General features: G+C 38.0%; 1 protein-coding gene and 1 long non-coding RNA gene across 2 annotated transcripts; one reads left to right on the top strand and one right to left on the bottom strand.

The window, feature by feature from the left end:
- Positions 1-38,679: 38,679 nt before the first annotated feature.
- Positions 38,680-52,175, bottom strand: LOC142101457 (nicotinamide N-methyltransferase-like). Its single transcript, XM_075185913.1, has 3 exons — positions 51,989-52,175; positions 47,199-47,406; positions 38,680-39,103 (listed from the first exon to the last, which is right to left on the bottom strand). Exons 1-3 carry the CDS (start codon positions 52,137-52,139, stop codon positions 38,680-38,682), a joined length of 783 nt encoding a protein of 260 aa, XP_075042014.1. The 5' UTR covers positions 52,140-52,175.
- A 5,326-nt stretch (positions 52,176-57,501) lies between these two features.
- Positions 57,502-63,353, top strand: LOC142102103 (uncharacterized). Its single transcript, XR_012679204.1, has 2 exons — positions 57,502-57,775; positions 61,292-63,353. It is a non-coding gene; the product is annotated as an uncharacterized LOC142102103 (long non-coding RNA).
- The last annotated feature ends 8,736 nt before the right edge of the window (positions 63,354-72,089 follow it).

Genomic DNA, 72,089 nt, shown 5'->3' with positions numbered 1-72,089 from the left:
AGTGCCAGACTACTCTGCATTAACCCTTGTCTGTCTGGCTCAGAGTTCTGCTAATATATCCTGGTTGCTCATTAGCTCCTACTGTGTTCTGTCCTCTGTACCTGGCAGGTGCTAGATCAACAACTGCTACTACCCGAGCCTAAATCCTGATGACAGCTGAGTACTGTGGAACGTGATAAGTTACTCGGAAAGGGGATGCTAAAGGTGAACATCTCGTGAAGTGGTTTTAACGGTTGAGGATCTCACACTATTCTGACCACAATACAGACTTATCGATACGAGTTAGGTTCAAAGGCTAGCCTGGCTAGTCCAACACCACAGAAAAGCAAATGTAGCACAAATTGCTAAAAAGTTAATGATGACTATGATTGAAAGGTGTCAGAACACATTCTGCATCGCATCGCCAAAAGTGCCCACAATGGGCACGTGAGCACCAGAACTGGACCACGGAGCAATGGAAGAAGGTGGCCTGGTCTGATGATTCATATTTCCTTTTGCATCATGGGGATGGCCAGGTGAGTGTGTGTTGTTTACCTGTGGAAATGATGGCACCAGGATGCACTATGGGAAGAAGGCAAGCCGTAGGAGGCAGTGCAATGTTCTGTACAATGTTCTTCTGGAAACCTCAGTCCTAGCTTTCATTTGGATGTTACTTTGACACGTATCACCTACATAAACATTGTTGCAGACCAAGTACATCATTTCATGGCAACATTATTCCCTGATGGAAGTGGCCATTGGTTTGTGGAACTTTGCAAAGAGTTCAAGATGTTGACTTGGCCTCTGAATTTCACGGGTCTCAATCCAATAGAGCATCTGTGGGATGTGCTGGGAAAACAAGTCTGAGCCATGGAGGCTCACCTCACAACTTACAGGACTTAAAGGATCTGTTGCTATTGTCTTGATCAGGGCCATCTTTTCCATTGGGCACGATGGGCAGGTGCCCGGGGGCCCCACGGGCAAGGGGGCCCCATATGCAGGGCTCTTAATTAGAATAAATAACCCTGCAAAAGAAAAAAACCTGCAAAAAAAACCTTAAAGGGTCACTGAGTAAGTGCATCTATCTATCTATCTCTATATCTATCTATCATAGATATATATATATATATATATAATCTGTATCTCTATACATCTATATCTATATATATATATCTATATATGTAGGGGCCCCGGTGCACTGCTTTGCCTGGGGGCCCATAATGTTGTTAAGATGGCCCTGGTCTTGGTGTCATATACAACAAGTCCCCTTCAGAGGTCTTGTGGAGTCAATGTCTCGCTGAGTCAGAGCTGTTTTGGTGAACCTACACAATATTAAATAGGTGGTTTTAATGTTGTGGGTGATTAGTGTATATTACCACCACATCTCCCTGGGATTATTTCATGGATAAATGATGTTCCCTGCAAAAAATAAATAAATAAAATATATTACTTTTGGGTGCTTCTCTACTAAATTGTGAATAGTGGCACTATCATTATTTCACAATATGAAGTGTCCGAGCCCCTTTACTAAAATGCAATGGGACTACATAATTTTTTTTTAAAGTCAGTTTACCCAACATAGCATTGCACTTATGTTGCAATACTTTTAATTCAATCTTCCTATTACCTCAACTGCAACATAGACCAATGATGTACATCACTGGGACCTTGACAACTAATATAGCACAAGCATCCTTTCCATATTTTAGTTGCCAATTTTTTTTTTAATTTTATGTGGGAGCTATAATTGCTGTGATATAACTAGCTGCAGTGCCGTAACTAGACATTTTAGTGCCCTGGGCGAGACAGGGCACCGGCGCCCCCCATCTAAGTGGGAGTGGCATATGACAAGTGGGTGTGGCCAACCTAATGTGTGGGTGTGGCTAGAAATGTACTGAAAGAATTCTGATATGTATGCAAAAAATATATAGTGATAGGTATTGTAATATTTTATGCACTTAATACTCAAATAATTACAAATTATTAGATACATTTTATAAATCACCCCGAATTATACAGCTTTGCACCCTGAAGCAGAACCCTTCCCAAATATAAATATTGCACCCAAAAACAGAACACACCTTAATGCAGAGAGCAGTAGCCAAAGCAACACCCAGAGGCAGACCCTCCCTCACTTTTCAATCCCACTACAGAACATAGCAGCAAAATATAAAGCATCCTTTCAGCACAGTCGGCACTCAAAATCAAATGCAGCTTGTTACGCCCAGGATTTAAATCTAGCAGGATGGCTAGCATAGATGAAGAAACTGAAGCCATTAGAGGGATAGCAGGACCATGGTGCCCCTTTTGCTGCTAGCAGCAGCTTACAATGGGGCATTGTGACTTTTTTCAGGATCTGTGAAACAGCACACAGTAGACACTCCTAAAGTGAACAGGAGAGAACCATAAACCATTCCACCCAAAAGTACAAGCTCTTTTTTGTACTTTACAATGCTTAACCACACACTACAAATACATAGCTTGCCCACACACACTACAAATACATAGACTGTCCACACACATAATATAAATACATTTTCACTTACCTTTCCATCGCCTTTATCTCTTCTGTTCTTCTTTCTCCTGTATTGCGCTGCTGCTGCTCCTATTTGCCCCAGCAGTGCTCCTCGCTGAATCCTCACTGAAAATTACGTCGGGCGTGATGACGTCACGCCCGACATACAGTGGGAGCGAGGAGACTGCCGGGAGGCGCCGGGAGGTCAGGTGACTTTTTTTATTTTTTTTAAATCTTTATTAACACTGCTGTAATTTTTTTTTTTACTATGCCGGCGGGGAGGGGATGGTAGCGGACGGCTGCTGCGCCCTCTTGGGTTTGCGCCCGGGGCGACGGCACCGCCCGCACCACCCTAGTTACGGCTCTGACTAGCTGTACCATGTTGGGACATCTGTTAACCAGTCTATAAAACATACTTATTAACCTCAATTAGCTCAATTTAATGATGGTATTTGTTATCTACCTTTATGATATCATTCACCTCCATTCTTTCATGTAAACAGTACATGTAAATCTGTTTAATGCCTTCCTGATACGTTTTGTTATGGGGCACATAGTGCATCTAGTATTGAATTCTTCTCTATACCTGCAATGAAGAATAATTGTAATTAAAATAACTATTACTATTGCTAAATAAAATACCTAATGATCTAATTAAGTATCAATCATTTTATTTTTTAATGTAACTTTAAATCCTAGTTTAAGGGGGAAATTCAATTGGCCGCGTTGCTGTAAAAAGTAACGTGGCCTATGCACTATTACCGATATTACGTCAACAGTGTGCATAATTACCATTAATACGGTCATTTCAACGCCGGCATTTTACTCCCGGTTCCCTGAACAGAAATCTGTGTTAAAATTACCGTATTAATGGTAATACACTTAGCACTCCGCTATTCTGTTGGCAGGGGCAGGCTGGGCTGGTGGGCAGGGGGCATCTGCCTCCCCGGGCCAGTCCCATAGTGGGCTACCCTGGGCTGGGTCGCTGGGCCACCTGCATTTTTTTTTCCTTTAAAATAGGCTTTTGAGTCGAGTCTTGCCCCACGGGCTAAAATTTGCCAGGACTCCCCTGTCTGGGGGAAATTGAATTCCCCCCCTAAGTGTCCAGTATAAAACAGGGGAGTTGTGTCCCTTTGCTGTTATATAACCAGAGCTCTTCAGAGGAGAATTGTATTATAACTAACTGTAACACTGAAGTATGTTAGAGCTATGTTCTATTGCAACGTTTAGATGCACATGAACTTACATGTGGGCACATCTTGTTTTTGAAAAGAAGAGGATTAATGGTATTGTGAGGATGTGATCAGGGATGAGAGATTATAGCTAAAAGAAATAATGACACAACAAAGCTGCAAAATGGTTTATTAATCAAGGGGATTGCATTCATTTCCACAATTCCTTTTTCATGTGAGAGGACAAAAGAGGGCAAGAAAAATTAAACAAATTAATGAGAATGAACTGTAGAGAAATGAAGGTTGAGAGTATCACTCATTGGTTAGGAGATCTGGAGATCAAACCACAGCATTAACATTATAAGGATTGAGTAATAATTCAGGAATTTGACAATGAAAGTGATACTGAGAGTAAAAACTAGATAGGTAAATATATAAAGGGAAGTGTCAGCTACCAACATTGTCGTAATATCATCACCATCCTCATCATCCCGACCAGACAGTTAGCATTACAAATCATTCAAAATACAAGATAAACATAAACATAACAAACACATCATACAAATACAAAATGTATATAAAACTTAACAAGTACTTAAGAGGTAGAAAAGGAGGTGCATCAATGAGACAGAGGGTAGAGTGGACACTGCTTGTGAGAACTTACAATCTAGAGGGCGGAGGAAGTGTAGAGACAATAGGAGCCAACTGGAAAGAGTGAACGTGGCAGGTAGAGCGTGTTTAGGGAGTAGTCAGTCAGGTTGGCGTAGGATTGTCTACAGTGGATATGAGGGCTTAGAGCGAGTGCTTGAACAATTAAAGGTTGACATAGAGTTTGGTCATGGAGGCGAGGGAGTTCTATAAGCAGGTAGAGGCACAGGAGACGTATTGAGGTGGGAGTTAGAGGCGTATATCAGAGGGAAGGAGAGGCATAAGTCAGAGGCAGAATGGAGAGGTCATCCGGTGTGTATCCTGTGACAAGGTCAGATATGCATGAAGGAGAGGTGCTGGTGAGGGAATTTTAGGTGTGGGAGAGCAGCTTAAATTGAATTCTGGAGAGAATGGGGAACAAGTGTCGGGATTTGCAGAGCTGCTGCATTCAGGACAGATTGGACAGGAGAAAGACAGGTGAGGGAATGGCTAGATAGGAGGAGGTTGCAATAGTCAAGGTGGGAGAAAGTGAGAGAATGAACAAAAGTTTTGGTAATGCCCAGGGTGAGGAAAGTGTGTATTCTGGCAAGCTTGTGAAGGTGGAGGCAACAGGGGTACATTAAGGACTGGATATGTGCAGTGAAGCTGAGGACAGAGTTGATGATCAGCACTGGTGACAAGTACATGACCATAAATGACATTACAATTAACATGGAAGTTATTTTAGACAGAAAGTAACATTTAAGTACTGTCTAATTTTGGACCACTGACTTCATGTCAATGTTTCCATTTTCTAATAAAATTGTTCCCATTGGAGCTGCCTTAACATCTTATGACATTAGTAAGGGGATATTGAGGCTTTCTTTATTTCAGGTGTCACATTTGTGAATTCTAGTGCTTTTATTACATTGGTATTTGCTTGATGAACAAATCATTTCTAGACAATAGAAAAATCCATTCAATACTGCAGAAACACCGGGTCAGGTAAGTTAGATATGTGCCTGCCCTGCCACACACATTCACATAGCAAATAGAAGTTATATTGATGATTGTCAATACTAAATGTTCCATAGTCAGGATACATGAGTGGGGAGATGACAACCTTATCTGGTCTTATTGTTAATAATAACTACTTTAGACACTAAGTTGTTCACCATTGCTGTGATTTTGTGCTACAACTCCATGGTTTTCTGCATATGTATGTCACCTAGCCCACTTTACCCTAGAGTAATCTTAAGGAATAACCAATGAACTCAGTCAACTGTCTTCTCAGTATCAGACAACAGAAGGAAAATGGGTAACTTGTTGGCTCTGGTATAGGAGGTCAGGATCAGCATCTTAATGAGGTGGCACAAGCCCAAACTGTTTGAAATAGATTAACTAGAGTGGAAGGGTCTGAAGCCTGTAGTTTTCTCATAACAAAGTTTTCTTCCATATCAAAATGGTGATATGTGCTTTTGTTAGAGCAGTGGTTCCCAAACTGGGTGCCGCAACATTCTCACAGGGGTGCCGCGGCCAAAGCCGGTAGTAAGCAAGGCGGGGGACTACTTGGTAATTATTTTAGCTTAGGGGTGCCTTGAAAACATTATGGAAACCCTAGGGGTGCCTTGAACTGAGAAAGTTTGGGATCTACTGGGCTAGGGTGATCAGAAGAGGTTACTGAGCTGAAAAACAATTAAAAGATTATATAACAATGTTTTAAGCAGCTTACACTATATCTTACAGGAGAACACGTTCAGACAGTAGAATTTCCAAGATACAAACTCTTTTATTATCCTTACTAATTCCCTGGAGGAGATGAGCTGATCTAAAGCTTCAGTCTGTTCACAACTATGTCCCTACACATGCTATTTTGAAGTTTAGTTAGCCTTCAAGCCCATATTAGACACGTTTTGCTATGTACACCAAGTATACATTATGTTGAGCTACAGGTTTGAGGATCTGTCACAAAATCATTATAATTACATCACTTTATCTAAAGTGGTCTAAAACTGGCAGTTCTGGCAATGTGCCAAATGTGTTTATCAGATTGAGGAACATTTATGAAAACTGTTTTACAGGTAGCTTTCCAGAAAAAAAGTGATATTGTCATAGAACCCATTTTCTGCACACTTATCTGGAAAACATTTTATAATTGTGTTAACAGAAAATATGCCTACATTGATGGATATATATATATATATATATATATATATATATATATATATATATATATATATATATAAAAGCCTAGCGGCGTGTGTTAGTGTGTGTGTGGAAAAAACTATTTTCTCAGAAAGGGCTCATCCAATTGACCTGAAATTTGGTATACTGACATTATTTGACAAAAAAATTATAATAGTGAAGTCAGTTAACTTCCATCATCCCCCCTTCCCCCCATGGGAGGGGTAGTAAAGGCTAAATTTATGAGTTGAGGGCTCAAACTCATTTTCGTGAGGTAATTTTACCTCATGAGCACACATGCTGTGTTAGTGTGTGTGTGTGTGTGTGTGGAAAAAACTACCGGGTGACAGAGTGCTCAAGCTGCGGCGCCACCTGCTAGGCGGAGTTATATACTACACTGACCTGCTAAATTCTTAGCATCATCTAATATATAAAAGCCTAGCGGCGTATGTGTGTGGCGATGAAGATGACAAGAACCTTTTTAACACCTTAAGTAGCTTGATTTGACTAGAATGCATGAGTATCATTCACGGGTTAACTTGTATATATATATATATATTACCTTAATGGGTCTATAATTGGAATATTGCAGTGCAGTTTAGTAGTGTAGTTGATGACTAGTGGCTGCACGAGATGGAATGGTTATTGAGAACTGTGTGTTCTAAGTTTGCCATACGGCCCTCAGGGGCCTCACCTGCGGTTTGCAGCCTCTGGGTTACACAGCAGAAAGGTGCTGATATCAGAATCCTTACAGCCGTAATTAGTAAAATGATGTGACTCAGAGTACTCCAATGTGAGAATGATGTCCAGAGGGTGCAGGAAGGCCCACCTACAAGCTACATAAAATGTGTGGTCTTCTGCATCAAGTGGAGATGTAAATCTTCCTTCCCACGCCTCTGGCCCTATCTCTGGATGTGTCATTCCAGCAACCCTGAAATGTGAATTCATCTACTCAGGAAAATCCCTGTATCTTTAGTTATATATTTTCTCTGTCTTCTATGTCTATACCTATAACGATACAATTGGCAATTTTAACATTATATCTAATTCCAAGCGGTATATTTACTAAACTGCGTGTTTGAAAAAGCTGAGATGTTGCCTATAGCAACCAATGAGATTCTAGTTATCATTTATTTAGTGCATTCTACAAAATGACAGCTAGAATCTGATTGGTTGCTTTAGGCAAGATCTCCACTTTCTCAAACCCGCAGTTCAGTAAAAATACCCCCAAGATTGTTATGATAATAATAAAGACGTTAGTGAAATAGGACCAGTTAATTTTATTTATGTCCGTGTTACAGTGGGGCTTAAACTCAAATACTGTATTCACTGTGATTCAAAATGATTAGCCCCAAATTATCTATTCCTTTCCTTTTCTTTATTCATTTAAGCATTTTTAATTGTCCTTTGTCTTGGAAAAATAAGCAAACAAACAAAAAAACAAATAAAAAATATATATGCAGCAATAAAATATATACGTATCGTATAGTAAATTGGGAAACTTCTATAAATAATATCTATATAAACAACAAGTTCTGATGTCATCGTATATAATCGGATATTTCCGACATTGTCTCTTCAATGTTTATTAGGGAAATATATGTGCAATAAAGAATATTGCGCTCCCTACTCTAAATTGTGAATGACTTTAGAAGACACCTCAGATTTCCATCACACGAACAGCAAACATGCCCTGTACCACATATCTCCTCCATGACTTCCAATGTCCTTAGAACTTGGAGTACAGGCATTTTTCTACAAATACAGTACTGCAAATATATATCTGCTCTTTTACGATGGTCGGCCCTTACACAACTCAATTTTGTGTTCTGCTATTTAAAAATTGATTGGATAATCCATTGTTTACATTATCTTTTAGGATCACCTCCCAAGGAGTTTTAACTTTCATTTCCTCATATGTATGCTTGCTATGGGCCTGATTCATCTTCGGACATATGTTCAATGCGTTTCGTATCTTGCGTGAAATGCACCAGGACAGGACTTACGCCAGCGAACACAAATGCAGTTCATGACGTACGCAAATGACATGTGCCTAAGATTTGAAGATCGGAACGGTAGTGTACGGACGTACAAATGGAGGCAATGTACAGTAAGGGCGCGCCGAGGGCGTGGCTATGCAGATGCATCTGATTCAAGTTCAGAGCATCTTGTATGTATGTATGTGTTTTTTAGCTATATCACTTGCACTAGCTATAGGGCAGGTGTAAGAGCCAACTGATTTTGATGACTGACACGTATGGGTGCCAGAATATATGTTTGCAAGTAAGAGAAACTATAAAAATGCATTTTATGTACAGTACGCCTTAAGACCATCTGATTTATGTATTTCATGGAATAAAAATTACCTAATGTTTTTTTTTTAAAAAAAAACCATTTATATTTATTAATGTTTACAGTATTAAGAGTGCTATATGTAACTGAGATTTCTGCATTTTACGTACCAGTAGAATAGCTTTTACTGGTTCACAGCAGTGTGATTTTTCTATGTATTTGTGCCTTTCTGGATAGCTCCACCCTTTCAAGCACCTGCTGTGAACCTATAAATATTCTGTATTGTTGTTTGAGAGGGATGTTTGGTATCACTAACTGATGGGGAGTGCTGGTCCTCTATTGCCATTTGGAGGCTCCCTTTTGGTAAGTTAGCTCTCAATTTAAAATCACATGAATGTATGACCCAATACTAGGACTCTCATTGTTTAGAGCTAGGACCACCCTATTGGCAGAAGCACCTTGGTGGGGCAGGTGGCTTATCATACATTTGCAAATGTGTGTAACTGAGATTTCTGCATTTTAGATACAAGTAGAATAGCAGCTCTTGTACTGTTCACATGAGTGTGCTGGGGATTTTTCTCTGTATTTGTGCCATTTTGGAAAACCCCACCATTTCAAGCACCTGCTGTGAACCTATAAATTTATTGAGCAACATCCATTTCTGTATTAGTATTAAGAGATTTTTTTGTCTGACAGGCATTCTCTGGCGCCAGTAATTGATATAAATAAAATAGGGACTCTCACCAATTAGAGTTATGACCACACTATTAGCAGAAGTGCTGTGACATGGCGGGTAGCTTATCATGTATTTGCAAATGAGTGTAACTAAGAATTCTGCATTTTTATGTACCAGTACATAGGCAAACCAGGGGGGGGGGGGTTCGTAGTGCCTGGAAACTCCCCTCCCAGCCTGGAGTACTGTATGCTTGAGGTGGCTGGTGTGCAGATTGTTTCTGTCTGCACTGTTCACAGCCATCTCTCCTCAAAAAGTATTGAAAGCAGCAAGAACAGGTAGGATAGAGCAGAACACTCTGTCAACTGTTCTAACACACTCAATCAGGACTTTGTCCTGATTGTAGGGACAGTTGGGAGGTATGTCCTACTTCACATGGCTCTGCTCGAAAAGGGAGAACTGCATTCCCCTAACAGGAGCGCACGTTGCATTGCCCGTGTATATGATGGGGATAGGAAGAGTTGAAGAGCAGCCAAGCACTGTCTAAAATTATAGTCACGCCCCGAAGCATGCTGGCCACGCCCACTGGCGGTGTGGCATGAAGACCACTCTTTACAAATCCTGCATTTCCCCTGCCGTAGAAATAGCAGCTTTGTTGCTGGCTAACAGCGGTGTGCTGGGGGATTTTCCTCTTTATTAGCTCCTTTTAGTATTAAGAGTTGTAAGTTAATTTTATAACATATTTATTTTTGCATGTCTTCTGACGGGACTTTGTATTGCACATATGGATGTGCACATCCTGCACTGTGTTCTGTCTGTCTGCATATGGCAAATAAATGTATAGCCAGAGCGTACTTATACCCAGATTCAAATGGAAATGTGTTTTGAGATTTGCTTGTATTTGAATACTCACTTGTTTGTGTGTACAAGTTACGAGCGTTTTTTTTTTTAAATGAATAAGACCCTATATGTTTACGTTGCATATTACACAGTTATGATCTATACTCTTATTTATTTAATTGCTTAAATGCGGATTTTAGATTGCATTTTGTTTTATTTTATATTATCTAGCAGTCAAATGCACATTTTGCTGGTGAAAATACATTGTGGAACTCTTTCTCTGCATAGAGTTTGCCTGAAGCCTAATGTTTCTACTCAATTTGCCTTGAATAGTTTGAGAATGATTCCAAAAATGTGTCAAACTGCTTTCTGACAGTCATTCCACGAACAGGGGTATATGGATGAAAAAAAAAAATTCTACAGTGATGTCATTATTAACTGTATAATGGCTATTCTTATATTGACAATATGGTGGAAACTTTTACAATGTTACAATATCCTCTTACAAAAGAAGGAATTTATTCACATTATGGGACTTAACTTATTAATGTAATGTGCACAAATGTACTGTAATCTACAGCAGCCAATAAGATTAGAGTTGTAATTTTTGTAACTCAATTTACAAAATGAAAGTGAACATTTCATTGGTTGCTGAACAGTTGTGAACAATGCACGCTGTTTTTAAATCACCACCTATTACTTCATCAATGACTGTAATATTTATAGTAGTACAACTGTAAGAAAGATGTGTAACATAGCTTCAAAATTCTCTATGACCTCTAAAATAATAGTTTACATAACTTTCTATACTATGATATGAAAAAATAGACAGATTCATACCAAAATTACTTTTGCTGCAAATATTAACTTGCTGTATACATTACAATATATTTGTTTAGAAAAATTTAGGAATGAAGTGGTCACAATGTTGTAAAAAATTACATTTTATTGAGAATTATATGTTATAAAACTAAAGGGTATTAAAATCATGTAATGGTGATATTATTTGTATATTTGAATAGTATTAAAAAAAAGTTTTTGTTTTAATTTGTCATCTTCAATTTCTATATCAATGATTTAAGACTATCTTGAGAAAAACAACATTTACATGAGCAAAATGTGAAAGTACATTTTGTATAGGTCTATGCACAGATTGGTGTATGCAATTCCTTTATATAACATGTTGAACATAAGTAGAAACACATTTTCTATTGGGGTTAAGTCTGAAAGAGAAGCAGCCAATGGGATGTGGTGGGTGTGTCTGTTTCCTGGATCTGAATAGGACATTAGGCATGTTTTAATAATTTAACAATTTTTCCCTTCCATACAGACGAGGCACAGTTAGTTAGTGTAGCATACGGTACTTACGCGTTTGGCACTAGTCACGGTTCCCCTCGAAGTCATTAGACTCGGTGATGCTCTAGTAAGGAGGATCAGGGATGCCTAGTAAGGGCATAACTTGGTTGAGTCCAGAGGGCGTATAGTCATTTATTGCCTGTAATAGTACCGGCCAATAGATAAGGTTTACCTGGGTCGGTAGAAATGTGACGATCTTCCACCTTAAATGGTTTGTGCAAGTTTAACTGGCTGCCCTGCTCTTTGCCACCTATGGACGGTCCATTTTAATTACAAAAAAAACGGTGACATTTCTTCCAAACTTAAGTTGGTGTCCGTGTCATTATTTATGGTTTAATTTAAGTTAAGACTTTAACGGGAAGTGCAGGCTACCTAGGAAGAGTAATCAACACTGTGCGTTTTAAAGAAGTGTTAAAGAAAATATTGCAGCACATTGCAAGTTAAAAGCACGTAAAAAGTTAAACACAAACTGTTTCATTTAGTACAATAATTTTTATTTTCACATTTGCTAACATGCGGTTCACTTGCATTTTAAACACAATCTAATCACAATTTTAATGCAAGTGCATATTTAGTATACTTGTAGCATAGTTTGCTGGGTTTTTTTAATAGTGCCATTGATTTAATGTATATATATCTATATAAATAATAATTTATTTGTAGATCATTTATTTATAGATGCAATATATATTTGTTAAAAGTTAAATACGGAATATTTAGCACACACGAATACTGAATAAATAGAATTTGTGGACAGATAGTGTGTGACACTGTAAGAACTAGATGAAAATTTATTTTTAAAACAATTTAAGCTTCAAACTACAAATATTCTAATTTCATTTTGGTAAAAAGATTATGAAATCTTTTGAATAATGAACAGATTGAATGAAGGAAGCATATTCATCTGGTTGTTTTATATTATAACAGCTGAAAGCCCAATTAATATGACCTCTACAAATAGAAAGCTAACAAGTCATAAATCACCTGTGTACTGAATGTTGGTTTATCCCTCACACATTGCAAAATAATAGGCAAAACCGCTGAATGACCTGATCCCTGAACATTTGTGAGCCCAAATTGCACTGATCTGGTTGATTGCCAGTAGCAATGTTTGGGCGTCTGAACATACTAACAATGACCCCACACACTTTCTAATGGTCAATCAACGTTGCCAAGTTGACCTACCATAATGACACGGTGTGACGCCCGTTTACGTAATACCTACAATGTATATCAACACTGTATCTGAGATAACACAGCTCTTGACTCCTCTGCAAGATTAGCCTGTTGTTGTACTGAAAACTATTTAATACTAATAATCACACATAATGTAATTCAGTCATTTGCAAATTAAAGTATGTAAACAACAAATAGATTTTTCGAATTTTGTTTTTTAGATTTTGTAATGTCTTCTTAAATCAACAAAAACCTATTAATTTTATTTATATATCTTATTATTATATATAATATTATATTAATATGTTTTGTGCTATAATCTCTGATCAGGAATGATTTCAACCTTTGCATATCCCTGCATAGTAAATAGTCCTGTGACATGTAGCATCTATGGGGAGATTTCGATCACCACCTTTACCTTAAATTACAGCCACTATCTATCCTGTTAGTGTCCATTAAATTCCTTAGAACTTCAGAAGTGTTTAAGAATTCTATCCCTGGAATGGATAAGTGTTTCTCAGCTTGTCATTGGAGAGTCCTAGCTCCATCTACAGTTCATTAAAATGAAGTCTCTTTAAATACTGCAACTTTGCATACTTTCTTCAAACCAAGGATGGAACACATATACGGTTTTAAAGCTCCCATAGCTCAAGCAAAGTAAGTAGTATTATAAGATCAGAAGTGAGTTGCACTTTTAGATAACTATGGTGGCTTTAGCAGAAGAACAATCAAGAAAACACTTTCTAGCAGGAAGTCTAAATGTGAGCAACCCCTTAAGGATAATGAGTGAACAAACGCATACATAATGCAGTCGTTACACTCCTCATCATCATCAGTTATTTATATAGGGCCACTAATTCCGCAGCGCTGTACAGAGAACTCACTCACATCAGTCCGTGCCTCATTGGAGCTTACAGTCTAAATTCCCTAACATACACAGACAGACAGAGAGAGAGAGAGAGAGTCTAGGGTCAATTTGTTAGCAGGCAATTAACCTACTAGTATGTTTTTGGAGTGTGGGAGGAAACTGGAGAACCCGGAGGAAATCCACGCAAACACGGGGAGAACATACAAACTCCACACGGATAAGGCCATGGTGGGGAATCGAACTCATGACCCCTGTGCTGTGAGGCAGAAGTGCTAACAACTAAACCACTGTGCTGCCCACTCAGAAATTTCTGTTCAGTTCACTCTCTAATATATGTGCCACAAATATTGTTTGATCACTAATATCCACCTCATATATCCAACAATCAATTTGGCATAATTGTTAGACATTTATAAGGACACAAATATTGAACCGTGAATGCTGTATTGACTGATAGATCTATAAATAAATGTTCACATTGTCTGTTTAGGGTTTATTCTTCACTTGTCCCATCATAGAGTCCAGTGTGGAGGATATTTGTGACTGATCTAGTTGATTTCCAATTTAGCTAATGATATGTTTGGAATGAGGATAACAATAGTCTCTAGTAAATGAGTCATATTTGGATGTGTCTCTTCTGCTCCACACTGGTCGTAATGATTGATTACCCTGCATTTTCACCAGACTCTTCTTCTGCTCCTGCCCACCAGAATGCCAAGTGTGGGAAATAGGAGCGTACCCAGCTATGGCGAGATCGCATAGAGGGCCTCACTAGCACACAGATCTAGAAAGTAGAGAAGAGCAAAATATGTTATGTACAACTCAGACTATTATAATATATCAGAGGTATCTGAGTGGCAACAAGTTGATATATGTCAAGGACCTTATTTGTTTATTTCCAAGGAAATGTGTGGGAAAGATAATATTGCCCATAGCAACTAAACGGATTCTTTATTTTTTCAGTACAATTTAGAAAATATACAGCTTCGAACTATACAGTTTAGAAAATTATAGCAAATATTTGATTAGCTGCAATGGGCAGCCCCACTTTGTTTTACACAGTGACCTATAAGAAGGTTTCTGTTTTCACATATGCTCCCCTGTATGTTTTGTGGTGAAAAACAGTTGCCAAACAAGGTTACAATTGCCTTACAATTTGGCCTATCCTCTAGTGAATCATTAAAATATTTGCCACATTTTCTGGATAAAAGCCCCATAGTCAAGGTATCATTATTCAGGTTGTGAATTTGAAGGACATCTGTGACCAGACCACTCCTGATTCCTGTCTGCCCCCATGTTTGCATCTACTATGTGTCTGTGTCTCTAGCCCTTTCCTCCAGTGTGTCCGTCTCTATCATCTCCCCTATCTCTATCTTTGTGCTGTCTCCCTTTCTCCAATTTTGTGTGTGTACCTCTCTCCCTCTGTGTGCCCCTTTTGTTATGTATGTAAAGCTCTGCCCCCTTCGTGTGTTTGTGTCCATTTCTGTCTTCCCATTTGTGTGTCTGCGTCTCCCTCTTTCTGCACCCCCCTCCCCTCCCTAGTGATTGTATGTCTCTATCTTTACATTGTGGATGTCTATCCCTTTATGTTCCTCCCCTTTGTGTGTATCACTGTCTCCCTTTGCCCTTTCTGTGTGCCGGGTACGCACTTAGGTGGATTTTCTAGTTACCCACAACCCTCTCACACTCAAATCGCCACATCCTGAAATCAGAAACTGGGCAGTATGCTGAAGCTGTCTGCGGTCACAGAGAGTTCAGTGAGAAAGAAAGGGGCGCATGTGACAGGGCCTGAGCGTAATACATGGGAAGATGGGACACCTTATACCCCCACAAAATGGGTGACAGCATGTCTGCTGAGATATTAGAGACACTGGGGCCTATTTATTAATAAGGCCCCTACTCCAGCGATAAGTAGGAGTTTTATAGCTGTAAAGTATAATAACTATATAGAGGTGTCAGTTACAATAATGAGGAAAACATAAGTTAAAGATAAAAACATAGATTCACTGTATCAAAAAAGTATATATATATATATATATATATATATATATATATATATATATATGTGCAAACATTTGGAAACCCCCTTCTTGAAATTCTGTGTTTGCCCCTGACACCTCCATCATGATGTGACCATGCCCCCACTGTGACTTGGCCAGTCCTCAGCACCGATGCTGGATACTAAAATGTTGGGAGGTATGGATTTCTCTCTCTCTCTCTCTCTCTGACTTTTCCTCTCTCATCCTTTTTTTCAATTTATCTCCCATTCTCTCTCTCTTCCTACCTACTCTCTCTCTCTCCCTCCCTCTTTCTTCCCCTCTTTTCCCCTCTTTCTCTCTCTCCCCCTCTATCTATCCCCCTCTCTATCTCCCCCTCTATCTATCCCCCTCTCTATCTCCCCCACTCCTCTCTTTCTCTCTCTCTCGCTTCCCTCTCTTTTCCTCTCTCCCTTTCCCTCACTCACTTTCCCTCTCTCCCCCCCTCCCCTCTCTCTCCCCCCTCTCCCCACCCTCTCTCTCACTCTCTCTCTCTCTCCATCTCTCTCTCTCTCTCTCAGCTCATAGTAGTTATTAGCTGTCTCTCTTCTGCATATACTTACTACACAGAGGAGACATAGAAGTAACATCATGGTCAGGATAGACGCCAAAGATATGATAATAATGGCCCAGTATGGAAGATTTTTGTCATCTGCTTTATGGGAGAACAGAAGGATGAAAACAAGTTAAAAACTTCAATTTAACATCTGCAGTGTATGGTAATAAATAATGTCAGAACTGTGGTTAGTGAGCACATTATCAGTATTATATCAACCTATGATTTCTGCTGATATTCCTGTCCAGCCCAGATCATTATTCCTCTGTTTTTCTGTCTGTCTTCAGTTTGTTTTTACTCGTGTCCTCACTCTAAGGTTCGATACACACCACAGACTTTTCACCCAATCATCTAGGAAATCACACGATAAATGACCGTTCAGCCTGATATCGTAGCAGTGTGTACGCTTCACCGATGAACGATTATCGTTCCATATTGAATCATTTCATTTGATTTTATAAAATGTTTCAAATTCAATGGTGGAACAATGTTGTTCCAATCTTGCAGTGTGTACGCACTCACGATCAGATCTCCATAGAGTTCACAGAGTCACAATCTTTTCAGCAGATGGTTATGACAGATGAAGAGCACAGATCTGAGGGTAAATCTTGTAAACCTGTATAGTGTGTACACAGGAATCTGCATGCTGATCAGGACTTTCAATCATTGGTAAAATCGTTAATGATATCGCATCGGGAGAAATTTTCTTTAGTGTGTTCTCAGCCTAAAGCTGCCTTTAGATCTAAACACAGGTAGGTCAGAGCTTCTGTATGTCATCCAAAGCTATGTGAAACGTATTATCATTCTGTGACTGCCATAAATAAAATTCACTGTCTGCATCTAGTGCTCAGTAAGACAGTAAGGTAAAACACAGTTCTCACACAAATGTCTGTTATTGCTGTCGAAGTCGTATAATTGGATGAGCGAAAGTATATTAGTTAATATTGTTTTATTGTGCGATTCCACTCAGTATGCCACGGTACACATGGCATGGCGTTATCACGTGGTAAAATACACACGCACACACTCGCACTACAACATTTAGTTATTTATATATTTCATATTTATATTGATTCCATTCCATAGTGATTTATGAGCAGATAGTATTTAGTTTATTCTTAGTTTATATATTATGAATATATGTACACTTTAGTGTTATTTAAGGTCCAGGTTATATGAAATGTGTCATGTCTGGTATAATTTTAATCCCCTATTCATCAGCAGTTGTCTGATTCTTTCGCCGAAGAGATCACACATTGCATACTCTAGTTAGTGATGTTAGGGAATAGATACTTAAAGTGACACTGACTGTAATGTGTAAATAGACTAGATTAAATCGGTTTCTGGGAGGGAGAATCATCTGGAATGTTGACCCTCAGCCTTGGAGGGGGTTGTTTGAACTAGCCTATGACCTGTTTACACAGGACCCACCTGAAGTCTGGACCTATAGAAGCAAGCCACGTCATCTGCATTGTTGTCTCTGTAACACTGAATGTATATAATATAACTGTGCTGGCACTGGCCTGAGTCTCTTCTGACCACAGTATTCTGGAGTGAAATACTGTCCATTGGTACCAGTGGGAGCGCAGCTAGCACAAGTGAACGAGCCGGTATGTATTTATCTTTTGGTATTGGCTGTACTGTAATATAATTTTATATTGAACTGATAAATTTTACATCTGCTAAAATAAATTACTTTGTGCTTTGGAAACGCAATACAATCGCTTGGGCAATGCTTATTTGAAAACGATAGAATTACTTTAATATTGCCTTATACACAAATCTCCTGAGGGGTTAAGGTTCCACAACACAAACATGTCATTAATTTAGTTATTCAGTGTTTTCTCAGGAATTACAGTGCTGACAAGTCTCTGTTCAAAAAGCTCTTTCATTTCTGTCAGTACAGAGCTAATACAATTCCGTATTAGGCCGGGTACACACTATACAAAATTTCTCCTGATGTGATATCCTTAACGATTTTACCCACGATTAAAAAAAAAAAAAAAAAAAGTCCCAAACAGCATGCCGATTCATGTGTACACACTAAACACATTGTACACGATTTCTCTTCATTTGTCATAACCATTCTTAATCAGTTTAACTTTCTTTTACAACCTTTTCAGATCAATACTTTCTTGACTAATCATTAACTATAGATAGATAGTACAGTAGCTTCATTTCCAGACCACTTTGGTAATAGCACCCCCTGCTGGATTTACAGAGTAAATGAAATGAATAATTATTTACGTTTTGTGTTTGATCTACTTAACTTACCCGTATATCACACAGACAACTTTGTTTTCGGTTTATGCCAAACAGTATGTATTTATGCAGATGACCAATCGCTATAGTAAAGTGAATAGTTTCTACTATTATCTTTAATCACTTATTATTAAATGTTAGCCTTATTTATTTTTAAATAATAATAATAATAATAATAATAATAATAATACTATAAATAATAATTAGAAATAACTAAAAGGATTGATAGATAAGGAACTTTAAAGCTGAAAATGATTGTTATTCTTGCCTAACAACTTGTATGAATAGATAATAATATATTTTTAGATAATGATAATAGGTGTTACTTAGTGAAATCCTAGGAATTTATTTTATTCCTGTGTTAATTTAAAACTCATAACGAAATAATAAGTAATAGAGAATGTTCTAAATACATTTTTATTATTTCTTATCTTTAATGACAACATCAATCCAACATTTGCTGTCGGCTGGAAAATATATGTTAACCGTTAAATGAATCGGCTCTTTTGAACTCCAATTTCAGGTGAACCATCTCACTCAATTAGTTTAATCACTAGATCCTGAGGTCACTTACCCACCCCAATAAATAATATTTATCCTGATGGTAAATCTATATTGTAAACCCTGCTGCCTCCCCTGCCATGCTGTCACCAGGAGTTACTGGACAGGCACATCCCTGGACAGTCTTTGGGGTCCTAACATACTCTCCAACAATTGGGTGCTAGACAAACCACATATCCAATCTTTTTTGGTCCAATGTAATCAATATACAGTATAGTACTGAGACTTGGATTGAGATCACTTCACAATTGGGTTTAAATTAATGCAGGATTAAAGATAATTTTTGTGTGCTGTTCTGCAATCTTTTGCATTCTCTTCATTCACTCATTCCAATGAGGATGACGTCACACTACAATACCTCACGTGTCTGGTTCATTACATAGTTCAAGGTGGTGCAGATTAGAAGACTGGTTTAGTTGGTGTTGTGTACAAAGGAACCAGGTGACGTCAGGCTGATTAAACAGCAAACATTCCATCTTATCAAAACAACTCCGCTTGCCTATCGCCAGCACATGAATATTCAGTAATATTCATGTAATCATCTGGGGCGTATAAGACATTCAGAGGTCATGCATTCCATGTGGATGGTCAGACTTATGACCACTAGTTAACACAGACACTGATGCTGGCCCAGATTAATACATGGATAAAGAAGCAGACCTAAAAGTATAGGCCCTTCGAAATTGGCAAAAAAAAAAAAATGTGCTAAGAAATGTCTTAACCTTTGGGCAGCAGATTGCTGTATTCCGTCTTAGGACAGATGGTTAATGAGTAACAGAGAAGGAACTGAACATTCTAAAGAGTTTTTTTTAATAACATAGAGTTGGAGAATTCTAAGGGGGTATATTTACTAAACTGCGGGTTTGGAAAAGTGGAGATGTTGCCTATAGCAACCAATCAGATTCTAGCTGTCATTTTGTAGAATGTACTAAATAAATGATAACTAGAATCTGATTGGTTGTTATAGGCAACATCTCCACTTTTTCAAATGCACAGTTTAGTAAATATACCCCTAAGACCATTAAATCCATCATAAATTTTATATTCAGACTAATGAGACTTTTGGGCAGTCCACAGTTCCTGTGTCAGGCCTGTTAAGCCTTGAAAATACAAGTTACTGACATTTACTAGCAATTTAAAATTTCTGACAATTTGCTACTATGCTATATAAAAATATGTCCACAAAATAGCAACGTTCTTGGGGATAATGGGGCTCAGGCATTGTATTCAAGAGGTTCCCAATCGCAATCTACAAAATATTCAAATAATGGCGTAAATGTATATTTACTGGCTTCTATTAAAAACTGACTGCTAGGAATATGACTGCATGTTTGCTGACGATAAATTTTATTGACATTTGTCAATCCTGGTCCATGTCTTGGAACAAATCTCCATCTTAAATGTTACAATTAGTGAATCATTCAATGATGCTTGAGAAGCTATTACCTTTCTCTTGCTTCATATTGACCCTAACAACCTGAGGCCTGATAACGGCTTTAAATCTACTCAGCTACATTATTACAAACACTGACCCAATGTACATAAGTCCCACCTGATCTCTCAAAGCAAAGTTGCATTGTTCCAAGTAAAATAATGATAAAAGAATACAAGAAAAGGCTACTTACCTTCTGCAGAAGCAGTTTGGCAGAGAACACCTGTAATATAATGTATATTATGATTATGAAGCACACAGGTAAGTATCATGGACACTTTGTGACTATTGTGATATAACAGAAATTTTTTTTTTTACATTGGATTTGTCACTAATACACTTATGCAAATTATAGTCAGCCCATCGTTGGGCCTCATTCTCATGAATAATGGTTCAGCCAAAAAGTTGTCTGCCTCTGTAGGACTTTAAAATGGCTAGTACAATATTGAACTTATATTCAATTACTTTAGCCTATTGTATATTGTGTTTTGTTCTACACACGATCACAAGTCTTGATTTGAAACCTGAATAGGTTGCTTGCATTGTCTGCTGTTATTTTAAATGTTATGTACAATACTTGTCTTTTATTGGAAGTGAGTTTTGGAAACACTATACATTATACCATAAAACCACTGATTCAGGTCTGAACTTTATTTAATATACAGGTGTTCTGGACAGTACAGTTTTTTCTGTACCAGAGCCTCATATCACTACTCTGTGCTGTTGATGGACCCTGTCTATCCCTGTATCTAACTCTGTGTCTGTGGGCCTTGTTTAAGTAGAGCAAAAAGCCCAAGGGGTAAATGTATCAAGCTGAGAATTTTCTGGCGGGTTTGAAAAGTGGGGATGTTGCCTATAGCAACCAATCAGATTCTAGCTGTCATTTTGTAGAATGTACTAAATAAATGATAGCTAGAATCTGATTGGTTTTTCAAACCCGCCAGAAAACTCTCAGCTTGATACATTTACCCCCAAGCCTTAAAGCAAAACTCTCTGGAGGTCCAACATGACATGCATTACTTAGCAGCACCAAGTTTTCCACCAAGAGCAATGGTTAATAGAGCAAGGCAATAGAGTTTGTGCAGGATCACAGGTTGACACCAGCTGATGGAATGAATAGAGGACAGTGAGGATATTCGTTACAAACTACAGAGTGTGTAAATCATGTGCATCCAGTGTAACGAAGCAGTGCACAAAGAGAAATATTTGTGAGATGATATAAAGGGGATAGAAAAGAGGCATATTTAGGGGTGTTTTTTGTAAAGTAAGTGGGGGGGGGTCACTTGGTCATTTCCATTACATAAAAGAATTAGATTTTTTGTATCAGCTAATAAGAGGTTGAGCTGCATCCTATACTGTTAATGGGAAGCATCTTTCACATTCAAGTTGCACAGTGGTGGAGAATCACATTTCTAGCACACTTACCCAATGTAAACCTAAACACACAAATGTGCCGCAAGGAGCGTAAGTTCCATTGTCCCCTCTCTCTCTAGAGTAATATAATCCATATATAATCTAGAAAGTAATGAAAGTGATTGTCCTAAAGAGATAGGATGTTGGATTTTTCCACCTCTTAACACACCTACACTTCCGGCTAGAGGAGGCACCACTGGGGACTGGAGAGTCGGCACTCACCTTGATGTGCGACGGGTGGGCCATGTTGATGCACAGGTTTAGCAAACAAAATCATTTGTGCTGCGCACCACAAGTGCATTGTAAATGAGACTCTGTGACTGGCTGTTTGCCTTACTTGCCGCTGTGACATGTAGCACTGTCCTCACTAACACTAGCACACAAGTGGACAGGTCACTGCCTCCCACATGATTGGAAAACACTCAGGGCCTGAGTCATTAAGGAGAGCAAAGCATGAAAAGGAGTAACTTTGCACCTGAGCAAAACCATGTTGCATTGGAGGGGGGAGGTAAATTTAAAATGTGCGGACAGATTTATAGTTGGGGTGGGACATGTTCTAGATCAACTTTAAAATTCAATGCGAAACTAAAGCTATTGAGTATTTGTGTGCTACATGAAAAAGCAGCTAGTGTTTTCCTTACATGCAAAATAATAAACTAATTTGCACCCCTTGCATTGTAACATGGTTTGTCCCTGAGAAAATGTACTCCTTTTTTTGCTTTACTTTCCTTAATGACTCAGGCCCTCAAATTCTACTGGTGTGGATGTTTTGCTGATCTAAATGAGCTGGAGCTTGTACTATCCTCACACACTCCGATAACCTCAGATGACCAATAGATGAAGAGCCCCTTAAAAAAAAAGCACCTTAGAAAATTGGGGAGAGTCCTAAAAGATTCACATTTCAATAGATTCACATGCCTAGTGTCCCTTATAATTCAACTTTTTATATCTTCAATTATTTCACACTTGTTAAAATCCCAGCTACTTATGTAGTTATTGTTTTATCTTTCAATTAACTGCAGTAAAGAATCAATGGAAGTACCTAGTAGATAACTTCTTCCTGAGCACATCACATTGATAGCAAGCCTCACAAACTGAATAAAAGTATTTCTTACCGAGTAGGAGGATGCAAACTCCCCATGTTTGTGTGATCATGGTGATAACAGGAGAGATGAGTCCTTTCAGGATGATAAAATGTTTGTTCTTTAATGTATATAAACTGAAGAGTAATCTGGCCCCTCCCTACTTAATACCAACACTGACACTCCACATAGCCTGGACCTGTGTCATATGCAAGGCAGGAAAGACTTCATACTGTTTGAATGATGTCATCCTCTTAGGAATGAAAGGAAGAGATATCTATCTATCTAATATCTATCTATCTAATATCTATCTCATATCTATCTATCTATCTATCTCATATCTATCTATCTATCTATCTCATATCTATCTATCTATCTATCTCATATCTATCTATCTCATATCTATCTATCTATCTATCTCATATCTATCTATCTATCTAATATCTATCTCATATCTATCTATCTATCTCATATCTATCTATCTATCTATCTATCTCATATCTATCTATCTATCTCATATCTATCTATCTCATATCTATCTATCTATCTCATATCTATCTATCTCATATCTATCTATCTAATATCTATCTCATATCTATCTATCTATCTCATATCTATCTATCTATCTCATATCTATCTATCTATCTCATATCTATTTATCTATCTAATCTAATATCTATCTATCTATCTCATATCTATCTATCTATCTATCTCATATCTATCTATCTATCTATCTCATATCTATCTATCTATCTATCTCATATCTATCTATCTATCTAATATCTATCTATCTATCTATCTCATATCTATCTATCTATCTATCTCATATCTATCTATCTATCTATCTCATATCTATCTATCTATCTCATATCTATCTATCTATCTATCTCATATCTATCTATCTATCTATCTCAAGGGTTCCACAGCGACATGCAGAGAAAATACCAGAATACATAATATAGAATAACAGGGCAACACATCACAGACAAAACAGTGCAATGACAACAAAGGCACAGCACTACAAAATAGACACAACAAGGTAACCAGCACTGAGGTGGTGCGGGGTGGGGGATAACCTCTCAACCTCTCCCAAAAGTATTAGGCAGAGGAAGGGGTACTATTACCAATAGATAGAGATATGGGGAGGTGAGTGGTCATGTGGGGGGTAGTGTTCATGGGGACATGATCAGCTCAGTTTTAGATATGTTCAATATAAGGAAGCTGTGAGAAATCCAAGAAGAGATAGCAGAAAGACGGCAGGAGGCACAGGAGTAAAGAGAGGGGGAGAGGTCAGGAAAGGAGATGTATATCTGGGTATCATCAGCATATAGGAGTCTATCTATCTATCTGTCTGTCTATTTATCTGTCTATCTCCATCTACCTATCTAACTTTCTCTTTAGCTCTCTTTTTCTATCTCTCTCAATCTCATCTATACCTGTATCCAAAAATATTTTTTTAATTACAAATTAAAAGCAAAATTTTAATACTAGGTAGAAACAACTATAGCTGTGAGTCCTACTGCAGGGGTGCCCTAATGGGGGGGTTCCGATTGCCCAGAAACTCCCCTTTGTGCTGAAAATCACTTTAGAGCCTCTCTGTGAATTAGAAGCTGCCCAGAAGCTCTGGGTCTGCGCGGTGCAGTGTGCAGAGGAGGAGGGATTGGAGGGTCAGGCAGCAAAACAGACCAATTGGTTCCTGAGTTTCTCCTACATCATCAAAAGGCTCCCAGCACCCCGCTCTGGGAGGAGCGGTATTTCTAGCTGCCTGACACTCAGAGGATAGAAGGTGATAACTAGGGGGGTGATTCAATTAGCAGCAAAGTGTCTCCAGAACGTCCGCATTGTGGTGGAGATTTGACAGAAATATCCGCTCTTTTTTCCTTGCACCCCATAGAGGTGCCACATCACCGGCAATTGAATCTTTCCCAATATGTCAGTCTGTTTTTTTTGCGTGTGTCTGTCTGTCGTGCCAGTGTGCCAGTCTCCTAGCCCTGCCAGTGTCAGTTTGTCTATCGATCTGTCCTGCCAGTGTGCCAGTCTCCCAATTCTGCCAGTGTCTGTCTTTCCTGCCAGTGTGCCAGTCTCCTATTCCTGCCAGTACGTCTCCCAGTCTTGCCAGTGTGTCTGTCTGTCCTGTCAGTGTGTCTGTCTCCCATCCCTTCCAGTGTTTCTTCTGTGTCTCAGTCTGCCTTTTATAAGGGGTTGTTTTGTTACTATTGGAGGTGAATGCGTAGGGGAGAAGGGAATATTTCTTCACCGATAGTATTTACTCAACGATAATAAGGTTTATCTTTGATTCCAACATGTTTAATATACTCTACATTCCAGTCAGTACATACTTGCAGACTTTTGAAATCTCCCCTCCGGGAGATCCCAGAGGTCATGTGACTGGTGTAGTAGGGGACGTGGTGATGCCATTGCACCACCGTGGCCCCGCCCCCTGCTAGAAAATGGGAAAATAAATGGCATTGCCAGACATGGGGGTGGGGCTTAATGACGCAAACCTGCATCTTTAAGCCCCACCCTCACAATGTTCCAGGAGGATGTCTACTCTTCTGGGCAAACTCTCTGAAAATCAGGAGCCTCCCGTAAATTCCGGGAGACAAAGAGAGTATGAGTCAGCAGCATCAGCCACACAATGGACGCAGCAAGATCTTCTGTTTCTATGGTTAGTGTTTCTTACTGTATACTTACTGCATCACAGTACATATCTCAAATACACACTGTGTTGCAGATGCAGCTAACTTCACCACAGGTAAAATGATATTGTATAGTGTGTAAAAAACATTTTACCCTTTTAAATATAATATTAGGCCCAATCTGGTTATTGCAGGTTTGAAAAAGTGGAGATGTTGCCTATAGCAACCAATCAAATTCTAGCTGTCATTTTGTAGAATGTACTAAATAAGTGACAGCTAGAATCTGATTTTTCAAACCCGCAGTTTAGTAAATATACTCCTTGGAATTAGATGTAATATTAAAATGGTCAATTGTATCGTTATAGGTATAGACATAGAAGACAAAGAAAATATATAACTAAAGATACAAGAATTTTCCTGAGTAGATGAATTCACATTGCAGGGTTGCTGGAATGACACATCCAGAGATAGGGCCAGAGGCGTGGGAAGGAAGATTTACATCTCCACTTGATGCACAATGTAGAATGTACTAAATAAGTGACATCTAAAATCTGATTGGTTGCTATAGGCAACATCTCCACTTTTTCAAACCCGCAGTTTAGTAAATATATTCCATAGTGTCTAAAATTGAGGCCAAAAATTAAATCTTGGTCTCATCACACCATATAATCCAACTCCGCTTGACATGGAAGTCTCAAATATGCTTTCTGAAGCACTCCAGGCAGGATTTCATGTGAATTTTTTTCAACCATGGTTTCCTTTTTACCCCCCTCACATAAAGAACAGACTTTTGTCCCATGGACATATTCTCCTTTCTCTGCTGTGGAAGTCTTTATCCCTATCATGATTGCCATAGACTTCGGTTTTGGAGGACAGCCTGTTCTAGACAAATTCACAATTGTACCTGTCTATCTGTAGCCGTGGAGAGTTGTTATGGTAGTAATGACAGGAGCCGGGTCCATAGATGGAGAATGTAGCTGGCATCCATAGCTTGTTGAAGAAGGAGCGTGCTAATGCAGACCTAGGAGAGAAGTGCTAGCATGATTGCAAGGTAATATTGTTGGTTGTGGACTGAGCGTTTGATTAGATAAGGATTTTGGTTTGTATATGGCATGGGACTATGCTGTGTTTTATATAGTAATAGTTATAAAACAGAAGGGTGCATAAAGCAGAGATGGAAAAGCTATACAATGGTCATATTAATATAGGTAGATGGGTGAGGGGGAGGTGCAATGGTAAAATGTAGAAACTAATGAAAGTATAAGAGCATAGTAGGAAAATATAAAATAAAGTGCAGCAACTAACATACAGTTGATAAGTTATTTGTAATAAACTGTACAGGAAGTAGAATAGGTGTGTTCAAAATTAGGAGTGAATTAAGGAATGTGGAATGTGTAGAAATACTCTAATGAGTTAGGGATTACCCAGGTGATAGCATAATGCTAGTAGAATTATAGGATATAATAAACTTAAATAAAGAAGTGCTATTGTAGGGAGTATGAGCATGGTCGCACAATGGTTAGCAATGCTGTCTCATAGCACTGTGGCCATGGGTTCAATTCCAGGTGCCCCAGTTCCCTTCCACAATCCAAAAACATACCGGTAGGTTAGTTGGCAGCAGGCAAAAAATGGACCCTGCTGTGTTTGTATGGAAGTACCATCTTTTTTATAGTCTTCACCTAAAAAATTGTGTGATCTGCCTCATTTCTAGCTTAAATTACTGAAATAAAAGTGAAAAGTGAAGTGACTGTCAGGTCTGTCTTTATTACATGTGGCAATTGTGTGTTTATTAAACCTTTCATTACCTTGCTTGTAGTGCACCTAGAAATTCACTTTGAAGGTCAAAGAGGAGGCCCATTAAAAGTATCGGATAATACTATAGACCTCCATCTCTGAGCTGGTATAAAACTGTAAAAGTATTTTTCCTGAATGTAAATTTCCATGTAGAGTTCCTCGTCATTTTGCACCCATCATTCTGCGTAAATCTATACAGTGTGGTGGAAATCAGGCTGAACTTGCGCAAATCTAGCTGCATAAAGGACTGAAGCTCTTTGTAAACTACTTCTATAGTGAATGTTTCTAAGTGCCAGGACATGCATTGGGTCACAGGTTGCTAATAACTTAACTCTTTATACAAAATAACCGAAGCAGGTATTCCTGGTCTCCTACATAGCCTGATTATAGAATCCTGGCTCAGTTACAAGTCAGCCTTGATGAACCACAATCTGTGCCAAAGAATTTATGAATGTCCTAATTCATCCAGTTAAACAATGTCTGACTATAGATTGCCTTGACAGGTACAGTCCATTTTTAAGATGATGCATAGTGGTATGTGTGAAACGTGATAATCTATAGACTGCTGTAAAACTGAACTATCGGCAATGAATATATGCGCAAGGGAACTATATTCACAACATTTTTTTATTATAATTCTAAAGTCTGCATGTTATTTTCTTAGTGACTCAAGGGGGGTATATTTACTAAACTGCGGGTTTGAAAAAGTGGAGATATTGCCTATAGCAACCAATCAGATTCTAGCTGTCATTTTGTAGAATGCACTACATAAATGAAAGCTAGAATCTGATTGGTTGCTATAGGCAACATCTTCACTTTTTTCAAACCCGCAGTTTAGTAAATATACCCCCAGGTCTCATTTGAAAGTGGGTGTATTTATGCTCAGAACTTATGTAGGAAATGACGCAGGTAAAGTTAAAAACAAGTGTATTTACATTCATATGCTGAGTCGGACACATCTCAAGAGGCGTCCAACTTTAAAATAGTAGCTTGTGCTCCAGACATAGGGCAGGCATAACATTATGTATCTTAACATCCCACAATAGCATAGAGGTAGCTTTGGGATGTGCTTGGCTATATGATTGGTAAATACTAAAGTCTCAATACCCTATTTGTACACAATATAAGTGTTGTATCCATAAGAAAGAATAGTGTCTTGGTAGATATTAAAACATATTTTGATTATCCCATTTAAAAATGTAGTGGTATTCTTTTTTCGTGCAGTAGTGTAAATTAAAATGTCATTTAAGTAATGCAAAAATAGGCACCCGCGGCTGGATATAATATAGACATGGTGCTAAGGATAAGTGTCAATATGCAATCACCGGATCTCCTCAATCTGTGTATTGGGGCCCAGCTGATGTTAGGGAGCATTTACTGGGAGGCCGCGGGGAAAAGGGGGGGGAGCAACGATTAACTGGGTGTGAAGGAGGACAAAATGAGTGCAAGGGATTGTCATGAAAAGCACAGTACAAACTAGAGGGGGGGGCAAGGTGATGAGTTCCTTTGTAAATACAGGAGATCAGAGAGTGGCCAGGGGGTGACAATTCAAAGAATAACCTGGGTGACAGGGGTGACATGTGATTGAAAAGATGATGGGTAGGGGTGCATGTTGAATTTTAAATATTTGAAAACATCAATATTTTAACTGTACCAAAAGCTGTGAAAATCCACAGACAAAAACTCCTTATGGTTTAATATGTCTGTTTAAGGCTTCTTACACTTACACACAATCTAATATTTAAGAAAACGCTTCAAACTCTACCACTCAAGCTCAAAAAAACAATGGACTTAGAACAAAAAAGGCAGAAGTCTTAATGGATATGTCTGTTGTGCAATACAAACACGGTATGCCATTACATCCTATGGTTATGTGTAGACTGGGCACTATCATAAGAACTATGAGACTTTGACAAGGTACTACATGCCTGTATAGCTCTCAGCACCCTCGTCAGCGAAGTTCAGGATGACAGGAAGCTTGCAGAGCATCTAGTTGATTTGGAGCTGATTGTTTCTTAAACTGACACTTAACATGGGATTCAACTTTCCTGGGTACCAGTAAATATAGTGATGGCAGACGTCCAGGGTCTTGGGTAACTGACAGCCAATAAAAAGGTAAAGCATACTCCCCTGACAGTCCCAGTTCTCATGGGACATGTCCTGATTTCCATTGGCCAAAAAGGGTGTGGCCTATCAAAAAGAGTTGTTGCCCCTACTGTAAATGTACGATGGATGGGTTACTGTGCTGATTGGGGAACCATTTTAAAGTATAAGAGTTCTAATTTGTCCCAATTATTGAAATGGGATGGTGGGAGGTATCATAGAGTAAACGCAAACATTTATGTACCTTGATAAAGACCTTGATAAAGACCCCCGTTTAAGGGTCGAAACGCGTTGGATATATTGGAAGAAACCGGAGCGTGATCACACAGTCACAGGTGACGGATGTTGTGTAAACTTTTGATGTATCATCTTTATCAAAAGAACCTGTTATGTGATTGTGGGAGCTCAGTCTCTGGTACGAGTTTTTATTTGTTTCAACCATTCTTGGTTGAGGAATGAAATTTTAGTACTTTGTTGCAATAAATTTTAAATTGTATCACACGAGATGTCCTTTTTGGTTTCAACTCTTCATTACATGTACTGAGGGAACGTAAAAGGTGGTTATCGTGTCTGGAAAGTGATCAATTGGATTTAAGACAGCTGTTTGAAGTGCATGTTCGAGTTTTGTCTCGTAAGCATATACCCTTAGGGGTGTTTCTCTGAAGAGTTATGTTATGACACCTATTGGATTTTTATTATAAATACTTACCACCGTGTGCATTTTATTTATCGTGGGTGACGGTTATAAATTGTACATTTTGTTGTCTACCATCCGCACGATGTTTGTCTGTATGTTTTCTTTACATGTTTGAGATATACTGAAGAAAGAATATACATCGTATGGATTTATACGTTTCCCCATACAAGGTGAAAATTTATATAACGGATTGAGTGTTAAAGAAAGCGCCCAATGTATGTGACTATTGTTTTGTTAAATATTGCCATATTGTGAATTTTTAGTGGGGTTCACAGTCACATATTTAGGCTGCATATCTTAGTGGAGCGCCCAGGTATACTCTTATCTCTGTGCTAGCAAACATTTAGAGTCCCAACTTTCCTTCAAGCCATCTGTGATCTCAATAAATCAAGATAGTCGGATAATTAAAAGTTATGTGTGTTATTGTAGTAACTGTGAGTATGCTGAGTGAATGGCAACAATTATATTTGCTGGGCTGTTATATCACAAATAATCCGAGACTCCTTAACCAGCCAAAGTCAGATAAACTGCAAACATGAACTACTTTATTTGTTGATCAGGTATTAACATCAATAAGGTCAGTTCAATGCAAATTTACAGTTATGTATTGACAATATTTTATTAATGTTTAACATTTGCAAACTGTTAAGAAGACCTGTTATATTTATTCTCATTTGCTTCCCAGGCTACTTCTCTTGTGAGCTGTGATAAACATAAGTGCATTGTAATCACTAAGATCACTCACTGCCGTTCTTTTGCGAACGTCACAGTGGTCAATTGTAAACCCTTCACCAATGAGAAGCTTTCTTACAAACATCTCATCATATTTGAACACATGCAACTTGTCGTGTCCAGCTATGAAATAAGTTGTATTTAGAACCCCGCACAATATCAGGTGCCCTCCAGGTTTTATAAACTTTGTTATTTTCCTCAGATGTTGGATATAATCAGATCCAGAGAAATTAACACTGAAATAATGATTAGAAAGGTAAGATGAGAACCAGGATAGGACAGTGTCTTGAAGACCTAGGGATTGTAGTGCTTGTATGAGAAGAGAGTTATCACAGTGTCAAATGCAGCAGAGAGATCCAGGAGAATTAGAAGAGAGTAATGGCCTTTAGTTTTAGCAGTGATCAAATCATTGACAACCTTAATCAACACAGTCTCTGCGGAACCTTGATAGCGAAAGCCAGACTGAATTGGATCCAATAGGTTGTTTGTGGAAAGGAAGCATGTGAGGTGAGTATAGGCAAGTCTCTCTAGAAGCTTGGAGGGGCATGGGAGCTGAGATATGGGCTGGTAATTTAAGAGAAGGTTTGAATCACAATTTTGCCCTTTCTGAATAGGAGCAATCACTGCGTGCTTGTATACTGACTGGAATATACCAGAAGAGATCGAAAGAGTACAGATTTTAGTTAGAGGTGAGATGAGTATAGGAGATAGGGATCTACAAATTTGTGAGGGAATAGTATCAAGAGGACATGAGGTTAGAGTAGGAAGATTAGAAGAGAGTAGATACTTCATCTTCATTTGTGGGGTCAAATGAAGAAACGGTGTCAGAGGGTGCTGATAAGGAATTGAGCCTATTGCTTGTCAATGAAGAGGATTCCCTTTCTAGATAGATCTGATCAATCTTGTCCTTGAAGTAGGAAGCAATGTAAATGTAAATGCTTATTTGAACAGCACTTCCAGCATCTGGTACCATCTTTTCTGCCAAAACATATGAACATTGACATTACAATTCACAGAAGTAAGTACAATGAGTCACAATCAGTGGTTGAAGTGGGCCAGGAAACAGTAGTATGTCATATGACCACTTCTCCTACTGCTGCTTACATTTTCCATACCGCCGCTTCTAAATTTACACTTTGACCACTGGTCACATTATAAACCCTCATAAAATATGTAAAATAAATTATCATCAATGATAACAATGATGTTTAAGAAAATATTGAAATGTAAATTAATGTATGAAAGTGTTCAAATAGTAAAAAACTCCCCAGTTATAAAATGAAACCATTCTTGTAGTCTTATTTGTTAATTATAATGAACTGTTATACCACGTACTGTCTTGTTGTTTGCCCTCTGTACGGTGCTGCAGACCTCATGTGGCACCCTGTAAATAAATGTTGATAATAATAATAATTATTGTGCTTCATGTGGCTCAATGTCTGCACGACCAAGTGGGGCAATATTTCCTGAACCGGGCCGGGCAACATGTGCAAGAAGAAACAAGCTGTTGTTAGAAAGATGGTTTGATCCAGTGCTCTGCCTGTGACAGATCACATGATCGCAGGGGGAATGATTCCTCCACCCCTGCGATCGGATCCTGGTGACTGGCTGTCACGGTGACAGCCAGGCTGAAGACAGAATAGCGGAGACCAGCGGCGGGCCCCAGGTAAGTACGTGTTGCTCATGGGGGGGGGGCCCGGGTGGCACGGGGGCCCGTACTGGGCCCGATTTTTTCTGAAGGCGGCCCTGCCAGTGCTGGTCAGGTAGCGGTCTAATTACACAGGCTACGTAAAGCCGTACTATTCTCAAATGTAAGTGTAGGTCACTTTGCCTTTCTTAGCAGTTCTTGTCAGTCCATATATGCACAGTCTGTCTTCAATTACAATCTCATAGCATTGCACCACTTTCAAAAATAATCATGTGAGACAAGTGTTGAAAAGACTTTGTATATTTTTATAACCAACTGAAAGTAGTAATGAAAATAAAATTATATAATCTTAGTGGCTACATAAAGTATAGTGTAAATACCTTCATTGAAAGCACAGTGAAAATTCTCCAGGATAAATGTAAATGAATCTTCTCCAAATACCATATCTGGTTTATCTGAAAAATATGTATCCAGAAATGCTCTAGAATCAATGCCATGTACGTGATAGAGCTTATGGGAGCTATAATCCATCTTGTAATATTGTATTATACACAGGCTGATGCTCCCTCGTCTTTGTCTCTGGTTTACTGGACTGGCCCAGGAATCCTGTATATATTCACTAGGATCCAGCTACTCATCAGTAGCAGGAACATCAATATTATCACATGATTATTTATCCCTGTCATGAGTGGGTCATGGGAATGCGGGTGACAGTAAATTAATCTTATTAGTTAGAATCAATTACCATAATATACATTTTTTTTCATTTTATATTTAATGAAATGTTAATATATTAATTATATTTTACTTTAAATTTTCTAGTTCAAACATGTATTCCAATAGAGTCATCTATTTATAAAGTGAAATTTAGTAGGAACATCAATATAATCACATTGTGATTTATTATCATAATCTTGTGATGTTTTATAAAATTTCTAGTACAAATATATACACAAATAATATCAACTCTTTAAAGTAAATATAAAGGATGTAATCAATCACCTCTGAGGACTTTTCTATTTGGGTTTAATGTGGATATATTTTGAAGAGTCTCTCTCATCAGTGGGCAGGGGGTGTACAGTACTCTGCATAGACCCAGCCCCCAGCAGCATGTAATGTACCCAACATCATTAGATTTGAAGGGACTCGTGTGAAAAGTTGATAGTAATGTTGTGTGAAAGTTTTTTTTGAAGTGCAGCAACTTTTCATTTTTAGTTTTTATATAGCAACGTTATACTGTGCTTTGGCTAGGTAAGGCAGCTTAATAGAACAAAAGTTACCTTGTGAATGTAGAGCCCAACTTTCAGCCACTGCCAAAAGTTCTGCAAACTCATAATATGCATAATCTCTCTAATTGCCCATTTAAAAGATAAAAGTCAATGTTTGTATTAATGTTTATATACACCATTATAATCTCATGATCAATCAGGTCTACTCATCATAATATGACACTGCTATCAACACTAATCTTATAGCATCCCTGCCAAAAGAGCACATAACAGAAAATATATCAGCATATAAGCATAAAGTAACAACTTTTGTGCAATTGTTTTTTTCCCCCCAAATGCACCCCCCCCCCCCCCCAAGTATGTAAGTGGTTATGCTCTCACTGGACAAGCATTAGCAAAGTTAGTTTCAAATATCAGTGTGCTACTGTTCTGAGCTTGGACATATTTGCCAATGAATCAGAGGACTAGATTATGACATTATCTGTACATTGATTGTATGGTGAGCCATTGACATAAAACGGAGCTTCAAAACACCTGGCATGAAGTCACTGGAACACATAGTGGAACACATGACGGCATAGAGTTTAGAATTGCTGACTTCCAGTTATGGAATTTAGCATTCTTTGACCACCATGGTTATTGCATGAGTTCATAGATTATATTGAAAGTATTTTCTATCTTCGTAACATTTTTCCCAAACCGACTTCTATGTATGAGCTATGATGAATTCAATTACATTATAATTATCGAGATCACTCTCTACCTTTCTACTGAGAACTTTACAAGGATGAATAATAAAAATACTGCATATAAAACCCCATATAATGACAAGAGAGTCCCCATAAATGAAGGCACTTAAACGCATGATGCTTCTAGTTTATAATGACCTGTGATGGTTAATTTCTCAGCTCCAGGCTGACCAATCACAGTCCTGGGGGAGTGTCCTGGAATTTGTTATAGGTTACCTCTTCCTACTAGCCTGCATTCACTCTGCTGCACAAGATCCGGCCCACCCATCCCTGGATTAAAAGAGATAGCACGTGTCGAGTTTTATCACTTTATCCCCATCATCACAGAGCAGACACAGTTGCTAGGAAGTCACTGCGATCAGCGGCTGTTACATATGGCACTATTGCTGATTGACCGCAGGTCACTGCCCCTTTTGAGGTAACGGTGACTCTTGGGGCTAGATTTACTAAGCTGCGGGTTTGAAAAAGTGGGGATGTTGCCTATAGCAACCAATCAGATTCTAGCTTTCATTTATTTAGTACCTTCTACAAAATGACAGCTAGAATCTGATTGGTTGCTATAGGCAACATCCCCACTTTTTCAAACCCGCAGCTTTGTAAATCTAGCCCTTGGTCTTTTATTAGAGAGGATCCCTTGACCTGCTTAATGAGGGCACGTCATTGTGAGTTTAGAGGCTGGGTTGTCAGATTTAGCGCGGGTCAAGCAGTAAGGGAGCTTATCCTGGTTTTAGATGGATTCAAGGACATTATACATATATTCATGGTAGGTTATTGTGAAGGTGGAAGAATGCATGGACGCTATGCAGTTTATATCAGGTGTACTCTGGAGATTTTTTTCAAATTCTTGGTATAATCATGGTGGTCTTCGCTGATGGCTTCCAGGATGTATGTATGTATCTAGTAATGAGGCAGTGTGCTTCTGAAAAGACCTCTCGGTGCGCGAAATTCACTTTGTCGATATCACATATAGTTGCGGTCTTCAATCGTAATTCATTCTCCTCACACTGATCACGGAAATATCCAAACAATGTACATAGCAGAATACAATAACGTCAACTAAATATTCTACACTAATCTATAGTAAGTTTATGATTTGATTATTTAAAATGGACCTATCATTCCCTTATACAACTGCATCAATCTTTAAAGGATAAGTCTACCCGATGCAGAAAAAAAAGTTTGGGTGAAGCTTGATGACATAAAATAAAAGACCTGCTTTATTTAGCCTCTACATGCCATTTCCCACATCCGTCGTGGTTACTGTAAAGGTCAAACAACACACTATACTTTCTTTTTCCCACTAGAGCTGTTTGAAACAAGCTTAGTGGGTGTAGATGTCCCTCCCATTTACCTGCTCTACACAACCATAGAGCACAATGGCCTCCCCATTGCTTCACTTCCATGAATGGAGACCAGAATGTCTTTATGCAGAAACGCTGGTCTCCTTTCTTGGGGGAAAGAGAGGACTGGCAATTTTTGGCTTACGGGACAATAGCAAGTAAGGTTCCCATAGAGCATCAGTGCTGAACTAACCATGAATGTGGCTAGACTCACTGCATTATCCTGGAAAACAAGTGTCTTCCAGTATGCAGACTACACATCTAGTAAAGTTTCCTCTATGTCAAATAATCTACAGCTTGTAGTTTATGAGCATAAGTAAATATATTTACAAACGTCTGAGCTGTGCTTGCCAAGTTTTGTACCATCAAAAAGAGAAATTACTGAACAGATACTTAACCTGTTTACTACTAACTCCTGCAGTAAATGTTGTCGTAAATTTCCAGTCATGAGCTCCTGTACGTTTGTTTAGACATTTGTGTGGTTCCATAATATATTTATCACTGAACCTCAGAGCAAAGATGTCTTTGAACAATTCACAGGCCTAATAGCGATGGTGACTGTAAGGACCAATGCTGATGTTGATTGCAGTTTACAAATTCTACATGATTCGAAAGTCTTATGTGTAACATAATATCTACATTACTCATCAGGCTAAAAGCTGAAGCATAAAGATATAACAATAAACAGGAAAGTATAAAACGGAATACATTACATTTTTGCTAGCGCGTCCTGGGCCCAGATCCATGTAGTTTGTAGTCAGGAAGATAGAGTTTTTACACTGGCCCAGGAGATTGCTTATATGCAGTTTGAATTAACATAAACAGTGATGATGTCACAAATATGCACAATTTATGGTGACAGGGATTGTCCTGCTCACACAGTGGGAACATGATATTCCTAGGTACTGTGTAGCCTGAAGCAAGTTTTTATGAAATCCATCTGACATGGCATCTGCCCCCCACCAGAAATGGGACAGTATGACTTCTGGTGTCATTCTAGCATAGAGAGGAGACGCCTGGAGCAATGTAACCTGGAGACTCCAAACAAACCCACAGAAGCTAAGAAGCAGTTACTGGGTGAAAGCAGGCAAAAGGGGGCTTTGCTGCACCTCTTTGGACATGATATATAAGGGCAGATTCTATTCCCTAAAGAACAATGTGGGGCGTGATCTACTGTCGTTACTACGGTATTTTTAACACCGATTCTTGCTCACACCTCACAGAGCTGCAAGCAAAAATTAGTGTTGAAATTAAATTAATAACAGTAATAATGCACAGCTATTACTGTAGTAGCGTTAATATTGCGCGGCCCACATTGTTCAAAAGAACAACGTCGGCTCAGTAAACTGGTCGGGGAAGGCTCAGGCTTCCAGGAGGCTTGGGGCAGATCATCTAGTTAATTTGGAGTTGCTTGTTATCCCACTTAACATGGGATTTAACTTTACTGAGTGACAAACTGACAGGATGCAGTTGAACGAATTGTCCAACACTCATAATGTTGACATTCATAGACTAAACCCAACCATATACAGTCCCAACTTTCCTTCAAGCCCTCTGTGATCTTCATCCTCATCTTTGTCAAAAAATCAAGATAGTCGTATAATTAAAATGTTGTGTGTTATTGTAGTAACTCTGAGTATGCTGAGTGAATGACAACAATTATATTTGCTGGGCTGTCATATTACAAATAATCTGAGATTTCTTAACCAACCAAAGTCAGATAAACTGCAAACATGAAAAAAATATATATAAGACAGCGCTGGGGCTTCAGACTACACATAGTAATGAATCCACGTAAGTGTTAATAAACCATTTATTTGAATAAAAGCAATATCCATAAATATAAAACAATATCAATATCAGTGCACTGATAACCAATCCCACTCCACTATCAATTGCATGCAAAGACCAGTAGGGAATAATATGACAGTCTGAAGCTTCAGTATTCAAAGGGAATAGGATCGATCCTTCTAAAAAAAAATGTCTCAATTAATATACCGGTGTTATTCGAAATCCCTCAAATGATGATTCCAATTGAATATCTCCAAATACGTCATATATCAGAAAATTTGATATGAGTGATTGTAACAAATGAACCACATGCACATAAGAATCTTGACCATGAATTGGAGCGCTAGAGACAGATTCAAACAATATCGCTCTTAGCCCAGTCACCAATGCAATTAGACTTGTCAGGTGAGATAAACTTTCATACGTGACTATGCACGGAGGTTCCACTTTCTATGATGGTAATGTAGCTTGATTAAGGAAAGTTCGAACAATTGAGCAATAAACATGCAATATGTAAATAATATATCTGTTACTTTCCTGAACTGGATAGTGGATCCGTCATATTGCTTTTATTCAAATAAATGGTTTATTAACACTTACGTGGATTCATTACTATGTGTAGTCTGAAGCCCCAGCACTGTCTTATATATTATTTTTTTTCTATTGTTCAATCTAAACCCACAGGTTTTTTCACAGCAGCGGGACTCTGGACATACACTTAGTTAAATTAGATAAAGACTAGTGCTACAGCGCTGAATAAAGTGTGTTTAAACTGCAAACATGAGCTACTTTATTTGTTGATCGGGTAGTAACATCAATAAGGTCAGTTCAATTAAAATACACAGTTATATATTGACATTATTTTATTAATGTTTAACATTTGCAAACTGTTAGGAAGACCTGTTATATTTTTTTTCTCATTTGCTTCCCAGGCTACTTCTCTTTGTGAGCTGTGATAAACATAAGTGCATTGTAATCAATAAGATCACTCACTGCCGTTCTTTTGTGAACGTTACAGTGGTCAATTGTAAACCCTTCACCAATGAGAAGCTTTCTTACAAACATCTCATCATATTTGAACACATCCAACTTGTCGTGTCCAGTTATGAAATAAGTTGTATTTAGAACCCCGCACAATATCAGGTGCCCTCCTGGTTTTAGAAATTTTGTCATTTTCCTCAGATGTTTGATATAATCATTTTCATCTTTACTGGTCACGTCTAGCAGATATAAGCTGGTAACGCAGTCAGCTTGTGGTAGCACCACCGGGTCGGTGAGATTTTCTTTTTCAATGTCACACTTCACAATTTGTTTTATTGCTGTCTTCAACCTTAGATCTTTGTCTTTATAGAGGTCACTGAAAAATATGAAACACAATGGAGATGAAGCAGAGTGGGAAGTGCGCCGGCCTTGTGTGAAATCGCTCTGCATACATGGGTGCCTATGCAGATTCTGACGCTTACGCCTGGAAAGGCGGGAAAATGGAGGGGAGGGGTTTTCTAACATTGGCCAAGTGCAGCAAAGGTGTGATAACACAAATGCGGCTCATGCAGACCTGCAGAAACACATATCTACACCTGCTAAGAGGTGAATATTTTGCACCAGCTGTAAGGCAAGTGTAAATACACTGCTGATGTGACTTGTAGTGCAACATATATGCACATGGGCAGCACTGTGGCATAATGGTTAGCACTTCTGCCTTACAGCACTGGGGTCATGAGTTCAATTCCGAACCATGGCCTTATCTGTGAGGAGTTTGTATGTTCTTACCGTGTTTGCGTGGGTTTCTATCGGGTGCTCCGAGTTCCTCCCACACTCCAAAAACATACTGGTAGGTTAATTGACTGCTAACAATTTGACCCTAGTCTGTGTGTCTGTCTGTGTATGTATGTTAGGGAATTTAGACTGTAAGCCCCAATGGGGCAGGGACTGATGTGAGTGAGTTCTCTGTACAGCACTGCAGAATTAGTGGCGCTTCATAAATAAATGGGGATGATGATGATGATGATATGCTGCCTTCTTTTGTCAAACTCAGCATAAGCTCCAATAAACTTAATTTGGATCTAGGATTATGCAACCACATGCAAATACAATATTCCATTTTATGGGACTGGATTATGTAAATGAGTTTTAATGGGTGCGGAGGTCCTATTTAGGGAGGCATTTTTTGTTCTCTGTGAGGGCACACTGCATTTTTGTTCCCGCAAAAGTAACTTGATTTTCCAATGTCTTCTAAGTTCGTGGGGCTTTATTCAATACTTTCAATGAGACGCCCTTTTCATCTTCCAGATGGAGTTTATAGAGCAATGATGGGCAATCTGTGCAATGCCCATTCAGGGCAAATTGTAAAGCAGAATATGATTGTAGCAGCTATTTTCTCCATCACATGTCCTCTTTCATACAACACATGTGGGATCAACAGCATGTGTGTAATTTTTTGTGTTAGAGTGAGCACTGTGTGGCAAGTGTGATTATGATTGGCATGTGGAGGCATTTATGGAAAGTGGGGATCTGAGAACATGTTGCAGAACTTTAGGCTGAGTAGGGGGTCTGAGCGGCACCTTCAAAGTATAAGGGGCATAATGTGGCTTTGTGAGACATAAGTAACTGATGTGGGCATGTTGTGGCTTCTGCTTTATTTTATTATTGTGGCCCTTTTCAAAGCTAGAGGGCCACACATGTGAAGTATATCAGGTTGCCTACAAATTTTATACAAAAACAATCATTTTTAGCTTCACCAAAGCCAAAGCTATCAAAACAAGACACGTTAAGCTACTTATATTTTCGATTATGATTACAGTATATTGGACATAGTAAATCTGAACTTTTGAGTTACATCTAAGGAATCTACTGGTGGCCAAAGTCTGAAAAGAGAGAGGATGCTGATATTTGAGGAGTGATGGGCCCAGTTTAAATACCTGGGAATGGCAAGAACTCATACCGGTCTGTTTTTTACAAAGATTCCCTATTAGATCAGATGGACAATTAATTATTCCAGAAAATATCAACCCCAATAATTGGTGAATTTGTGAACATTACTTCTCTCTTCCTCTGACCATTTCAGGATTTGAGATTTTATTTCCTAATTGGAATTATTTGGTGCTCCTCTAATTTCTCTTGCCCATATGATACTATCTATGGTTATGTATGTTATTAATGTGAACTAATGCACCGATGCAACAAGACGTGGTCCGTGTTGCTGATGTCTGCACGGTGCTCTTGTAACAAGTGGTGACAAAGGCGCACTTTTGATATAGATATATATATATATATATATATATATAGTAACAATTCAGAAACAAAAATGCACCTGACTAATTATTAGTAATGGTAGTCCAATATAATCACAGTCCAATATATAAAATCCTTGTATACCCTTCCCGTGTGCAGGCGGCTGCTAGTTCTCCATGAACTAATCAGTGTATTATAGAAAATAAAAACTAAGAATACAAGCAAAAGGACAAGGCGCACAATAGTGTAGTATTTTGATAATAAATTTTTCAAAGGTGCATATCAAACCAAAGTGGTCTATAAACACACCCAATCCTCATCACCAAAGAGAGGTAAAAAGTGAATAAACCAGAGAGACTGTGCAGTAAATCAGTATTTCAAGTGGTGCAAGTGTGTGTGTGTGTGTGTGTGTGTGTGTGTGTGTGTGTGTGTGTGTGTGTGTGTGTGTGTGTGTGCGCGCCAGATATAAAATCTTTAATGCTTATCTGTATGGGTTTCCAAAATATGCTGTATCAGGTCAAATGGTCTCCAAGTCCCAAAGAACAGCCGGATGCAGTAGTGGGGTAAAAACGCTGCAGTTCTATCAGTGATCAATTATTCAGGAGAAAATCAGCACAAGAATATTTGTTAAATAATTAAAATGCCCACACAGAACCAAGCTTAGCTTCCTTTTCAAGTATTGTTTTCCAAGTGTGTGGTTTAATCATTAGACATTCACTCTAAAGCACAAATCCCCAAATCCATTTGTAAATATGTAAGTTACAAATGGTAATCATTAGAGAATATCCCCCGCACAAGAATTTTTTTTCTCCTTTTTCTCTTATAATATTTTACACACAAGGGTAGTGCAAAAATTGAGGTCGTTGCTATTAGCTGCTACTTCTAGTAGTAATATACCACAGTAGAATAAAAAAGAAAAGCAGCACTACTTCCAACGAAGGCACACTAAAGACGTAAATATTTAGTCCAATACTGGGAAATTATTCCATATCATTGAGGGGATTTTTAAAGATAGATAATACATAAACATAACTCATACACCAAAATTTTTATTGATATGCATTAAAAAGGAATTTAATAATTAAAAAGTGAAATATTAAAATGTTGGAGTTTGGGACAGGTAAATGAGATGGGAGTACATATGAGAGTGTAGTGGTGGTAGAATCACCTATATTTATGTATCTCCCTATCCACCATAATCACGGTGAGAATCCCTAATTAACCATCAAACATGATCACAAACTGCACAGGTCATCTGAAAGAATAAATCTTTATATTGTGTTAGTAACACAGATATCTAATGATGTATATAATTAATACAGATGAAGTTCCTGAATGTAAGTTCTGTTTCTATGTCCTTAAATGATGGTAAATATCTGTTCAATATTGTAAAGATCAACAGAGTATTCGTGATACCGGTTTATTTCTGAAATCAGCTTATTTGTTATAATTATTTTTTATTTGTAAAAAATTATACAAAGATCGTGTGGATGGTAAGTATGTTAGCTTATAATGTTGCTTCTCATAATGAGCAGAGAGAAATGTATGCATGACCGCGCATACACATGTCCAGGGACACGATCGCAATCAAGGTAAATGTATCAGTTTCACAGATTCTCAATGAACAGTAGAAAAAAGTATATATCTATATCTGTATATTTTCAGGTGTGATCTGGGTTTAGTAATTATCAACCCCACATATGCTAAATATTCCTTCTATTCTCACTTGAAAAGTGGCCGCATATAATTTTCCGGCTAGCTGGTCCCCCTTTGTAAACTGTGTTATATAGGGTTATTATTCACTGCCTAGCTATGGCAAAACAGGTGCTTAGGAAAAATATATATATCTCAAATTACTTTGTGTATATTCACATTATTTCATTGTGGGGCTATGATTAAAGAGTATTGAGCATATACATTTAGCATTCACCCAAGAGAACTGCTTGGTTTTATAAATAGCAGCTTGAGTATTATTATTGAGAACAAAATAAAGTTGTGTTCTAATGTTTCAAATAGCTACATTTATAACAATCTAGTATTCTGCTCACATGAGAGGGCTGTGTTAATGTGCATAGCACAAGTCTAATTACTAAGAGCATTAACATACAAAGAAAAGGTATTTTTCAACTTCTGTTATATTGTATCAATTAATTGTATCTGTGGCAAGCTAGGGTTAATGCCATGTAAATTGCTAATCTTCTTTTCACATCATTTCATAGTTGAAGTATATTAAGTATATGCATGTGACATTCGCCCAACAGGTAAATAGAAGTTTCAATATTGTTGTTAAAAACAGAATGAGGTTTGTATCCAATATATTAATACCATAACAAATGACTATTTGGGATAATCTAATCTGAGGTTCAGCTCCTGTAAAAGGGCTGTGCTGGTGAACTGCAGCTCTGGTCTAATTACTGGAAACATTCACGAATACAAAGACTGAGTTTATCAGCTTCTATTGTTATATTAAGTTAATTATTTATATCTGTGATAATCTAGGATTAATGCCCTGTAGAAAAAAACTAATCCTTTTAAACAGAATGCATATTATTGATCAGAAAGGGCTGTAATAACCAACTACACTTTGAACTCCCTGAACACACAGACTCCTTCTAAAAACTAGACATACACCTGACATACATTTCACTATCAGCTTCTAATAGGAGGCAACCCATATGTGATTTGGGTTGGGTATTTAAACTAATATCCACCAATGAGCTCGATATAATTTGATTGACACATTTTTCAACCTATCAATTAAGATTTTTTAATGCGTTTACTATAAGGTCACAGGAACAAATATATAAAAGACTGTTTTTTGATAATTAATTATTCAAAATTTTTTGGGAAAGAGTCCAAACTTATAAACATCTAGATACAGAGAATATATAAAATATATATAATATGTAAGGTACATTTAGAAAATAATGTGTATTATCTTGAAGGACCAATAATAGCAATCTCCAAATTTCCTTTTATAAAATATAAATAAATGATCTTCACAGCGGATTAAATCAAAATTAATATGCTGAATTTATCCTGATATGTCATTAGATGTATTTTATAGTGATTTAAACAATAACTTCTAGGTACAGATGACAATCCCGTGATAGCATTATGTAGATATCTATAGATAATCAACAATATACATATTCTAAATGTACCTTACATATTATGTATATTTTATATATTCTCTGTATCTAGATGTTTATAAGTTTGGACTCTTTCCCAAAAAATTTTGAATAATTAATTATCAAAAAACAGTCTTTTATATATTTGTTCCTGTGACCTTATAGTAAACGCATTAAAAAATCTTAATTGATAGGTTGAAAAATGTGTCAATCAAATTATATCGAGCTCATTGGTGGATATTAGTTTAAATACCCAACCCAAATTACATATGGGTTGCCTCCTAGTAGAAGTGAATAGTGAAATGTATGGCAGGTGTATGTGTGTTCAGGGAGTTCAAAGTGTAGTTGGCTATTACAGCCCTTTCTGATCAATAATGAATTCTGTTTAAAAGGATTAGCTTTTTCTGCAGGGCATTAATCCTAGATTATCACAGATATAAGTAATTAACTTAATATAACAATAGAAACGGATAAACTCAGTCCTTGTATTCCTGAATGTTTCCAGTAATTAGACCAGAGCTGCAGTTCACCAGCACAGCCCTTTTACAGGAGCTGAACCTCAGATTAGATTATCACAAATACAGTCATTTGTTATGGTACTAATATTAGATACAAACCTCATTCTGTTTTTAACAACAATATTGAAACTGCTATTTATCTGTAGGGTGAATGTCACATGCATATATTTAATATACTTCAACTATGAAATGATGTGAAAAGAAGATTAGCAATTTACATGGCATTAACCCTAGCTTGCCATAGATACAATTAATTGATACAATATAACAACAGAAGTTGAAAAATACCTTTTCTTTGTATGTTAATGCTCTTAGTAATCAGACTTGAGCTATGCACATCGACACAGCCCTTATGTGAGCAGAATCCTAGATTGTTATAAATGTAGCTATTTGAAATGTTAGAACACAACTTTATTTTGTTCTCAATAATAATACTAACCAAGCAGTTCTCTGGGGTGAATGCTAAATGTATATGCTCAATACTCTTTAATCATAGCCCCTCAATGAAATAATGTGAATATACACAAAGTAATTTGAGATATATATATTTTTCCTAAGCATCCGTTTTGCCATAGCTGGTCAGTGAATAATAACCCAGTAAATATACAGATATAGATATATACTTTTTTCTACTGTTCATTGAGGATCTGTAAAACTGATACATTTACCTTGATCACGATTGTGTCCCTGGACATGTGTATGCGCGGTCATGCATACATTTCTCTCTGCTCATTATGAGAAACATCATTATAAGCTAACATACTTACCATCCACACGATCTTCGTATAATTTCTTACAAATAAAAAATAATAATTATAACAAATAAGCTGATTTCAGAAATAAACTGGTATCACGAATACTCTGTTGATCTTTACAATATTGAACAGATATTTTCCATCATTTAAGGACATAGAAACAGAACTTACATTCAGGAACTTCATCTGTATTAATTATATACATAATTAGATATCTGTGTTACTAACACAATATAAAGATTTATTCATTCAGGTGACCTGTGCAGTTTGTGATCATGTTTGATGGTTAATTAGGGATTCTCACTGTGATTATCGTGGATAGGGAGATACATAAATATAGGTGATTCTACCACCACTACATTCTCATGTGTACTCCCATCTCATTTACCTGTCCCAGACTCCAACATTTTAATATTTCTCTTTTTAATTATTAAATTCATTTTTAATGCATATCAATAAAAATTTTGGTTTTATGAGTTATGTTTATATATTATCCATCTTCAAAAATCCCCTCAATGATATGGAATAATTTCCCAGTATTGGACTAAATATTAACGTCTTTAGTGTGCCTTCGTTGGAAGTAGTACTGCTTTACCTTTTTAAGTAACCACATAACTTCACCACATATCCGCCACATAATGTGATGACAACCAGTCAGAGCCGGATTTAGACCACATGGGGCCCTAGGCAAGATTCTGGTTTGGGGCCCCCTCCCTGAAATAATCCATAGCACTATAGTTTTTTAGCATAACATATACATATTCAGGGGCTGGCTGGAAGACTTTAGCCCGGGGGGCAAGCACATAACACTGGCCCATAAGTAGCGGCCTTTTTTTAAAGGGTGGTCTCACCTCCAGCCCTGGGAGGGCCCTCTGGGGACCGCTGGGCCCTAGGCAGTTGCCTAGGTTGCCTAATGGTAAATCCGGCTCTGCAACCAGTCAGCTTCTCCCAATGTGAAAGACCCAGTGCAGCATCCATTACTTAACCTCCTGTGCATGCCAGTAGTGGCACTGGTCCCTTATCTCTTCCAAATCTGGGTGATCTCTACTGCTGATTGCTAAACTATTCATGGTGTACTCTTGACTAAGTCTGCAGGTCATCTCAAATACCTGGTGTTAAATGCCATTATTCTAGAATATGGCTCCAGTTCTTTTGGATAATCTGTATCTATATATAAAAGATTAGAATAGATAGTGTTTTTAGGGGTGTGCAGCTGTGTTGACCCTCACACGCAAATACCCTTTTTTAAATATAGTTTTCACTGAATGACCCTTTCAAAATTGACAAGTATTGAAAAATAGAAAAGATTAGAAAATATTAGCGTTTAGACTGCTCTGTTAATGTCCCAACACTCCCAGGGGATATAATTTGTTGCTCCACACCTGGACAACAAGCATCTACTACAAAATCGCTTTTCATTTACTCGTGTCTTGGCTCCACTTGGAGCAAGTTCATGTTTCTTGTTAAGGTTTTTCTTTTTTCTTATTGGATTATTTAGGATGGAAGAGGAGATCCCATGTGCATTTAGGTCATTGATTACGTGTAAGCTAAGAAATTTGGGCAAGTGTTTGTTTCAAATTAAATATTCATGCATTAGATGTGTTTTTTTTAATTATTGGTTAGGGTTATTGAACAAGAAGTTCCAGCAGGCCCTGGCATGTAGGGTAAACCACTGCGTATGCTTGCAGCCAAATGAAAATTAGGTTCCATGAGCGCTCATTGTTCTATTTTTGATTTGTAAAGCATTTGGAGAATGGTAAGCGTATGCTAACATTGGGTCAACCCAAAACACAGAGATTTTTGTACAGGTACTTAACCAGTTTCCTTTCAACTCTTTAATATATGGTGATGTGTGATCCCAACAAAAGGCTCCTGTACGTGTGCACAACCATTTGTTGAGTTCCATAATGCATTTCTCGTTCAACTTCAGAAAACTGATCTGGTTGAAAAATCCACAGGTTGAATAGAGATGAAGAATTAAGGATCCAATACTGATGTCAATCAAATGGTCTCCCTTTATTTTACCTGCAGGGAAAGAGTCCAGCGATTACAAAATGTAATCTATTATATAACATCTACTTTACATTGCATTTTATGATATTACCAGTAAGCAACTGCCTCACAGCCAGGGCCGCTTTCAGAAATAATCGGGCCCAGTACGGGCCCCCCGTACCACCCGCCCCCCCCCCTCATGAGCCCCCCTCATGAGCCCCCCCATGAGCAACACATACTTTCATACTTACCTGGGGGCCTGCCGCTGGTCTCCACTATTCTGTCTTCAGCCTGGCTGTCACCATGACAGCCAGGCACCAGGATCCGATCGCAGGGGTGGAGGAATCATTCCCCCTGCGACCATGTGATCTGTCACAGGCAGCGACGGGCCCCAGGTAAGTCTGTGCTGAGCTGATGAGTAATTTAAATGCTTATTTGAACATCCCTTCCAGTACCTGGCACCATCTTTTCTGCCAAAAGATATGACCGTTAATTGTAGAATCCCCAGAATTAAGCATAATGAGTCATAATCAGTGGTTGAATTGGGCCGGTATACAGTAGTATGCCATGTCACCACTTCTTCTACTGCTTTGATTATAAAGCTATCACATATAATCTGCTTACATTTTCCATACCTCCACTTTTAAATTTACACTTCGCCCACTAGTCACAATATAAACCCTCATAAAACATGTCAAATAAAATATCATGATGATCTCAATGATGTTTAAAAAAAATATTTGAAATGTAAATTTATTGTATGAGAGTAACAAACGCCCCAGAAAACCTTTTTGGACACAAAAGCATGTAAGGATTTTTTTCCTATACATAGTTGTGAATGGATCACTAAGTAACTTATGGTATAATTTTATTTAAAGGAAATAGCGCAGGGAGCTTATTTATATAGTTGCAAATGCACTTATTTTTTGATATTTGTGTATATTTTGGTAAGGGAAATCTTTATTTCTGAGACCAGGGGAGAAACTCATTTGTTTTAACCTTGCTAGAGGAAATGCACTATTTCTGATGTATATATCTGATACAATAAGCTTTTGTTCAGGAAGTCTTTTGTGCATCTTGGTGTAAGGAAATTCCTTGTGTGGGATTTTGCAACTTTTCTTGGGGAATTCATTATGTTGGAGGAAATGTGTATTCAGCAACTGTTGGAAGAAAGCACCCATGCTAATCTCATGTTAATTAGACCTTTTGATGTGAGTGTCCTATACCCTTTAAGGGAAAGGAAGGGGTTATTAGACTTGCTGTCAGATCTCCAAAATAAGAAGCAGGAAATCACAGCACGGTTTTAGGATATCACAGATAAGCGTAAATATTGCTAGCTTTGCATTGCATGTAAATCCATGTTTGGTTGAACAAATTGCATCCTGATTCTAAAAATAGCCTGTCAGGCTGTGTCTAAAACTGTATAAAAAGAGAGCCCTTGTACACTGAAATATATCAATCTAATGTTTCATCTGACCTGACCACTGATACCTTTAATCAGTGGAACTGTCCTTGTCAGGACACTTTAGTGAAATAAACATCACTCTCTGCTTCAAGACCCTGCTTGACAACTTGTTCAATATTGCTGTAAACCTTTGATCTACAGATTAGACCCTAAATCTAATCCGTCCTTCAGCTGTTCTGAAGTTTGGTACCAGCTCCTAGTACCACCACTCTGCCCGCTACCCAGCAGCTCTGCCCAGTGTGATAGGCCAAGGGGGATCCATCTACAGCACCCTGATCCATAGTAAGCGGTCAGGGGTACCAGCCCAAGTGTACTAGCACAGGAGTACACTAGCAGCAATAGTTACCCAGAAGTAATGTGGTTCTGGATGCCATAAAGGAGTCCAGTATTTGCAGCAGGCTCCTCCTACTGTGACAGGGGGGGCATATTCGGAATAACGAAAGGGGACGGTGGCAAAGTAAGCCCAGCCGGTTCCCAGCAGCAACAGACAGGGTGGCATAGCCGGTCCATCCTGTCACAATAGTCATTTAAAGCAAGTGTCCTAGCCTTTATCTAATATGTAATCCAAAGTGTATTATAATTGAACCACTTAGTATTTTCATAAGCGAACATAGACCAACTGGGAAAAAGTCCCCCCCCCCCCCCCCCCAATAAAAAGAATACTTTAAAGCTGCAATCAAGAAATAGTGTTTGGACAAGCAATGATTTTACCATCACTCCTTCTAATATAACCAATCAGATAGATGAAAAGTGGTGTGAAAGCACCACCACCTGCAAGATCTTGGTATATTTCCACAACAGTTGCCTACGCCTATCCATCCCCCAATTGTATGAGGAATGGGGAGAATATCAATATCATTGTCACCTCTAGGGTTAATGGTCATCATAGACAGTAGTAGCCTGGTGGCTATTAATTGTGTCCATCTCCTACAGCACCCAGTCTGGTGTTAGATACCATTATTCTAGTATATGGCACCAGTTCTTTTGAATAATCTGTGTATATATATATATATATATAAAAGATTAGAATAGATAGTGTTTTTGGGGGTGTGCAGCTGTGTTGACCCTCACACGCAAATACCCTTTTTGAAATATAGTTTTCACTGAATGACCCTTTCAAAATTGACAAGTATTGAAAAATAGAAAAGATTAGAAAATATTAGTGTTTTTATGGGGTGTGCAGCTATGTTGACCCTCAAATGAAAACACCCTTTTTTAAATATATATTTCACAGAATGAACCTTACAAAAAAAAATTCTGGTGTGAATAGCTGCTGCTGACTCTCACATGCAAACACCGATATTTTAATATGAATGTCACTTAAAGACCTTTTACTAAATGACAAGTATTGAAAAAAAGAAAAGATCAGAATGGCAGTGTTTTGGGGGTTCATATAGCAGCTGCTGATCCTCACACACAAACACCCTTTTTTAAATATAGATGTGACTGAATGACCCTTTCAAAATTGCCAAGTGTTGAAAAAGATTAGAATATATAGCTTTATGGGGTTTGCTGCTGTGCTGACTCTCACACGCAAACACTTTTATTTAAACATAGATTTCACTGAATAACCCTTTCAAAATTGACAAGTATTGAAAAATAGAAAAAAATAGAACATATACCATTTTTTTGAGGTGTGCAGCTGCTGCTGAACCTTACACGCAAATACCCAGTTTTTTTCAAAATTATTTTAGATGGTACTGCCTCACCCAATATTATTTTCACTAGAAAAACTTACATTTTGAAAGAAATAGTTCTATTTGGGGTTTTTTTTTGGATTCTGCTGCTAATAGTATGACAACAAAATCACACTTTTCCTCCACTAAATATTCTACTTAGCTCAGAATATCTGAGTCTACATACTAGTCCTATTATATATGCATTAACGACAACCAGTAGCCACTAGTCTGTGTAAACTCTGGCACTTGAGAAAATGAGGGGGGGGGCTATAAACACAGATGATATCGATCCAAAACTCACTAGAGTTTTGCAAATAAAATTTTCCGGAAATGATGTTTTGCCTCGTTTTGAGGTCCGAAATTGGCGTATTGACAATTGGATTGTAAGGGCTGCTTTTTCTGGAACAGACTGGACCCCAAAGTTACCATCTGAAGGACCAGAAGAGTAAAGATTGGACAGATATCCTGGGAACTTAGAACAACACACTCATTCCGACCTCTATCTGGCAGGGATCCATTCAATACATCTATGTTCCAGTTTTTAAAATTTTTATTGTTTTCATAAATTCATGTTTGTTTGATGAAAAAGCTGCCGTGTCAGCTACTACGTGCAATAAAAGTATTTTTTCGTTTTTAACGGTATCATGCTAGATCCGTTAATTTCTTTTTCCATATCCATACTGAGGTATTATCCCTGATGGAAGACAAGAACAAAGACATTCTGATACCATGCCTGATTCAAATTTTCTTCTTGTAAGTGTTCTCACATGCCATATACCACTTCAAGTCCATAAGGAAGGAATGACCACTATATTGTGACACATGAATCTACTCACCATTTGAATATAAGTCTTTTTTTTATTACTATTTATTGTTCATATTATTTTGTTCACCATTTACTGTATCAGGATTGATTTATTGCTATGTGCTATTTGATGTTAGAGGTATGTGAACACAGTCAGTAGCGCAGGATACTCTTTATTTATTTTTTTTATGTATAAATCGGATGCCCCAACGTCGTATAATAATAACAATTATTGTGTTTGATATAGCTCAATTTCTGCACGAGTGAGGCAATATTTCTTGAACCGGGCCGGGCAACATGTGCAAGAAGAAACAAGCTGTTGTTAGAAAGATGGTTTGATCCAGTGCTGGTCAGGTGCCCCCCCCCCCCCCCCCCCCTGACAATCCTCCGTTCGCCCCTGGTGGCGGTCTAATTACACAGGCTACGTAAAGCCGTAATATTCTCACATGTAAGTGTAGGTCACTCTGCCTTTCTTAGCAGTTCATGTCAATCCATATGTGCACAGCCTGTCTTCAATTACAATCTCATAGCATTGCATCACTTTCAAAAATAATCATGTGAGACAAGTGTTGAAAATACTTCGTATATTTTTATAACCAACTGAAAGTAGTAATGCAAATAAAAAATATATATTCTTAGTGGCTACATAAAGTATAGTGTAAATACCTTCATTGAAAGCACAGTGAAAATTCTCCAGGATAAATCTAAATGAATCTTCTCCAAAGACCATATCTGGTTTATCTGAAAAATATGTATCCAGAAATGCTCTAGAATCAATGCCATGTACGTGATAGAGCTTATGGGAGCTACAATCCATCTTGTAATATTGTATTATACACAGGCTGATACTCTCTTGTCTTTGTCTCTGGTTTACTTGACTGGCCCAGGAATCCTGTATATATTCACTAGGATCCAGCTACTCATCAGTAGCAGGAGCATCAATATTATCACATGATTATTTATCCCTGTCATGAGTGGGTCATGGGAATGCGGGTGACAGTAAATTAATCTTATTAGTTAGAATCAATTACCATAATATACATTTTTTTCATTTTACATTTAATGAAATGTTAATATATTAATTATATTTTACTTTAAAATTTCTAGTTCAAACATATATAAAAAACAGAGTCATCTATTTATACAGTGACATGCAGCAGGAACATCAATATAATCACATCGTGATTCATTATCATAATCTTGTGATGTTTTATAAAAGTTCTAGTACAAATATATACACAAATAATATCAACTCTTTAAAGTAAATATAAAGGATGTAATCAATCACCTCTGAGGACTTTTCTATTTGGGTTTAATGTGGATATATTTTGAAGAGTCTTTCTCATCAGTGGGCAGGGGGCATACAGTACTCTGCATAGAGTCAGCCCCCAGCAGCATGTAATGTACCCAACGTCATTAGATTTGAAGTGACTGGTGTGAAAAGTTGATAGTAACGTCGTGTGAAAGTTTTTCTCTGAAGTGCAGCAACTTTTCATTTTTAGTTTTTATATAGCAACATTATACTGTGCTTTGGCTAGGAAAGGCAGCTTAATAGAACAAAAGTTACCATCTGTAGGTAGTACCCAACTTCCAGGCTTTACCAAAGGTTGGGCAGTGACTGTTTTTTTTCCAAATGCCCCCCCCTCCCGCAAGTATATATACGGTTAAGCTCTCACTGGACAAGCATTAACAAAAGTCAGTTTCAAATATCAGAGTTCTGCTGTTCTGAGCTTGGATGCATTTGCCAACCAATCAGATGACTAGATGATGAAATGATCTGTGTATTGATTGTATGGTGAGCCATTGACAAAGAACGGAGCTTCAAAACACCTGGCATGAAGTCACTGGAATACATAGTGGAGCGCAAACAACAGATAATGTTCCAAACAATCATTTGTCATCTATTTTATGTATTAATGGAAACGGCCAAGTGTAGCCCTACACTGCGGTCTGGAGGAATAACATTTGCCATTGGGAAAGCAGCAGTTTTGGATACAGTCACACCAAATTTTGGGTAGCTTATAAGAATTGTTACTCTTATCTTCAATTACAGATATATAGGTATTCCCACCACTTATACACTAAGGAGGCATCCATTTTGTGAACAGAACTAATAATCTTCTTATCAATTTAGGCACTAGTGGCATTGCTGAGACATGAAGCACAAATTAAGTAAACAAGTAAATCAAATAGATATATCCTCATGACTATTGGTGCAGCCAACAATATGGCTACCTGCACTGCAAGTAGGTGACACTCTAAAATTCTTAATGTGACACAAGTGTTAGGTGAATGTTTTTCACAATTGCCTACAGACAGTCCAAGTCCAAGAAGGTGATTATTTCCTTTTAACAAACCATGCCTACAAATTAAATATATCTATCTTAGATACATACCCAAGATAAATGCATTGTGAAGGTTGTCATATGTAATTCCAATAAATGGTTTATTAGAAAAATATGTATTAAGAAATGTTTTTGATGCAAAGTTATGTATAGATTGTAAGCTTGTGAGCAGGGCCTTCTCACCTCTTTGTCTGTTTTACCCAGTTTGTTTATTAGTTTACTATGTTTGTCCCCAATTGTAAAGTGCTACGGAATATGTTGGCGCTATATAAATAAATGATGACGATGTACACAATAGAACTTGTGGAAGTCAGAATCCATCTAATCAGAGACAATGCTACCCTCACACTTTGGATATCTTGTTCTTATATCAAATTGTCCAGGAGTCATGATTAAACTCGTCGGGATTCCACTTGTTAAATTTGACAAGCATGAATATTTTTTATTATCTCATCATTACTTATTATATTTACTTATTATATTTACTTATTTACTTGCTTAATGTCATGAAAACACATGTGAATGATTTGTCATACTTCAAAGTAGAATATATTATAATATGATCCACTTTTATGTTTCTATATTACGAATAGACTTTATCTTATAGCATCTACAGATGAGTGAAATGACTTGATAACTTTTAAGTTTCTACTAGTTTCTACTCGTTTCAGATACGGATTCATCACATTCATCACTTCAATTCAATTCAATACATCTTTCCACACTAGGTTCTATTGCAAACTTAATGTACGTCAATGACAAACAACCACTATGCCACTTTTGTTTGTACCACAAGAATTTTGTCACCTGAAAAAATAACCATAAGGTAAACTAGGGTGCAGGGCAAAGTAATAACTCAGGTATCAAAGGACCCAGTCAATGACATAGATCTAGGGGTAAATCTATTAACCGATTTTTTTCACCTGCCACTATTTGGCGAGTTTGCAGTGAAAATTTAAAGCGGCAATGGCTTTTAAGGCAAAACAATGCCTTTAAAGCCATTGACGCTTGAAATTTTCACTGCAAACTCGTTGAATAGTGAAAAAAATCAGAAGTTAATACATTTGTCCCCTAGAATGGTTGTCCTGTTTGCTTATGTGCACTCTCACAGGAGCCTAGTGAAATAGAGATGTTTATATCATTCTGCCACCATCATTACCTTAATTTGTTAATTGGTCATATGGGATCAATAAAAGATATACAAGTCCACAGATTTTGGATAGTACTGAAATTCTAAATTTATCTACAGATGAAGATTCAAATTATTTCAAACTGTTTCTTATGCAGATCAAGCATATATATAGCTAAAATATAATTATATGTTGTCATGTTTTACACCCTGTTGCCCCATGTCATGTGTCCATAAATCATATCACAATCTAAACGATACCCAGAAATCTATTGACAAATAAATATTTTTTGGCTGCTTGCTATTGCAGATACAAAGTCTCTCTTGTTCAGTGTCGTGTGTCAGTGGTAACTGTACTTGGCATTGATAACTATATACATGAATCTATAAGAAATCATCATTATCTTCTTGCCACTGGAGTATACTGCACAGGAAATCGAGATCTGGAGTCTTTTATAAAGTGACAATGACCGGAGTTATGCATATTTAGAAATCAGGTATGCACCTGGAAAGTATTCAAACTATTCACTATGTTAATTACTAAACACTCTAATTTTCAGAAAGGAAAACACTGGTACTTATAACATGTAATAGTGACAAACAAAAAAAAATTATATATTGTACACAATATGATTTTGCTGGAAAAAACAGTAATTCATATGATTACACATTACATTACAAGTCACATATTTCAGGAGTCCATAACTTAACCATCTTGAATATTAAGACGCGTTCTCTGTCTGTTGCACATACGATCATTAATATAATAAGGCACAATCCGCTAAGCAAAGGCATCTTTTATTATGGAAACAGGTATCAATAGTATAATCATACTTCCTTTCTCCATGTTTGTTTTGGTTTTTTTTTAGAATACTTTCAAAGTTACTTGCAGAAATTCCTTACACACAAGAAGAGCTGGTTATTAAGCCCTACTTCCACATTCCTGTATTTTGAGCCTATTAATAGCTAAGCTCAATCATTATTAAAACTCATCAGCCAGAAATGTGTTCATTTCCATTTCAATATTCTTTAAATCAAACTACACAGCTTCAACTTTCTTTCTTTGCATAAAATTACGTGTTACAGAATCTGCATTTATTTTATTACACATAAAGCACATAAGAGGGCATTTGATAAACATGGCAAGCAAATGCATGAGAACAGAAAGACAAACAAATATTAAGATACCATAAATTATTTGTGACCCTAGAATTCGCCACCAAATCATTGATTTTTATTAATTGCTCATTAGTGCAAGTGGGTGTGCATGAGACATTTAATATCACAACACTTCTTAATTTGAATAATTTAAATATAAAAACTAACAAAATGTTGTGGTCATGCTGTTTTCTGTGTCTCAACCTTGCACACATTGGGCCCAATTAATTAAGGAAAGTAATGTAAAAAAAATGAGTAACTTTGCACCTTGGCAAAACCATGCTGCATTGCTGCATTTTAAATTTACCTCCCCCTCCAGGGAGGTAAATTTAAAATGCCGGGACAGATTTATAGTTGGGAAGGGCATGTCCTAGATCAACTTTAATTTTCAGTGTAAAAATAAATCTATAAAGTACTTGTGTCCTACATGAAAATCAGCCAGTATTTTCCTTAAGTGCAAAATAATAAACTAATTTGCACCCCTAGCATTCCAACATGGTTTTATCAAGGTGAAAAGTTACTCATTTTTTGTTTTACTTACCTTAATGAATCAGGTCCATTATATGCCTGACAAACTGTTGAGCAGTAAAATTTTGGTTCAGCGATTAATCATTTCTCCTCTGCTTACATGTGACCCCATGCAAACAACATATAACAATAGCACCATAGGTACACTAAAAGGTCATTGGGACTAAAGTGGACTCCCAAACTAGGGTTTTATTGTTGCCCATAATCATGTACTACATCTCATGCATCCTGAGACTTAGTATAGGTATTTTTTCAGAGGAAGTGCATGTGGTATTACAAGGACCACTAACTAAGCAAAGTGGGCTGAGCAGACAGAAGGTAAATGGCCACTTCCAATTATTTTCTACTATGAACAGACTATATATCCTGCAGCTAGTGTATCATTGTAATTTCTAAAGACAGGAAGCATAAACATAGAAAATGAGATCACAATTGTGTACAGATGTGTCTTGCAAATCTTTGAAAGCGTAGAAGGTTCTGGTTTGCATGCAATCATGTATTTCTATATAAAGATAAGGGGAAAAGGGCTTAACACTGGTCTGCTGGTGAGATGTGTTTTCAGTAGACAGTAATGTTTTATTTAATATTTGGTCTGTCCGGCATGTGACATGTGCTTTGTTTTTAGCTTAATGTGAGAGATATACATTTTATGAACTTCTTAAAGTAATGCATTTTGTATAATTACTATTCCCTAATGAACTTTGCCTCACATTCTTATCTTTTCTTCAATATGTCTCTTCTCAAGAATGTGCACATCCAGCAGTTTCAGTACAGGGAGCCCACGACCCCCATTTGAGGCCTACGTGACTGAGATAAGACATCTGCTGTACATCCTGTCCACAAACTGCTGACCTGAACAGGATGCCTTCAGAAACCTTGTATTCCTTATCTTCTTTTGTCTGTGAAACTATGCATAAATAAAGCTACTCTGACTTAGGGCTGGTCAGAACCAGATACATTTTCAGCCCAACATCTGAACTTTGTCTGTCTCTCTATCGATCGATACCCACAAGGTATAGCAGCTGGAGTTCAGGAGAAAGGACCCGTTTAGGTCATCTCTGACAGTTTCAGTGGGGACTCGTCGCCGGGATCTCCAATACATCAGACCTCCCGACAACGGGGTTCTCCCTTTCCAGACAGACAGACGTTAATCCAGCGCTGGTGAGCAAAAAGCTTTATTTTTGCTCTTAGAGCTGTCTCTGTGGAGGGGGAATTATCCCAGCTCGAGGGTACTGCAGTCTGATTGACGGAGATCCCTGAACTCTGGCAACAGATACTATTAAGAGTATCAAGGTACTTGTGTGTAATCTGTCTTGTATTGTTACATGTATTGATATATTGTCTTCTCTATGCCATACACCTGATACATACACATGAATAACACCACAGAACTCAGTCAGATCACACATAGTTGACTCTGCAAATAATCTTGATTGTATACGTGATTGTGTTTTTTGATGGATTTTAATGAAAGTAGTCAGGAACATTCAGAAAGGCAGACCAGCTGCAAACTTGTTGTAAAGCAAGACAGGAACAAATAAAAGTTTTCTCATTCAAAATATATTGGACCATAAGGTAATCCCATTATGGGAAATAAAGGGTCCAAGACAGGAAAGAAATCCGAAAAGTACGGGGATCTAGACCCCATAAAGTATATGCGAAAGCATAAAGGCAAGGATTTCAAAAAAGGGATGAGAAAACTGTTCAAAGCTGCAGGGGTGTCTGAAAACCGGTATATTAAAGGTTCCATTTTTTAAAAAACTAATTAAAGACAATGAGAAAACACTGAAAGAAAAAGGTTATTTTGACAGATGTGTTGCATGGTGTAAAATGTCAGAAGAATTAGAGAATGACAATGATTGCTGTGATATGTTACAGTTAACAAATTTAAGTGACAATGATTAAATAGAAAATGTATCACAAGCTAAATGATATAATGACTAAAACAATGAATCAAGTAGGTTGTGTACTAAAAATGTATGTTTAAATGCTGCGCAGCTGAAGAGTGAGATGTGCCCCTCCCTTATCCTGTGTAAAAGATTTCAGTGTGTTGAGATAAGAAGCACTCTGTGTTTTTTTGTTATCTGACAATGTATGTAACATTGATAAAATGGTTCTTCCAAGTATGTTTCTATTTTTCAATAGGAAAAATATGTCCTGAGTGCTGATTGATATTAGCATGTTGAAGCTAATGTGTATTTAATCTAATGCTGGGACTTGTAGTTCCACAGCAGTAGGCTGGAAGATAGCAGTTAATTTTTCTTTCTCTGTATGTGAGTTTTATCTCCTTCTTACTGTGTGTGAGAGAGATCCGTGTTTGTCTGTCTTGACCGTTTTACAAGAGACATGTTTCAAGGTTGAAAAAGCTGTACAGTTGTAAATGTAATGTTTTTGAAGAGATGCAAAAGAAGTTTTAAAGTCTTTGGTCCGTCACAAGACTGTAAATAATGTACATTATCACTATTACTGGTTTCAGAACAAAGTTGGCTGGGGTCCAACAAGCCGTTTCTATATTTGAACAAAGTAATTTTTTTTATTTTTTTTTGAGAAAAATAGCTTTCTCTTTAATGAAGTTGAGAATTGTGGGAGTGAGCTTTACATGGAGATATATTACAAGCTGTTTTTATCTGTGTAAAATGGCGCTGATAAATGTTCTCAGAAATCAGGAGGGTTTGTTATGCCCATAAAGAATTGTTACGAGATAAAATGTCGTCTGTGAGCGAGAATTGTGAATATATATTTGTACTTTAAACATGGAAATCACAGAATCTGGAAATATGTGTGAATATTTGGTTTACAAAGAGATGATGAGAAAGGAGTGGCTTTGAACACTCGACCAGGTCTCGTCACTTTGACATTCCCTGTTTGTGATATTGGGGACTGCCTCTTTGAGGAAATCAGTTTTTCCTTGCATGGAACGCATAGCGTCACAGTTAAAGCTACAAAGAGAAACTTTTAAGCAAGTGTCGTATTAGCAGCTGTTCAACGTGAATTAATAACAGTTACTGTAATTCCTAGTGAATAAATGTTAATCTTTATGCAAAAGTTTTTTTCTTCACAGATCTCCAGCAAAAAAAGACCATTTAGGCAATCCAGATTGCATTGATCCAACTTCCAATGAATAGAAGTTGCAATATGTTTTGGTCAACAGCTGAACAAAAAGCAGCTTTTGAGCTGATCAAAGATTTAATCACAAGCGCCCCAGCCCTTGGGCTCCCTAACTATGAACTACCGTTTAACTTGTTCTGCCATGAACAAGAAGGGCACGCTCATGGCGTACTAACACAAGAACATGGGAGTAGACAAAGACCATTGGGGTACTACTCACAAAAATTAGACCCCGTCACAGTGGGAGCCCCAACATGTATAAAAGCAGTAGCAGCAGCCGCTTTATTGCTACAAAAAGTTGCAGACATAGTGCTGGATCACCCTCTCACCATTCAGGTACCACACTCAGTCATGGAAATACTGAATCAAGCCAGAACAAAACACATCTCAGCGGCTAGATTAACTAAATATGAAGTAGCACTACTGACACCCTCAAACGTTACACTAAAAAGATGCACAGTTTTAAATCTAGCAACATTGTTCCCAAGTTGCATGGATATAAAAGAGGGGAGTAACAGTATAGACGCTGAAGACACAGACAATACAGAGAGTGTTGAGACTGTGACAAAACAGGAAACACAACTAAAAACTTTTTTCTGTGATCATGACTGTCTAGCCTTAATGGATCTGGAAACTAAACCTCCCGGGGATGTTAAAGAGACATCTCTTAGCAACCCTGATTTACTCCTGTTTGTAGATGGGTCCAGGTACTATGAGGAGGGCTCTCCCAAAACAGGTTATGCAGTTACAACAGAAACAGATATTGTACTCCAGCAACCCCTCCCACCAAGTCAATCTGCACAGCAAGCTGAATTAGAAGCACTTATAAGTGCATGTCAGTATGCAGAAGGGAGAACAGCTAACATTTACACTGACTCCAGATATGCCTTTGGGGTTGCACATGACTATCAAAGTATTTGGAAGAACAGACACTTTATGGCCTCTAATGGTAAACCCATTAAAAATGCAGAAATCATTTTGAGGTTGTTTGCTGCATTAGAACTGCCCAAGGAAGTGGCAGTCATAAAGGTAAAAGCACACACCAGAGAGCAGACTATGGAAGTAAGAGGAAACAGACTAGCAGACCAGGCTGCAAGAGCTGCAGCAGACTCACCGCTAGTACAACACTATTTAGTGTCCACAACACCCCCCACCCTCCCTATAGATCTGGAAATGCTAAAAATCCTACAAAAGCAAGCAGCAGTATCTGAAAGAGAGGAGTGGAAAAAGAGGGGGGCGGAACACATAGAGGGCATATGGGCCACAACAGACAGACACTGTCTCCCTAGAGTCCTTTTTCCTACACTGGCTGCTCTAGTGCATGGGCCTTCCCATGTCTCAAAAGACGCAATAATTAACTGTATTCAGACACTGGATCGCGCCAGGCTTCAGCACAGCTGCCAGTAATCTGGTAAAGGCCTGCGCCATCTGTAACACACACAACCCTGGTCACACAGTAACAGTACCTCCCAGGGTGACACTGGCTGCAATGCCTTCCCCTCGCCCTATACTCAGTCAGGACAACACCTAATAAGAAACACAGGCTAAGCCCCTATGAAATACTGTTTGGGGGGCCGCCAAAGACAGGGTGTTATTTTCCACAATCTCTAGTGAAACACCAAGGTGAACTGACTAGTTATGTGAAAGAACTACAGAAGTCCCTCACTAACATACATTCTCGAGTTTTCTCTTCAATCCCAGATCCAGAGGATTGCACTGGAACACATGCCCTGGTGCCAGGAGATTACGTCTTCGTAAAAAGACACGTGAGGAGGTCTCTGGAACCACGATTTGAGGGGCCATATCAAGTTCTGTTGACTACACCCACTTCTGTGAAACTTGAAGGAAAGGATCCTTGGATCCACGCCAGCCACTGCAAAAAGGCTACGGTGACCCAGGAAAAACCATGAAGGGGAGTAAGGTCCTTTAAAATATTGTTTCAATAAGGGAATAGAATCCAATAGGGCTATAAATGAGTCAATATGGACCCCATATGGCCAAATACGCATTAGTTACCAAAATAAGAGTTTCCCTTTAGGGTCTGTCCCTAAATCACGCTGTCAAGTTATAGTGAATTTCACCCAACCTTATTTATCACACTGTAATTCTGAATGCAACCAAACAGTGAAGATGGAATCCGGAAAAGGTACTTTTTTTTTTTAAAGAGTCAGGAGTGTATAAAATGTCACTATGACAGATATAATCTCACCTGGAACGGCACACTGCCTGCCTTTGACAATGACAGAGCAGAAAATGACACTTCATGTCACTTAGGACAACAGGTATCTACATATTGCCTGTTTTATGATATCCCCTACCTTTTACCAGATGATGTTTATTATGTATGTGGACGCAATGCCTACAGGTGGCTCCCCCAAATTCAATAGGGGTATGCTACTTGGCCAGATTGGTTCCTGAATTCTATGTCATGACCCATGATGACCTCAGAGGAGTATTCAGGAATAAAAAGGACCATAGGCTTGAAAAAAGGGAAATTAAGACAATAGATACTGAACATATCCCTCTCATAGCAAAGTCCAAAGGGCACAATGTGGGTATTGGATTTGGTAACATCATTTCAATAGGGACATGGGGGTACATGGCAAACTATAATATGATATTAAAGGTTGCAGGACTTTTAGATAACATAACGGAAATTTATGACAAATCCTTTAGGTATGTTGGAAAAGAACTGCAGGCGATGAAAACCCAGTTAATACAACATCAACTTGTATTAGACTACATCACTGCTCAGTCAGGGGGGTACTGTTTGACCCTAGAAACAGAATACGGAACACATTGTTGTAACTTTGTAACAAATGACACTGATAATCCAGAAGAAATAATAGACAGGTACATGACAGAAGCCAAGGAAATGAAGGAGAAATTCAGGAAAGAGAATTTTGACCCCGATACGGTTAATGATGGCTGGTGGACATCAGCCTTCTCATGGTTAAATCCTAGTAATTGGGGCAAAGGTATTTTCGCATGGATTTCAGGCATTTTAATATGGATAGCTAAGATATTCGCTTTATTGTTGTTGCTATATGTCATTTTTAAACTAAGCTTATGTTTTTTCCAATGCTGTTTGAAAAGGTGCAAAAATGATCTCATTCTGAATAAAAAGTCTCTTAAAAGACATGTAAAGCCCAAACCGGTATCAGATGTTTATCTTGCCCTCTCTGAGCTTTAAGGCTCTTTTGTACTCTCCCCCCCTCAGTCTTTCCCATTTTCTTTTTTTATTATTTTTAAGAATTAGGTGTACATGAACCATAGACCTGATTGAATGTATCTTTACCATCCTCTAAGGGCCTATCAGAGGTTCCATTGAATTGAATGAAGTAGGTCGGGTGCAGGAGTGCTTCATGCACACCAAAAGGATAGGCAGGGCAATTATAAAAATGATAAAAAGAGGGGTTTATGTGAGAGATATACATTTTATGAACTTCTTAAAGTAATGCATTTTGTATAATTACTATTCCCTAATGAACTTTGCCTCACATTCTTATCTTTTCTTCAATATGTCTCTTCTCAAGAATGTGCACATCCAGCAGTTTCAGTACAGGGAGCCCACGACCCCCATTTGAGGCCTACGTGACTGAGATAAGACATCTGCTGTACATCCTGTCCACAAACTGCTGACCTGAACAGGATGCCTTCAGAAACCTTGTATTCCTTATCTTCTTTTGTCTGTGAAACTATGCATAAATAAAGCTACTCTGACTTAGGGCTGGTCAGAACCAGATACATTTTCAGCCCAACATCTGAACTTTGTCTGTCTCTCTATCGATCGATACCCACAAGGTATAGCAGCTGGAGTTCAGGAGAAAGGACCCGTTTAGGTCATCTCTGACACTTAAGGCAGCTACCACATGTGAAATTACAACAGTGAGTGGTGAATGAGAAGATTTCAAAACAATTATAGCAGCAGAAAAAGCACTAATATAAGGTAGGATCTAGGGGCTACTCAATGACAGGTGTACTGTTATATGCAATAGTATGATGTTTGTCCCCATATAACTATGTAAGTACTCCAAATGCCCTCCCCTTATTGACAGTAAAAAGATAAAAGCTTGGAGTGGTGTGAAGGAAGTGTATAGGAAAGGGCCTTATGGATGTGAACGTTTCTACTGCTTTTGTGTCCCTGAAAAGGCTTGACAATTGAAGCATAATCTGTTTGTGTATATAGTAGTGAATTTGCATTTTAGATACAGGCATAGATACAAGAATTCATTATTCCTTCGAGACCAAGTAACTAAATTACTCAAGGTTTGCACCTTTTTACTTGATGCTGAATGGGGGCAGTGCAGGTCTCACCACTCTTCTGCCTGATTCTTACCTCTTCTCCTCTTTTTCTTTTCTCTCTTTTTACCCCCTCTCTTTTTACCCCCATTGTGTGGACCCAGCTTGCCCCTTTCTCTCTCTTTTTTTTTCCCTCTGAGACCCTTCCTCCCCCTTCCCCCTTCTTTTGCTTTTTCTCCCCTTCCTTTGGCTCCCCATATAATGGAAAATACCAACAACTTGTATCTTTCTGAGGAATCCCTTAGGGAAGCTATAGGGTACCTTGGTTCAATAACAATGTCTACTAGCTGGAACATACAAATTAGACATTTTACAAATTTTGATTATTGCCAAAAGCAAAAGCAAAACACAAAGTTAATCCAGATCCAAAACCAAAACACGGGGGTCAGTGAACATCTCTAATGTTAACCTCAAATGCAATGTATAATTAATCCCTTTTTCTTTTTTGTACCCTCATTTTTATTGTTGTAGAAAAAAATAATAAAAAAAAATAAAAATTCATTATTCTCACACAGATATCATCATCATCGATTTATTTATATAGCACCACTAATTCCGCAGCTAAATCCATGTTTGGGAATTAAACTCATGACCCCAGTGCTGTGAGGCAGAAGTGTTTACCACTATGCCACTGTGCTGCCCAGATATATGTGATCTTATTTCCTCTCAGTGATCAACTAAACTCAAATGGTAGCTGTGAACAGAACCAAAGGAAAGCATAGATCCATGTCCTTTTCCTGCCGTTAAAACTGTGCTACTAAGTTACTTTATATTAATAAGATAGCACCAGATTCCTTTATGTAAGCCAAAAGTTGCAGATGATGCCATCTACTGTCTGAAGTTAGTATTTTATTGTATACAGATTAACGTCATAATATAACGTACATTTTGTAACACCTTTAATTGATTATTCATGAATTACTTATAAAGGTCCATACAAGTCCCTGTATCGCTCACTTTAATTTTAGCCTTTATTGCAATAATATATACAGTTCTATCCTCTAACTAAACTTGAACTTTGGTTAGAGTTTTCTTATAAAGGAAACTAAGCAGGCTTTAGTTTCAGAGATGTTTACCTCGCCTTAATTAATTTAATCATAATTTAAATTTGATTACTTAGTTACTGCTCCAATTATTCTAAATTGTTTCAAATTAATTTGTGGGTAGAAGTGCCGATTTGCAGTGCAGAGTAGCTATTCGTACTTTGCAAATACTTTGAATACCTTAATAAATATTTCACATAGTTTTGGCATTAGCACGTTTTTGAAAGTAAGCTGTAGATGAGAGAACAGGAGCAGATCTAGAGGAACAATTGGAAAAGGAGAGCAGATAAAGGATATAAAACAGGAGAAAGCTAGGTAGATGATGGGCATGCTGGTGCTTGAAGTACTAAAAGCAGCAGCATACCCATGGCTGTCAGGGCATGTTGGCAATACAGTGTGAAGCGGGACATACCTCCCAACTGTCCTTCAAGTGAGACCAAATCCTGACTAAGCAAGACAGTCACCCAAATTCGGGACTCCTCTATCAGATTCAGGACAGTTGTCAGACTGTCCTGCTCTCTCCTAGATGTTCTTGTCATTTTCACTAGATGTGGCTGCTGGTGTCTTTAGATCAGTTGCTGCTTGTCTAGATTCTGGAATGGTGGAGGCCCTATTTGGAAAAAAATGGGTATAAGAAATTTAGAAAACTCCAACCAGCCTCGCTGTTAAATCAACACCCAAGTTTTATAATAAAGCCTCCCTCCAGTCCAAAATTAAAATAATAGTATTCACATTTGGTAAATAGATCTCTTTCTCTCCAACTATTGAATTTATAGCATGCACATTTAATAAATAAACATATATTTCCCCCGAACATTAAACAGTATTCCCATTTAATAAACAAACCAATTTCCCTCCCACCAAACAGCCCCAGCAATAAATCAAAGAGCATTTATGTTTAATAAATATAACCATTTCCCACAACCATCCCAGGCATTAAATAATTGATAATCACATTTAATAAAGAGACCTAATTTTTAATTAATAGCTTTCAAACCACCCCAGCATTAAATTAAAGGTCAAATCACCCCACCTTAACTTCATAGGCCCCACTATAAAATTGCCCCACCACCCAGAATAAAATAGCACCCATAATTAGCCCCCAACCTGCACTCCACCATAAAATTAATAGTCTACCTCCCACATTATATTAAGAACCCCCTTCCCTCACACATTATATTAATATACTGGCCCCCTCACACACACACACACATTAAAATACTAGCCTACTCACACGGACAATAAACTGCGTCCCCCCCACACACTATATTGTGCCCTCGTCACACACAATATACTGGACCCCTCAAACACACACACAACATACTGGCACACACACAATATATAGTGGCCCCCTCACACACACGAACATGCGCACACACACACGCGCACACACACACACATATAATGGAGTGGTACACACATAAACACACCACACCACACACACACACACACACACAGACAATGTTAGTATCACAGACAACCTGCACATTCAGGGAGTGGTAGTGATAGTGATTAATGAAAACCTCTGCCCTGTGGTGAGGTGGTCTCAGCCCCATATGAGTGCAATATATAGCTCCCAAAACATTTGGTGTGCCCGAGAGCCTATAGAAAGCTACATTTAGCTCATGCCACTGTGGCTCCTGGCTGGGGAAGCAGATATATCTAGGGTAAACTCTTTTAAGAGCTTTTAAGGGCAACTAAGACCTGTCCAAAATGTCTGGAAAACATAGGCTGCATTGTGCCAATTACTCTGGAGGACACTGATTGAAAGGAACCTGTGGCCAAAAAGTGAACTGCACACAGAAGTTTGTGTAGTCCTGAAACTGCATTAGAGCTCCAAATCATGCTTCACTTGCTCATAAAGTCTCAGCAGGTTACTGGGTTTCAGGCGAAACATTTGTACTATGTCCACATCAGCCAAAGAGTCCAGTTTCAAACCCACTGTAAATGCACGTGGATTGCGTGGTCTGCGCAGGCCCTGCTGAACAGATGCCAACTGCTGTCCATCCTCCTCCTTCCGCTTTCTGCCTCCATCAAATGAAAAGCTGCAAACATACACTGGCAAGAATGCACCACATTCCCTGCAAAAGCCATTCTCCAACAAACCCACACCTGAAAACATTTGCTGGACTCTTTTTATAAGCATCATGATTAACTGCTGCCCAATAGACTCTGATTGACTTTGATTTCTTCATTCAGAAACACCTTTTTGGCTTGGGACATTTGGATTCAATTAACATTATATTATGGGTTCACTATGTAATGGCACATTGTGCATCATTAATATTTACACCCTCCATTAATATTATTGCCCATTTTTATTTTCAATATATATCTACTATTATTTTTTTATTAACAAATTCATTTAAAAACAAAAAGGGGGGAAAAAAACATTTAACAATTACCCGGAAATGACATTACACTTTGGCCATTTACTTTATAAAGTCATATTGGAGGAATCATTGAACATGAAATGGGGCTTTCTCTTATGTTCCAAATGGCAAAATAGTGGAAACAGGATTCTGTTTGAGTTATCTCGCCGTTCACAACCACCTCTTTCATTTTGGCCTTTTTGGATGGCTATTTTGCGGCGGATTTGAAAACCCCAGCTTAGTAAATCCGACTGTTTGTATGTTCATCATTGTTAAAATCGAGATGGCGGATTGTAAAGTGGTGCTTTTGAAAAAACTAGCCAAAAAGTGGCGGGTTGAGCAAACCGCCCTTTAGTAAATCTAGCCCTGAGGCTGAAAAACAACTTGGGCACTCACAGAATACTGAGGTGAGTCTAAGAAGGGTATCCATGAGTGCTATACGTGAGTCTGAGGTTCCAGATTCTGAAACTGTCTTTCCAGAGCAGCCTTCTTATAAAAAATGTTAATATTTGAAAATGGGAGGATTAGTTGTAGTAATGATAAAGATGATTTAGGGATAAAAATTGAGGATTCAACTTTGGAACTTGCAAAGGTGAAAGATGATGAGGGGGAGGATGGAGGATGATTGTATTGAAGTAAGGCAGCCACTAATGGTGCCAACTCATGCCCATGATAAGCACTTAATCATGCCAGGGCATAAGATGAAAAAAAGCACCACTTCTGTTTGGAAATATTTTTATCCCAACCCAGACAACATTTGTTAAGGCATCTGTAGATTTGGTCAGGATAAAATAAGTAGAGGTAGGGAGGTTGATCATCTAAGCACCTACTCCCTGTTACGTCATTTGCAGCGAGTGCATTCAAGTCGTTGCAAATTGTATATAGGAGCAAGCAACCCAGAACCAGGTGGCAGCCATTCACATAGATACCTCATGAAATCCTCTCCAGCGTCAACACCTCATTATTACTATGTAGTCCAGCATCCAATTTTCTAATTAAAACTGACTCCCCTAATGCAATCCATGATTCCCAAGCGACATCCTTGCACACTCCAGCTGCTGGGGGTGATACATCTATACAGAAAAAGGGGATCAAGAAGCATTTTCCAAAATTGTCTGTGAAGCAAGCATTTGAAAGAGGAACCAAATATGGCAACCAGCATCCTGCTGCACAGCAGATCACTAAAGGCATGACAGCTATGATAGCATTGGATGTGTGTCCAATTTCCTCCATCAATGCATCAGGTTTTAGCCAATTAGTTGATGCCATGTGTCCACGCTACCAAATTCTGTCTTGATTCCAGAATTCAGCTGCAAAAAAATCATCTGCCACGCCACTAGCTGAAGCAAGAGGCAGTAACAAGGTGGAATTCCACACTTTATATGCTTCAGCGATTAGAGGAACAGCATTTACCATCAAGACCTACACATAAAGCCATGAGATAGAAAGAGGGAGAAAAGGTTACCTTACTCAAGCACACTGGAGAATTCTTTCAGTTTTATGCAAACTACTCAGACCATTTGAAATTGTAACAAATGAAGTGAGCTCAAACATTGTCAGGTCATACCCTTAATCAAACTTCTGGAAAAGCAGCTGAAGAAGCTGAAGGAGGAGTTGAAAGTAAGTGATTTTGCAAAGCATCTTTCTTTATTCACTTCGCCAGGACCCAAGGGTTTGCAGCATCTTCAAAGTGGATCGCTACATTTTGGAAACCACTCTTGATTCTAGGTTTAAGTCATATGTAATGTCATTATTTCTAATTTACACAAATCTTTACAGTTGCAAACAGCTCCTTGTAAGCAAGCTTTGACTCAATTTGCACATGACACGACTCCTGCTTCAGCTTCTCCTACAAATACCACTGCCAGAAGAAAACTTTTCTAAGAGATATCTGGTCAGGCTTAAAAGAAGTGCCCAAATATATTGACACCTCTACCATATCTTAATCTGATACACCTTGTATTTATTGAATGGTGGCGAATTGATTTAATGGTGATGCACAAATTAGAATCTCAGACAGTCCCTTTGAATTCTAGGAGGAAAAAAACACTATTTGGAGCTCTTTGTACACACTAGCTATGGTGTATTAAGCTACCCACCCTCCAGTGTTTACTGGGTACATTGGCCCTGAGTCATTAAGGAAAGTAAAAAAAAATGAGTAACTTTGAACCTTGTTGTATTGGAGGGCAGGTAAATTTAAAATGTGAGGGCAGATTTATAATTGGGGTAGAGCATGTCCTAGATCAACTTTTAATGTCAGTGTAAAAATAAAGATATGAAGTATTTGTGTGCTACATGAAAAAACAGCCAGTAATTTCCTTATGTGCAAAACTTGTTTACACCCCTTGCATCGTAACATGGTTTTGCCAAGTTTCAAAATTACTAATTTTTTCGCTTTACTTTCCTTAATGAATCAGAGTGAGTGATCGTCGTAGAAGACTACTTCCCAAAAATGTTGTAAAACTGGTGTTCATCACAACAAGCTACAAATTGTATGAGAAATGCCTTTGTTGCTGCCAATTACAAATAGAGGGTCTGATTCACTAAGGCACGCAAAATGAATGTATTGTGCATTGTTTATTACAAACAAAAAAATGCACATAATTTTAGCAAATGCTCATTCATATTCAACAAGGAGCAGATGTAAAGATATGTCTGTTGTTGAATAAGGGTCTCTGTGCGACAAAACATTAGTGGTTAGCACTTCTGCCTCACAGCACTGGGGTCATGAGTTTGATTCCCGACCATGGCCTTACCTGTGTGGAGTTTGTATGTTTTCCCTGTGTTTGCCTGGGTTTCCTGCGGGTGCTCCGGTATCCTCCCACACTCCAAAAAACATACTGGTAGGTTAATTGGCTACTAGCAAATTGACCCTAGTATCTCTCTTTCTGTCTGTATGTGTGTATGTTAGGAATTTTAGACTGTGAGTTCCAATGGGACAGGGGCTGATGTGAGTGAGTTCTCTGTACAGCGCTGCGGAATTAGTGGCGCTATATAAATAGCTGCTGCTGCTGATAATGAACTTCACCATTCATAATATAAATTAATTAAGGTGCTATGAATGTCTGCCGTACATAAAATGCATTTTTATCGTTGCTCCTGATTGCAAACACATGTTGTAGCATACACACAAGACCATCATCACTAGAAATCGGAACTTATACCCGACCTGTAGCTGGTGCAAGTGATATGACAGAAAAACACGTACCTTTGAGATGCCCAAAGCTTGAATCATACACTGCTGCGTGTGCTGAATTTAGAACACCCTTTCAGTGCATTGACTATGTGCATAGTTCCTTCCCCATTCCGCCCCTGAACTTGTAGGCTGAATTAACGGTCCTTGCGCTTGAAGATGAATTGGACATTGATGTGTTCTCTGGCATATGCTCTGGTTCTGGCCATGCGCATAGCTATTTTGTGCTAAATCCGTCATTTGTCAGCTGTAAATGTGGGTGTAGAAAGACTGGAGAGACAAATCTCAGAAGTGAAACATAATGGTTTTTCTCCCTCTTCAAGATCACCCCACACACTCTGGGTATAGTGGGATCATCCCTCAAAAAATGTCTTCCTCTGTAGATACTAACCCATTAGACAAGACTTGACATGGTTAGCTTTTTTTTTATTTTTTATTTCTTAACCTCAAAATTAATTAAGGCCATTTACTGTATGGATCCCTATGTAAAATTAAGCAAACAAAGACTTTCAATTATTTCAGATTACCTTTATTTCTTAATTACTTCACTCAATGTTTGTCAATTATATAAATAAATATAATATCACATCCAATACAATAATAGTTTACACATTTTCACATTGGCACAACAATAAAAACTATACAAAGTTAAAATCAATATACAGAACATTAAAACATGATTTACATAAATTTGAGGGAACACCAGCACTACCGACCTGTGTGCTCAATCGTACCGTAGGGTGGATTTAGTGTTGGAGTGTTTAGAATAGACTCCCAAGAATCAGATAATCATCTTCTAGAAGACATACATTTTTATAGAGTTCACTTTTTATGAATTGACTGACGTTCAAATAAATGGTGCCAGTTGAGATCATTTCATTTTACACCAAAAGAAACGTTTTGGTTGGATGTTGCATGGTCCATTCTTGGACCATGCAACTACAATGGTGCCTATAGAAATATGTCCTGCCTAGCTGCAATTAAATATTTGCCAATAGAGTAGTGATCTGGTTCATTGATATTTAACTGGCATATGCAGTGTAAAGAAGTGTAAAGGCTGAATACAATTATTTGTGCTTAAAATCCCTGTAGGACACCTTGCAGAGTTTTAGATTTTCCATGTGATCACCCTTAATAATATCATCCTCTTAGTAGGGTGGTGGGTTGGTATGTCATTAGGAGTGCAGGCCCTATATAAATGGGGGGGCCGCTAAGTTGGATACCAAAATAAACATTAATCCACTGAACCATCAACGAACCCTGTAGTGTTCAAACAGAACATTTGCACTGTTTTAATAGTTACTAGGGAGTAGATGGGAGTTATACTACACTGTATGACTACCAATTAAATATTAAGCCATAGGTACATTTTTCATAAAATATTTTCAAGCAATATTCAGGCTTATACTCCAGGGTAGCCTCTTCCTCCATTGTAGTTTGGGGCAGTAGGTGCAAGGTAGGGATTAGACATGCCCATGTTCCTGGATGGTTGACGTGGTGGTTGCCGTGTTGGTTGTCGTGATGGTTGACGTGGACGTGGAAGTGGGTCAGAACGAGGTTCCAAATCAAAGCGAGGAGCCTCAGGGTTA

This window comes from Mixophyes fleayi, chromosome 9, assembly GCF_038048845.1.
Source record: "Mixophyes fleayi isolate aMixFle1 chromosome 9, aMixFle1.hap1, whole genome shotgun sequence".
NCBI classification, from domain to species: Eukaryota; Metazoa; Chordata; class Amphibia; order Anura; family Limnodynastidae; genus Mixophyes; species Mixophyes fleayi.
This window is presented reverse-complemented; position numbering and strand designations above follow the sequence as displayed.

What these genes read in the sequence shown, in the direction of transcription:
- LOC142101457 (XM_075185913.1), bottom strand. Translation starts at nt 52,139, where the DNA reads ATGGATTGTAGCTCCCATAAGCTCTATCACGTACATGGCATTGATTCT. An exon ending in TCACTGTGCTTTCAATGAAG is followed by an intron (nt 47,407 to 51,988) that starts GTATTTACACTA and finishes CTTTCCCTGCAG; the next exon opens with GTAAAATAAAGGGAGACCAT. An exon ending in AAAGAGTTGAAAGGAAACTG is followed by an intron (nt 39,104 to 47,198) that starts GTTAAGTACCTG and finishes CATATTTTTCAG; the next exon opens with TGACCTCTATAAAGACAAAG.